Genomic DNA, 71,685 nt, shown 5'->3' with positions numbered 1-71,685 from the left:
CCTGCCATGACTGACAGCGGTGGACTTGTCAAAGCTCAGCCTCAAATGCATCTCTGCTTTGATTTTTTTGTCCACTGTTCTAACGCAGGGTCATTGAAAAAGTTTTTATTTTCTTCCTACTGATACTCTCCTTTTTGACATTTGCCAAAAAGAGGCCATGCATGACCTTGGCACGCTGTCCTACTAAGATTAAAATTAAGATGTTAATTTAAACTATTGTTTTAAAAATCATTTAAAAATGATATAAAAACTCCCACAGTGTTCTGACTCTGATGTCACTTTTGACTCAGGATGAAATTTGCAATTTGATGCAAAATATCCCTGATGCATATGTTTCTGCACTTGTGGGGTAAGGAGATTTTTTTTTTTTTTAAATCATTGCATGTTTTCCTACCCCATGTTTCTGCCTTCCTGTCTTTTTGATTTGCTGATGTTTGGCAAGCACAGTATGGGGCTGGGTTCCCAGGAATTTCTTTGGTAGGAAGGGCCTCTGTGACAGGGCCCTGGGCCAGCTGATTAGAACCATGTTGCTGCAATCCCTGGCCTAGATGTGCCTGTGGTATGAACTGCCACCTTTTACCCTCCCTTTGGGTCGAGCCTAATCTAGGAACCTGGGCAAACATTTTCATTGATTTTCTATAAAGCACCACTGACTCGTGTTTCTCAAACTGATTTCCAGGGATGTTTGATTGAAAGCGAAAGAAGACCAGAGCCTTTTCTTCTCAGGGCCCACAGAAAGTACGTGGCCACTTCAGCAGACTAGTTTGCTGGTCTCCTCACCCCACAGCAAGTTTTTCTAAAGAGGGCTCAGGTGGCCAGATGCCAGGGCAAGCACACATGTCTGCAGGCCTCTGGACACCAGCAGGGTGTATGCGTCTGTTTTTTTGTTGCTGTAATATAATATCAGAAGCTAGACACTTTATAAAGGAAAAAAAAATGATTGTTCAGCTCACAGTTCTAAAGGTCCAAGAGAATGGTACTGGCATCTGCTGGACAATGGTGAGGCCTTCTTTGTGATGACATCGCAATGTCAGGAACATGTGTTAGAGGGAGAGATGCCACGATGAGATAGGAAACAAGAGAGTGCGTGGAGAGGACCAAACTTGCTTTATAGCAAGTGCATTCCTGTGGGTCCTAATGCAGTCTCCAGAGAACACCGTTAATCCCTAGGCCAGGGTGGAGCTCCATGACCTCATCTCTTCCCATTAGGCCCGCCTCTTAAAGAGCCACTGCCTCTCAATATCACCACAGGGAGGACCAAGCCTCCAGCACATGAACTTCTAGGGAATACACTCAACCACATCCAAACCATAGCCCGGGGGACTCCCTTCGTCTCTGCATGGTCTAGACAGTAATTCCTGTTTTCCAAAATCCCATTTCAGATCAGAGTTCCTCGTTTCCACTGGACTCTGCCCCTCTGGATAGCTATGGCTTCTACACATCTAGAGAGCCCCCCATCTCAGAAGAATGCATCCTGCCTCCGAGTCACAGTCTGGCTCCTGCCTCCCGGCAGTAACCAGGACATCATTTCTCCCAGCAATGGCTTCCGGCTGGTCCCCAGTCAGGAAGACATTCACATCCTCCCTCCAGTCGCTGGCATTGTGTTGTCAGCTTTGTGTCCTGTGACAAAACACCCAAGAAAAGATGAACAACTTAAGGGGAAGAGAATTCATTTTGGCTCTTAGTTTCAGAGATTTCACTCCATGGTTGGAGGCTCCATTGCTCCGGGGCCTGCTGCAAAGCAGAACATCATGTGGGAGCAGAGCTGCTGTCCTCATGGAGCCAGGAAGGAGAGGGGCGCAGGGCTGGGATGTCCTTCAGAGGCACATCCCCGTGCTCCCACTTCCTCTAGCAGGCGCCACCTCCTGAGGATCCCAGGACCTTCCACGGTGCCATCTAACAAACCTTCAGCACATGAGCCTTTGGGAATGAGTAGGATCCAAATCATAATAGGCATGAAGGGTCAGGGGGTCAGGTCATCACGGGGACTCCGTGGCCAGTCTTTTCACTATTCCCTACCTGGGCGTTTCAGCGAGCTTTCCTGGTGCTATGATAAAAGGACCCGACCAGAACCACTGTACAGGAGAAAGGGTTTATTTAGGGGCTCGAAGTTTCAGAGTCTGATCCACAGACAGCAGCCTTCATTCTTCAGGGCTCCAGGTGAGGCAGGACATCATGGCAGAAGAGAGTGGCAGAGAGAACCAGCTCAGATGGTGATCAGAAAGCAGAGAGAGAAGAGAGAGAGACTCCACTTGCCAGACACAAATCTATACCCAAACCACACACCAGTGTCCCACTCCTCCAGCCACACCCCACCTCTTCAGTTCCCACTCATATCAGGGGATTAAGTCACTGATTTAAGACTCTCACAGCCCAATCATTTCTCCCTGAACCTTCCTGCACTGTCTCACACGTGAGCTTTTGGTGGACACATCACATCCAAACAGTAACACTGGGTCACCCTAGTGATAGGGAGGAAAGTCCAAAATCAGTATCTTTGCTTTCACAACCCATTGCCACCTGGAGAGGACCTTGACACTTATTCCTGGGACGCCGTTGGTGGCTCCAGGAACTCATGTATTTGGCTTTTCTCCTTTTCTCCTGCAGAGACGAACCAAGAGGATTAAATCCTCTGAAATAAGTATTTATTATTAATCGTTGAAAGGAAGTATATTTAAGAGAAAATATGGAGAAACTTTATACTGAATGTTGAGTTTAAATCCAGCTTTGTGTGCTTGGTGGGCACGGAGCTAGTACTGTATGGTAGTGCCTTATTCTGTGAGCCAATATACGGAGGTGAACAGGTCACGCTACCCAAATTAATCTTCTGTTTTCATCCACCAGTGTGAATATGGAAGTTCTCTTGTTTATGTGTCTTTGACAGAACCAGGCCCGTTGGGCCCGCTGTGCAGTATACCTATTAGAGGAATGATGGGTTTTGTGAAAGACAATGAGTTTATTCACGAGGTGGCCACCCATGGAGATAGGAGACCAAACTTCAAATCTACCAGCCCTAGGATAGGGCTTAGGGATGATTGTGGGCTGCAACATGGGGGGAAGGTGATCGGATCCAACTTCATCAGCTGTTACCATCGTGACCCACACAACAGAGGTGTTGCTTATAGCAATTTGGAGCAAGTGAGGAGGCTGGTGATGTCCTGGAAGGCTGATTCAGAATCTAAGAGCAGGTGATCATTCTTGGTTTCACCTTGAGTGTTATGGTGTGGATATGAAGTGTCCCACAAAGGCTCAGGTGTGGAAGGCTTGGTCCCCAGTGCAGCAATGTTCAGAGGTGGGGCTTTGGGAAAGCGATAGCATCATGAGGGCTCTGACCTCATCAGGAGATTAGCCCATTGATGGATTAATGATTGGATGACCTTGTGGAAGGATCCCATCCCCTTCAAGGTACCATCTGGAAATGGTACCATTGATGGAAACGGTGAGAACTGAAGGAGGTGGAGCTTAGTTGGAGGAAGTAGTTCACTGGGGACATGTCCTGGAGAAACATTTCTTGTCCCCAGTCCCATCCTCTTTCTCTCTCTCTCTCTCTCTCTCTCTGTCTCTGCTTCTTAGCTGCCATGACCTGAGCACCTTTCCTCGTTATGCCCTTCCACCATTGTTTCTGCCTTGGAGCCAGAGAGCTGAGGCTTGAAACCTCTGAAACCATGAGCCAAAGTACATCTTTTCTTCTGTAAGTTGTATTTCTCAGGTGTTTTGTCACAGTGAAGCAAAGCTGGCTAACACAGTGAAGGAAAGCTGGATATTCTTATCATGTGCCAAGGGCAGGGGGTTGGGAAACTGAGGAGATGGAAGTTTGAGGGAATCTAAAGCTTCTGGATGACTTTTATGGTCTTTCAAATTATTCCACATTGATCTTACCTTTTAATGGGAAATAGGATACAGATTGCCTCAGTTTTAAGTCCAGGATGGGGTGAGAGTGGCACCACCACGAAAGGCAAGGAAGCATGTGTCACTGATGTGTCTGCTCTTCTCCAAGTCCCTGTCCTCTGCTGGCCATAGACAGAATAAATATTTCCTTCGTCTGCATCCGCAGTCCCTTCTTGGCCCCCTCAACCAATCTTCCTGTCTCACTCCACCCTGATGCTCCACTCCCGATCTCACTTGCAAATTCCTCCTCCAGGAAACTGGGTTTGAATTACAAAATGCATCCCATGGCCAGTGTGTCCCCCTGTCTGTACAATGAAGGGCTTCTGTACAGGGTAGTGATCTAAAGTGGGATCTGGAGTCCCACTGTCTTGGTTTCCATCCCAGTTCAACCACTTCTTACCTGTAGGTCCTTGGTAAGCTCTTTAATCAATGGAGGCTTGCTTTTCCATTTGTAAAATGATATATACCCATAAAGTTGTTGTGAAGATCCACCAGATAATATATGTGAAATAGTGCTTGGCACAGGGTAAGTACTTAGAAAATATCAAGTGTTCCTATCAATAATAAACTGACATGTATTTCTTGAGCAAGTGGTGGGTACATGAGTGTTCTTTTTATTAAGCCTTAAACTTGGCATAGATCTTATAAATCCTTTTTTATGTATGGGATATATTTCACATGCATATGAAAACACATGCATTAAAAGCAAATGAGCATTTATGAGGATTGTTTTAGCAGTCAGATGTCCCAGCATTCCAAGACAGCCAAGAAGTAAAGTGTTCCGTTCCATTATTGAGCCTAAGTGCCAAACAATGGGACTGTGTGTGTTCTGATTCATGGTTGAAAGAACATGGTCACTATAGGAGTAGTACTGATCTGCTGGGAATTGATACCTGAGCATGTATTCATTTTCCTCACTTCTTCTTAGAAGATCAGTCAGCAGGCTCTAGATACAATGGGGTCACTAGGATTCTGTGCTTCAGGATGGCCACTGGTCCAGAGTGGGGAAGGACAGCACTGGGACAATCTCAAATGAGAGCTGATTCACTTTTGTATGATGAGCTCATACCGCCAAGACTTCTCACCCAGCAAGCTTCAGTGCCCTGCTTCTTCTGTATTCTTTCTGGATTTTCAGTTCCTTTCATGGAAAGTGGGAGATGCTGGCAAGGATGTTTAATTCCGGGGATCAGGAAATGGTGCCCAGATCTTGCTGGAAAAGAGGAACACAGCATTTTTGTTTGTTTGTTTATTGTTTTAATTTTTTCTTTCTGATATGGTTTGTGGTATTCACAGTTGCTTTCAAGGACTGCTACAGCTGAAGGAAATGTGCCGCCGCTCATTCTGTTGGACCGAGAGGAGCTCCTCTGAATTATTGTTGGAATCTGTTCCTGTTATCCCTAGTACTCTTCCAAGTGCTAGTTGTTTAATTTTAGTCATTTGAGTACCTGTTTATCTCCTCCACTAAACTGCAAATATCTTGTTTATGTGTGAATCCCCTCAATGACTTGCTCAGTAAATGTTGAGTGTAGGAATGGATGAGGTAAATGAATGGATAAAAGAATGGGAGCTGTGGTAGTCAGTTTTTCGTTGCTGTGACAAAATACCCGAGAAAATCAATTTAGAGGAAGAAAGATCTATTATGACTCACAGTTCCAGAGGTTTCAGTCCATGGTCACTTGGGTCTGTTGATTCCGGGGCTGTGGTGAGGCAAAACATCATGGTAGAAAGTATGTGGTGGCGTATAGCTGCTCACCTCATGAAGGCCAGTGAACATACACATGGAGGCAGGGAAGAGGGGAGGAACAAAATATATCCTTTCAGGCACACCCTGAATGACCTGCTTCCTCCAGCTCACCCCATATCTTATAGTTTCTACCGCCTCCCATTAGTGCATTCAATTATGAACCTTCAGTGGATTCATTCATTAATGAGCTCAAAGCTTTCATGATCTAATCACTTCTGTAAAACCCCACCTCTAAACACTGCTGCATTAGGGACCAAGTATTCCACATATGGGCCTTTAGGGACATTCCAGATCCAAACCATAATAGGAACCATCTTGAAAAAGTTGAGAAGAAAGAGGAAAGATTGGGTCATAAAATCTTCTAGGTAAAATAGTATGAAAAATACTCTCAGGATATTTTCCCATACTGAGTTGACAAAACAGAGATTTTGAAAGATGATGTCATTTGTCCAGGCATTGTGACGATTTGTGCATGTGTCACTAGGTTGCAGTTTTCATGAACGCAAATGAATATGTTCATACTCAACAACTGGTACACAGTATGAATGCTACGCGAAATACTCTCTCTTTTAAGAGTTAATTGGTCCAATAGAGTATCCCTGATGAGAAGGAATGCACATTTAATTCAATTTAGTAAATTTCATGAAATGTCTTCCTCTCCAAGTGGTTTGCCAAGGACTGAGTGAAACTGTGACTAGGTCTTGGGTGTCTCCTTCAGGAGTTTTCAATATTTGGAGGCAGATACATTTGTACCCAATTATAATACAGGGCAGAGCGTGATACGTGTGGTAATGGGAGTAAAAGGACTTAATACAGCAGAACAGAAACTCATTAAAATTTATGAGAGTTGGGAGGCCTTCATGGCAGAGTAAGCTCTAGCAAGAATGGTAAGATTTTGGTAGCTAAAATTGGGAGAATAATAATTCTGAATGGCTATCATGAGGGTGTACAGGATGGGAAGGTGAGGGTCAAAGTGGATGCCACTGTGATAAGACCCATGACCTTTGTCTCCTGGTTGATATTCCTGCTCTTGTGTACTTCTCCCAATATGGTATCAGGGTTGGTCTGTGTGGCTCACTGAATATGGTGGAAGTGATGGTCTATAACTTCTAAGACTGGGTCACAGAAGATGTAGCCACTTCCCTTACTGTCTTTTGGATTATCTGCTCTGGGGGAAACTAGTCCTCTTGTAGCTAAGGAAGAGCCCACCTGGAGACGAAGGTCTCCCACCAACTGCCAGCACCAACTTACTGTTGACGTGAGTGAGCCGTCTTGGTGGTGGATCTTCTAACACTAGCCACGCCTGAGGGTGGCCATGGCTCTACTCAACATCTCCACCAAAACCCATGAGAGACTGGGAGTCAGGAAGCTTGGCTAACATCTTCCTGGATTTCTTACCTGAAGAATTGGAGAGATAATGTTTTGTTATTGCTTTAAGTCACTGCCTTTGGGGGTAATTTGTTGGACAGCAATAGATAACTAATACAGAAATGTAGGTGGTGGAACAGTTTGGAAAGGGTCTTGATCTTCAAGGGGTTGCGCCTTGTTTTGTGTGCCATGGGAGCAAAATTTTTTTTTTTAAACTTGAGTATTATACATAGTAGTTGGATGCATTTTGGCAAAAACCATACATGCATAAAATTTGATTTACTCCATTTCAGTCCCCATTTTCCCCTTTTCCTCTCTCCTCCCTCCCCGATTCTTTTTCCTCTACTGATCTTCCTTTCACTTATTTATTTATTTTTGGTGGGTACTTTCTACATATACATAAACGTGAAATTCCTTAACGGTACATTTATATATATGCACACAATGTGGTTTGGTTAAATTAATTCCATATTTCCTCCCCTTTCTCACCCCTCCTTCCTCCCTCTTGATCTTCTTCTGATCACCAGTCTTCCCTATTTCTTTATAGATTTTATATCTACAGCCTTCTTTCCCTTATTTCACTCTTAGCTTCCACGTAGGAGAGGAGAGAAAACATTCAACCCTTAATTTTTGAGTCTGGCTTATTTCACTCAGCATGATGTTCTCCAGTTCCATCCATTTACCAAAAAATACCATAATTTCATTCTTCTCTGTGGCTGAGTATATTATTTTAGTTTTTTTTTTTTTTTGGCTGCTGCATCCAAAAGACCTAATAAGAACAATTAGAGGAGGAAACGTTTATCTTGGGGCTCACGGTTTCAGAGGTCTTAGTCTATAGACAGCCAGCTCCATTCCTTGGGGCCTGAGCTTAGGTAGATCATCATGGTGGAAATGTGTGACAGAGAAAGCAGCTGGGGACTTGGCACCAGGAAGTAGAGAGAGGGGGGCACTCCCCTCAACAAGAACAAACTATATACCCCAAAGGCCACCCCCAAGAACCCACCTCCTCTAGCCAGACCCTACCTGCCTACAGTTACCACCCAGTTAATCCCTATCAGGGGATTAAGGATGAATGCACTGATCCGGTTAAGGTTCTCACAAATCAGTCATTTCACCTCTAAACTTTCTAGTAGTGTTCAACGCATGAGCTTTTGGGGGTATCTCATATTCAAACCATAACATGTAATATATCACACATTTTCTTAATCTGTTCATCTATTGATGGAAATCTGGGTTGATTTCATAATCTAGTTATTGCGAATTGTGGTGCTATGAACATTGAAGTGGATATATTACTATAGCATGCTGATTTTAGTTCTTTTGGATAAATACCAAGGAATAGGGTAGCTGGATCATATGGTGGTTCCACTCCTAGTTTTTTGAGGAATCTCCATACTGCTTTCCAGAGTGGTTGCACTAATTTGCAGTCTCACCAACAATGTATGAGTGTACATTTTTCCTTCCACATCCTTGTCAGCATTTATTATTATTATTATTCAAATTCTTTTAAAAAAATTATTTATTTTAATTTGTCAGACATGACAGCAGAATGCATTTCAATATTATTTGAATTCTTGATAATTGCCATTTTAACTGGCATGAGGTGAAATCTTAGTGTAGTTTTTTTGCATTTCTTTGATTGATAGAGATGTTGAACATTTTTTCATGTATTTGTTAGCCATTTGTGTTTCTTCTTTTCAGAAATGTCTGTTTAGTTCTTTTGCCCATTTATTGATTGAGTTATTTGGGTTTGTCTTTGTGTGTGTGTGTGTGTGTGTGTGTGTGTGTGTGTGTGTGTGTTAAGTTTTTGAATTCCTGGATTTCCATTCTCTATCAGAGGAGCAGCTGGCAAAGATTTTCTCCCATTCTGCAGGCTCTCTCTTCATGCTCTTAAAACTTTGCTGGGCAGAACTTTTTTAGTTTGATGGCATCCCACTTACTGGCACTTTTGTCAAGTATCAGATGGGTGTAAGTATGTGGGTTTGTCTCTGTCTTCTATTCTAATCCATTGTCCTCATGTCTATTTTGACGCCAATACCATGGGGTTTTGTGACTATAGTTCTGTAGTATAATTTGAGATCAGATTTTATGATGTCTCCTGCATTACTCTCCCGGGAGCAATGTGCTTTTAAAAGACACAAAGTTAAGTAAATTACTGATGAGAGAATATACAGGTTGTCAAGAGGGATGACCAGAGGCAGGGAGATAATTTAAGAGGCTCCTAAGATCGTGGAGGCAAGAGGTCACGAGAGAGTCTGATTTTAGTGGGAATGGAAGGAGGCACCTCGTGGGTGAGATGTGGGCAGTGAGGGTGGAGGAGCAGTGAAGGTGAGTCCTTGTCTTTGAGCTCAGGAATGTGGGTGTCTTGGTCCATTTTCTGTTGCTGTAATTGATTACTGGAGACTGAGCAAGACACAAAGGAACACGTTTATTTTGGCTCACAGTTCTGGAGGGTGGGGGGCTAGGACAGGGTAGCCATGTCTTGTGAGGGCCACTTGCTGTTTTAGTTCATGGCAGAAGGGGCAGTGAGCACGTGCAAGGGGCTAAGGGGTGGCCTTGCTTTCTAACATTTCCCTCTTGCAGTAACGATTTCAGTCCCATGGAGTGAGACAGACTCACTGTCACCAGAAGTAGCCCAGTCCCATGAGAAAGGCTTTAATCCAGCCATCAGGGCTCCACCCCAGGACCTCAACACCCCCTCCTAGGCCCCACCCCCCAATACTGCCCCACTAAGGAATTCCAACGTGTGAACTTGAACCATAACATGGCAGAACAAGTCCTCATTTATGCAGAGAGGAAACTCAGAAGTGAGCCCGGGTTTGGAGGGGGGTAGTGGAGATGCCTGTCTCCCGGTGCTGAGAGGCCCCTATTTTCACATCTGAGTAGAGAGCAGGGCTCGGAGCTCATTCACAGACTGGCTGGTTGGGAAATATTTCCCTGAAGGATGAGGCCGCTCCTCTTCAGAGCACATCTTCCTCATTGCCAAGGGCTCCTCGGGTGCTGGTCTCTGTCATCAATATTTTTAGCAGGTGGCCTTTTGGAGCCTGGAGTACAGACTCTCCCCCATGGAACTGGTTCTCCAGCTGACAGCTGGTGATCTACAGAAGAGGGAACTTCAGCTGGACCTGACAGGCAGCAGTCTGTTCCAGGGCCAATCTGTTGGGGGAGATGAAGTCAGACTCCCAGTTTTATAGAAAGCCACCATTTCCCTCCTTCCTATCTGGCTGCGGAGGCCTTATCACTTAGGGGCAAATCAGAAGTGAACAGCAACCCGGTTCATAAATCCCAAGTGGAAGGAGGCCTCTCTTGTAATTGCCTTCTGTGACAGTTACAGAAAGCCTGAAGGGAATACCTGTCCAGGTAATGTTGGAAAAGAAAAGCACCAGGACATAAACATTGCTTTTATAGACCCTGCAGTCGGCTGAGCCCAACCCCTTTGGGATTCATAACATGCTTTGTTGCGCCAAATAGAGTCTGATTGGGGAAAAGCCAGAAAGCACTGAGGGAAAACTGAGAAAGGTGAGCAGCTTCTCATCTGGGGTCTGCAGGTGCTGGCCAAGCCAGGGGCTGGAAAGAGACTTGGCGGGAGAGGCAGAGTTGTCAGAGTTCACTGCAAGGATTTTTAGTTTGTGTACTTTCATTTGCCTGATAATCTAAACAGATTGTGATAAACATACTCTTTACTCTCCAAATGACCCTTCTCCTGCAGGAGCACTAACTTGCCATCTCAGGACCCATGTCCACAAATAGGTTTACAGTGACCACGGACTCATGAAAAGAGCTAAGAGATGGATTTGGTATGTGATAAAGCATTTGTGTCCAGCGAATGCTAAATGACATCTTGGTGCCCATGTGGGTACGCGAGTAGCAGGCAGCTCAGAAGAAAACATCACTGAAGCAATGTGGTCACCTGGAATTTTGGGGTTTTGAAGCTCTGCTTTTCATTTGCAGTTTACCACCTGGCAGGAGAGGCTGGTAGAATGGATGGTTTGAAGAGAGGGCTGGGAAGGGGCAGAGTGGCACGGGCTCAGTTCTCCTGTGTTTCCCAACTGGGTAACTTCAGTCTTCCTGAAGGCTCAGGGTGTTGCAGAGAGCAGGGAAAGAAGCTGGAGTCTCCATCAGTGCACTTCTGTCAGAGTACAAGTGTCCCCCTCTAGAAAACTCTGAAACCAGGACAAGAATGACCTCCTCCTGGGCCATTGATACCATCCACTCCCAGACAGTGTGCTCACTGTTGCTGCTGAGCTGGAATAGGGTGTGCTCGATTGCTTCTACTTTCTGAAGCAAAGCTTTTCCAGGAGCTCTGTGACTTCACACACACACACACACACACACACACACACACACACACACAGGCTGCACTGTTTTGGGGCGCACAGTCACCACCATCAGCATCATCAGCATCACTCCTGTTGTCATCAAAAGCATGTACCTGGTGTCTGCCCAATGAGCTGCAATACGTAGTGTGTGTGTGTGTGTGTGTGTGTGTGTGTGTGTGTGATTTCCCCTTGGAACCACATGCAAGCTGGAGGATATGTTGTTATTAGCACACAAAGTCACGTTGCTAATGATAGGATGGCTTCTCATGAGGGTCCCCTGGGTGGTCTATGATTCTGATGGACAACTGGAGGATTTTGTTCCTGGAGACTCCAGGTGGCTGACGTGGAGCTGTAGAGGAAGATTCGGGAAAACATCTGAAGCCAGGTGACAGCAATATGTTGGGGAGAATAATGGGTGAGGGAAGGGATCTTTCACAAGAGGGTCCCATGTTGCAGCAGAAGCCGCGTGGATCTGAAACCACTCACCAAGGTACCTGACCGCTGCAAGGAGGATGGGGACAGAAGCACCCGTGGGACAGCACCGGGGTCGACGCATCAGGCTCCTTCTCTGCCCTCAGCATGTCTCACTAGATGTCTGTTTTCCCCCAGCCCCTCCTGCCCCCGACTCTCCCCTCAGAATAAGCGCCTGCAGACTCATTTCCATCCATCGTGACTTGTCCCAAGGCTCTGTCTTTCCAGTTGTTTTCCCCTCACCTGCAACAGAAAATCAACATAAATGATGTGATTAATGTGATCAATATTATTATGCTTCTGAGGATTTAAGGACTCATGGGGGGAGAAGCCACATTGTATGACCTTCACTGTACCAAGTTATCCTTATCTTTTGCTCCACCATTTCTCCTGAATCAGCTGGGGGTCACACTTGGCCACCTTGACAGAAACCTGACTGCTGAGGCTTACCCAGTGGATGCATATTTTTGGGCGTATTGTTTGCATGGTGTAAATTACACAAATTTTAAGTGCACAGTTCAATGAATTTTAACGAATGTAATATAGTTGTTTAAAAATCATTCCATTAAACAATGTTTTTGTCACCGCAGAAAATTATGTCGTGTCTCTTCCTTGTCAATACCAACCCCTTCCCCCAGCCAACCTCTGTTCTGATTTCCCTTTACTGCAGCTTAGTTTTTATCTTTTTCTACAACTTCATATAAATGGAATATTGTACAATGTCATCTTTTTGTTGACTTCTTTTTGCTCATCATAAGGTTAATGAGATTCAACTATGCTATAGTTTGGATCTGGGATTCCCACAAAGTCCCATGTATTAAAGGCTTAGTCCTCAGCTTTGTGCTATTAGAAGGTGGTGGGGCCTCATGGGAAGAAGTTAGGTCATTGGGAGAATGCCCTCAAAGGGGATTGTGGAATGTTGGTCTCTTTCCTTCTCTCTTTCCTTCCTGGCCACGAGGTGAATGGACTTCCTCTTCTCTGCACTCCTGACATTTTGCCTTGTCACAGGGGCAATAGAGACGAGGGCTACTGATCATGGGCTGAAACCCCAAAACTGAGCCAAAATAACCCTTTTCTCTTTATAAGCTGATTACCTCAAGTGTTTTGTTACATTAATGCAAAGCTGCCTGTTGAGAGCCACAGCCAAAGGGGCCCCAGCAAACTTCCAGCTGCCAGCAAACTTCCAGCTGCCAGCTGATGATTGGCTCACAGCAGCCCCAGCAACATCTAGCTGATTGGCTCCTCTGCGGTGATGTTCATTGGGCTGTTTTCCTGCCCTTCAGACTGCCAGCTGATGATTGGCTCACAGTGGCCCCAGCAACATCTAGCTGATTGGCTCCTCCACGGAGCTGCTCATTGGGGGACTTCTTTGGCTCCACCCATGCAACCCAGCCAATCGGCCTCAAGAGCAGGAGGATTGTGGGAGGTGGAGAGGTTGGTGTGGGTGAGAGGCTTGTGGGAAGCAGGTGGTGGCAGTTGGGCTCTGAGGGTTTTTTTCCTGAGGAGCTGTTTTGTTTGGCGTTTGTAGTTCTAAAAATAAAGTTAGTTTCTTTTGACAAGTGGCTCCTGAATTGTGCCCAGACAGACTGCGGCAGCTGCCTAACACAATTTGTGTTGTTGAATCCATCAGCAGTTTTATTTTCCTTTTTATTTCTGTGTAGTATTACATGGAATAAATATACTGTAATTTGTTTATTCATTTATCTATTGATGGATAATTGGACTGTTTCCAATTTTTGTCTATTATGTATGAATTTGTTAAAAATGCTTGCACAAATCTTTCATTTTATATGTTTTTCTAGGGTAAATAATCATAAGTGGAATTGCTGGGTAATAAATAGGTATATATTTACTATTATGAGAAATGGCACAACAGTTGGTCAAAGTGGTTTATACTGTAAATGGCAATGTACAAGAGTTCTAGTTGTTCCACATGTTGGTGCTGCCAGTTTAAAAACTTTCACCACTCCAGTGGATGTGAAATCTCACAGTGGTTGTAAGGATTATGTTTCTCTGATGACCAAAGATATTGAGCATCTTTTCATGAGCTCATGGACCATTTCTGTACCTTCCCTGTGACATGCTTATTAATGTCTTTTACTCATTCTTTTAAAAACATTGGGCTATGTTTTGCTTGCTTTATTTTTCATCTATGGCATATATTTTGTGGATATGAGCTCTTCATCAGATAAATCTTATGAATGTTTTCTTCCAGTTTTTGGTTGCCTTTTCATGTTCTTAATGTTTTTTGATGAGTGGAAACTTTAAATGTTGATGAAGTTCCAGTAGATCAAGTTTTACTATTTTTATAGCCAGTGTAAATCCATTTCTGGGCTCTCTGTTCTGTTCTACTGATCTATTTGGCTACCTCATGCCAATTTTCTACACTTTTGAGTCATACTCTGCTGTTATTATTATTATTATTAATAGTTTTCAAAATGGATGGCTCCTGCCGGGCACTGTGGTGCACGCCTTAATCCCAGCAGCTCAGGAGGCTGAGGCAGGAGGATCATGAGTTCAAAGCCAGCCTCAGGCACTAAGCAACTCGGTGAGACCCTGTCTCTAAATAAAATACAAATAGGGCTGGGGATGTGGCTCAGTGGTTGAGTGCCCCTGAGTTCAATCCCTGGTACAAAAACAAAACACAACAAAAAGCCCATGCTCCCTTCAGCTCTCTGTTCCACCCTGCTTAGTGTGTGGCTTTTGTTTTTCAGGAATCGAGATGGCTGCTCCATGTTGGACATCACATGTTAGCCCCTGGTAAAAGGGAATAGGCTAATAATCTGGTGCAGCCCAACTTGCTTTAATAGAAGAAAATGAAAAACACAAAACTAAGACAAAAACACCATGAACCTCTCTCCTAGCAGCCCCAACCAGAATTCCATTTACATCCCTGAACTGATCACTCAGTCACTTCTGAGTGACAGTGGAGACCAGGGAGCTGGGTATTTTTTCGAGGTGGCACATTCCAGAGAACCACTATGCACACTTGGATTAGTGAATAGCTTACTGGGACAGAAAGGAGGGATTTTACTGTTACCTTGGGCAAATCAGAAACCACTCTCGAAAGTATAGGTGGGTCAGTCTCCCCTTGACAGAGCAGACTGGTTCCAATTCCATGCCCCCAGCCCCTACACTAAATAAATTCTTAGGATAGAAGTTCTCCTCCTCCTCCTCTTCCTCCTCTTCCTCCTCCTCTTCCTCCTCCACTTCCTCCTCTTCCTCCTCCTGTTCCTCCTCCTCCTCTTCTTCCTCATTTTCCTTCTCCTTTTCTCCTCCTTCTCCCTTTTTTCTTCTCCTTGTCTCCTTACCCCCCCTTCTCCTTCCTCCTTCTCTTTTTCTTTCTCCTTCTCCTGTTCTTTCTGATTGAACCCAGGGCCTTGGACACACTAGGCGAGCACTCTACCTCTGAGCTACATCCCCAGCCCCTATGGGCCTTCTTTTAAAGTGAGACTTGCTCTTGTAGATAGGATCAATAAAACCTCACGAGAGTTCATAGAGAGTCTTAGAGCTTGTATGGCACTTGTGTTCTCTCTGGACGATATACTTGTGACTTTTGTGTATTGTGCCACCACCAAAGTGAGCAGAACTGTGACTTCGGGGTTAGTGTGGATGTGATGGATTTCATATCCTTTCCACTCTTCTGCCATTTCTGACAGTTGCACATTTTATCTGCCTGTGAGGTTGGGAACAGTGCCCCTCCCCCCTCCACTCTTTAGGTCACCACGTTAGTAAATCTAAACGTCCAACTCTGTCTGTGAACATGCAACATGTTGTCATGCAGCCTCACTGCGTCAGGCCTTCTCTTGGGCCGTTTGAAACATGACATTTTTTCCAGTTGATGGCACCGTTAGCGGATTTCATTATGGCCCTCCCATTCAATGACATCTCTAATGCACAGCGTCAGGACTGCATGTGCAGCCTGCAGTTAGGTAGGGCTGCCAGACCTGGCAAATAAAAATACGCCCGTATTTAAGGAATCCTTATACTAAAAATGATTCATTGTTTGCCTGAAATTAAAATTGAATCAGGTGTCCTGTATTTTGCTGGCCAACTGTATTTGCAATATAAACAGCAACCTCCTACTTAGACCATTGATGACATTTGCAAATTTTGAATCTCTGAACAATAGTTACCGCCTTAATACCTTAAATTAATCAATGTCTCAGAGACTCAGATCCAAAGCAAGCACGATGGCAGATGTTGGTTCCCAGAGACGTCCAGGAGCACAGCAATTAGCTCAGAGCCTGCCCTTTTATTTGCTTCAGGACAAAGCAGGGGACCCCTGCATGTTGATTAATATGAAAGTCTTCCCGGGTCTCCAAGCATGCATTAGCTCATTTCTCATATGGATACAGCACCGTTTCTTGCCTGTAGTGTTTATCAATCCGTTTACACTGCCTGCTGTTGAGTGATTTGTTTTGCCTCTAATGGTATCCTATCCTTGTTCCTAGAAGACATTGACTTGGGTGACAGTAACTGGGAAAGAGCACAGCAGGCGCATCCCCAAACAATTTTTCATTTTGGTGGGTTGAGTTGAAACACAAGTGCCTTCTATTAGGGGGAAACAAGGGGGAGGTAAAGAATCTGTTTGAGCTGGTACCACTGATGTGGGCTGTTGTATTAGTTTCCTGGAGTTGCTGTAATCAAGAACCACAAAGTGGGAGGATATATATACTACAGGAATTCATGATCACAGCTCTGGAAGCTTGATGTCCAAAATCAAGGTGTCAGGAAGAGAGGAAGGTGCTAGGCCCCTCGGCACCATGCTGTCTCTGAAGGCCCCGGGGGAGAACTTGCCCCTCGCTTTTCTCCTAGCTTCAGGTGTTGCCAGCAATCCTTGGTGTTCTGTGACTCACAGAGTACCACAGCGGTGTCTGCCTGTCATCACGTGGCTGTTTTCCAGCGTGTCTGCCCCTGTGTTTCTTCTTATAAGAACATGAGTCATACTGGATCAAGGCCCACCCTACTCCAGAATGACCTCATCTTAACTAATTGCATCCACAATTACTGTTTGCAAATAAAGTCACATACTGAGGTTCCAGGCTTAGAACTTGAATTTATCATTTTAGGGACATGATTCAAAGGATAGCAGCCCCTAAAATGTGTCTTGGGGATTGTAAGGTTGATCCAGGCCTAAGATTATTCTGTAAGGTCCAGGAACAAAATGTTATTAAAGGAGAAACTTGTTTTCTCCATGTCATATGGGACTGGGTGCTTCCTTAGATGACAGCTGAGGAGGTCCCCTGCTGAGATAGATGACTGTCAGCTGGGGAGTCAGCAGAAACACCTTCCACCCCCGTGGATCTTGCATGAGAGCCTCGTGCCAGGTAGAGAGAAATAAGCTGACCCGCAGAGACAGAGCGACAGGCAGGGAGTGTCCTGAGGGCATTTGGTCCCTGGTTCTGGACAAGCCTGAGGCAGACTTTCCTCCAGGACCCGAGCCCACAAGTCTTCCTTGGCCTTCTGTTTTCTCCAACCCTAAATTGGTAAAGCTTGCGCAGAGGGGAGGCTCCATGTGTGTTTGAGCAGAACCGGAGACGTTGGAGTTTCCAAGGCAGAAGGAGGCATGTGTTTGGGGGTGGGGATGGGGTACTAGCGGTGATGGAGAGCGGGGGTGTTGTTTCCTAAGAGGGGACGGTACTAGGCCCCTAGGCCCCAGGGCCTTAAAGGACAGGCTTGTGGAAGGAGATAGGCCAAGTGCAGTGACAGAGAGGTTGGGAAAGAGGAAGTGTCCACACAGGGTGCCCTGCCACGGCCCTGGGTCGTCAGGGCTTCCTCCTGCATGGTACAAGGAAATGAGCCAGTGAGGCAGTGTCGCAATTTCGAGTCCTCCCTGATGGCAGTGCCACCCACCCCACAGGTAGAAAGCTGCACCCAGCCCGGTGCTGGTGTGGGGGAGTTTGGTCTGGGAGGCTGACGAGGCACGAGGCGCTCAGGAGAGGAACAGGCACGAGAGAGGAGGGTGTCACTGCTCTGGTGAAGATCAGGCCGAAGGGGCCCCAGCTCCAGCCATGGCGTAGCTCTGCGTTTCCCCATCTCTTCACCCCATCTCCCATTTTAGGGCTCCGAGGAAGGAGGAGCCCTGACCCAACTGGATAACCCCCCAAGAACCACGCTGAGCTTGCTTCACTGTGAACCAGACGTCTAACCACGCTAAGAGGCAACAGAAACCAAATGCTCACACTCAACTACAGCTCTCCTTGGACTCCACAGGAGACTCTACAAACTTCTGAATTGGGGAAACATATATGCACTGGGGAGCCTTGGGAACATATAAACTCTTGGGGCTGGTGTGTGTGTGTGTGTGTGTGTGTGTGTGTGTGTAAGCATGTGGGTGTATTATGGACGTTTGAGTCTTGGATGTGAGTGTTGGATGTGTGTGTATTGGGAGTGGTGTGTGTCGCGTGTATGTGTGTTTGAGTGTTTGAGGAGGTGTGCTGTGAGTTAAGTGTGTGTACATGTGTGTGTACATGTACATGTGGATGGAATTCTTTTTTGCTTTGAAAAGTGCTCAGTGGCCTAGCTCCCAGCCCTGGCTCTTCAAAACCTGCCTGTTAAATTAGCCCTGGGGAAATGACAAGTGTGCTGACCATCAGGGAAGAGGCCCAGGTTGGGGTTCAGAGTCACACAAAGCTCAGGGCTATGTGCCTTGGAGGCAGGAGCCAGCTGGTCCTTTCTGATCTCTCCTGAGAAAGGTCCATGAATGCCCTCTCCCTCCTCACAGAAGCCATCCAGGAATGAAGGGGAATTGGGCCAGGAGGAGTAAGGGTGAGGTGACATCCACTTGAATGGGTACCAGTGATTTCGACATTCCCAGGGGCAATGATCCATTTTTGGAGGTATCACCCCTTTTGTTCTGGCTCTCCCTGACTGCCCCTGGCTCCTGATCAAGAGAGGCAGCCACCTGGCCACAGGGCTTGGTGTGAGGGCTCCTGTCGGCTGCTGGCTGCCCCTGAGCTAATGCAGCTCTCCCAGGACCCAGCGCTGATTTCCAGCCTGCTAGTGGCTCTCATGGATGCATCAAAGGGGAGGAGACCCTGGATTTTGGAAATATTGGTAGGTGGTTCTTTGGGGCTTTTGTGGCCTGCCCTTGAGACTTGGGGTATTTCTGCTTAGCTGATCGTCTCTGGTTCCTGGTAGGAAACTCAGGGCTTGCTAAGTGTTCATTGTCCTTTGTGGGCAAGCCCATTGCTGGCCTCTGTCTTATAACTCCCTGGAGAATTGGGCTGAATTCTCCTCTGGTGCTTGTGTCAAGGTCATGAGGGGCAGGTGTTTCTCACCTGGTCCTGGAGCATTGCAGCCTGTAGAAGGACTGTCCTCTTCCTTGGTCCTTGCTCCAGGTTGACACGTGGCCTTGGACCCACAGCCTGTGCCTCATGGCTATCCATAAAACGAGTAGGTTTCACTGGCTTTGGGTCTGACACATGTGGCTCTGAGGACCATGTTTTAACTTGCTGTGGCCAAGTTATGCGGCTCTTTGAGCTTCACTCTCCTCTTCTGTGAAAAGGGGGATAATAATGGCTCCTGTCCTACTGGGTTATGAGTGTATTAGATGAGACCTTGGATACAAGGTACTCAGTATACTTTTACTGTACATTTACTGTGCTTGATATATATTAGTTTTATTATTATTAAAAAGGATATTCTATGACTCTGTGAGTATGGTTCTGCCATATTGCACTGGCCAAGGTGACGGTGAGGAGTGTCTTTTGGGGCTTTCCTTGGGGGCCAAGATATGTCCATGCCCACTCTTGCTTTCTCCCAGGTCTGGACACTTTCTGTTGGTGCCATGCAGGGAGAAAGTGGTTGTAACCTCTGAAGCCTATGGGTTGGGCAGGGAGGCAGGAAGAGCACTGACCATGTGGGAAGTGACTCAGGCTGCCAGCTGCTCCCCAGCCCTAGTGGCTCCTCCAAGGTCAAGCTCCCGTGGAGGCTCCCCTTGTGTTGGGAAGGGCCTTCCATTAGGAGGTGTTCAGATGCCTAGGATATTTTGAGAAAGCCCTCTGCTGAGTTTCCGTCCATCACGTTAGCATACCCTTGGATTATTGGGACTTTTAAAGGAATTTATGGTCAGGCAAATGGCCCATTGACCTCCAGGGTGATCTCTTTCTGGACATCAAATCCAGCATCCAAAGTGATTATAAAAACACGCTTAAACATGCACACACACACACACACACACAACATACTCACAAAAATACGCACATCCAAGAGTTAGTCAGAGTCAAATAAGAATGTCAGTTCTAAATAGGCTGATAAGACATCATGCAATTGAGTTTGGGGAAACATCTGTTTACTCTGCCATTGAGGCTGGGCTCCCCTTTGGAGATGAACCATCCAAGAGGTTTGAATAACTGGAGCATGGTAGAGCTGATTGTGGACACCATGTGCTAAGAGACCATCACAGGTCAGGGGAATCTCACATGGAGATACCTGCTCCTTTGCCAGAATTGCAGGCAAGGTTGGTATCTATCTATCTATCTATCTATCTATCTATCTATCTATCTATCTATCTATCTATTTATATTTCTCAACTTTTTAAACAGATAGGATTGAACTTATCAATCTGGGGTTGACATGAGTTTTTAATCAAGAGCCCAGCCTGACCTTGGCCTAATTGCAGCAAACACTCTTCTCCTCCCTACAGTCCCCGCACCCAGGCCATGATTTACTCTTACCTGCCAATACCTACAGCCACCAAGGAACACTTGGCCCCACACCACTAGTGCTAAATCTTTCCTCGAAGTAACAACTGGATTCTGTGTGTCTCAAGTGTCTGCAGATAGTGGTTCTCAAACTTGGCTGCACACTGGAATCACCTGAGCAATTTAAAAAATAAGGCTGCCTGAATCCCACTCCTAGAAATGCAGATTGATGTGCACCCTGGGCGTGAGGAGCTTTAAAATCTCCCCGGGTAATTGCAATGTGCAGCAAAGTTAGAGAACCATGGATTCAAAACCTTATTCCAGCATGTGGGCTCCATGGAACAGTAGCATCAGCTTATCAGAAATGCAGATCAGGCCCCCTTAGGCTTCCTGAGTCACAATCTGCTTCTTATCAAGATTCCTATATTGTTTTTAAAAATTTTTCATTTTACCATTTTTATTCCTTTTTAAAAAAGATTCCTATATTATTTGCATGCACATTAAAGCCTGAAAACTATTATTTTAAGATACTGGGTTGGTGGTGGGGATGATGGGGAAACTGTCTAATCCACCTCTTTAGCATGGCTATGTTCCTTAGTTATTGCCTAAATTCTCAGCCCCTTCGTGAAATGTCTACTCTCCTGCATCCTTCCATGCACACGCAGGGAGAACAGAATCTCCTCTACCTAAGAAGAGTGTGCATCCTAAGGAACCTCTCATAAGCTGAAGACACATTTCATCGGTGTAACCTGCCACACATCCTAGCTTAGACATGCAGCATACTGCAGAATGTTGCTTCTTTGCCTGGTGATGATTGGGCTGATTGGCAGCTGTGATTGCTGCTGCTGCCTAACATTGTGATCCTGGACACACGAAGCTAGCCTGAGAAAAGGATTCCTAGTGTGATTCCTACTGAATGCATATCACTTTTGCAGTATTGCATAGTCAAAAATTGTAAGTAGACCTGTGGTAGTTTGGAGATCATCTGTATTACTTACAGGGGAAGCTCCCTTGAGCTTTGGATGTTCAGAGGCTTTATTGAGGCTCTATCATGGGAAGCTCAAGGCCAAAGCCAGAATTCTTTATTGCTCAGTCCTTCTCCCCCCAGGTCTCTGACCAGCCTTGTCCCTTCCTCCACCCCTTCTCCTTCCCAAACCTTTCACTGTGTCCTCTGGAACATTCACCCTGTGAACCACAAACTCTTGCATGCCTCAACCATTTCTCAGAACATTCTTTGATGTTGCTGGAACCTGGCATCCCTGCACTCTTCTCAAACAAGGCCTTTTATTCTCTGCAGCCCACAACCTCAGGATCAAAAGGTGGGGTCCACACTGGGGCTCAGGTCACATCAGGATGTGGGATAGGGCCGTCCTGCCTTTCCAATGTGGCTTCCTAACCATGTATCCTCCATCCTGCTGGAAAACTCTTGACCTCTGAGGTTAGAACAGCCCTCTCTCACTATGTTCACCCTGTCCATGACCCCCTGGCTGTCCCTCCCCCAAGCTCATGGAACATGTGGGTGCATGCCTCACAATCCTCCCTCGGTCCAAACTCCTGCCCTCATCCTCAGTGACAGCAGCATCTTTTGGACATCTTGGCCTACTCTATTTTCGTGCTCAGTCTATTTAAATTGAAAGAAATTTCTCTCTTGCCATCCCATCGCCATTTCTTACTGCTGCCATTGTTTCTCCTTCTGGTTGTCCCTTCTCTGTTGGTGCAGTAAGGGCTGTGGTGAAACCTTAAGGGCTTGGGGGTCACACTGTCCAGGGTCTGAGGCTTGTCTCTGTTGTTAGCTAGTTGTGTGATGGCGCATAAGGTACCTCTACACTTTTCAAGCTCAAAATCCCTCATCTCTCTCTGAGGTGACAACAATGGAGGTTGACATATATATATATATATATATTTTTTTTTTTTGGTAACAATTAAGGGGTATGATGGAGGTGAGGTGCTCAGGACACTGTATGGTACATGTAGAACACTTAATAAATGTTGGTGATTATTGTTATGGTTAGAACTTGAGCTTTACCATATGTTGTATGACCTCCTTCTATATTTTTCTCTGTAAAATGGGGACAATAATACCTCTTCATAAGGCTGTTGCAAAGATCAGATAAAGTAATGTGTTAAGATAGCTTAGATTTAGTTGCATTCAACAAATGTTCTCATATCCTTAGTCTCATTTCCCTACTCTCTTGCTCATTCTCTGCTGCAGGTATAGACTTCAGATCACTAGGCTTGTTAAAATCATTTTAAAATGACCAGTCTCTTCAGGGCATTTCCAAGAGTCAAATGCTATTTAATGAATATCCTGAAATAAATCTATTTTGATTGCTTGGGGTCATCTTTCGTGATGACACAATTGGTTGTTTGTTCTAGATAAGTGGGTAAGTGGGGTTATGGACACGGTCCAAAGGAGTGAGGTGACATCAGGGATACTCCGGGATGCTCTGGTGATAAGCTTGTGTCGGTTCTAATTTGTGAGTGTGATTCAAACACAGCCTGAGAACAATAGGACTGAGATTCAAATGTTTTGTTTTCCTTTTGTGTGAGAATACTTTGAATGTGTGTGTTTGCATTTAGAAAATGTGATTGGCTTTTATTTTCTAATTTTACAATATTATATACTCTTGGATGCTATAGATTAAACTCCCTGGCTACCTAAAAAAAGATCTCTAAGTGGTTCTCAACAAGCTTCATATACAAGGAAAATTGTATTATCTTTCATGATATGTGAGAACATCTGTTTTTCTTTTAATGCAGTAAACATATAAGGGTTCTCTTGGGATATCTTTTAAATAGACTTAATACAACATTCAGGAAGGATAAGCAAAAATATAATCACAGGCGTAAGGGAATGTGAGCATTTCATATTAATAACATTGGAACCTTATGTTTAATGCAGTGCTAAGAGTTGACAATTAAACAAGTCGGAGTCAGGAAATTCAATTAAAATGATCACAGCAGTATGAATTTAGCCACATCCTGTATTAGTTATGAAATCCATTTAACACAGCAAACAATAATGTCTTCAGCTAGTTTATTCGAAAGGAAAACAGGAACAAAAACACTTTAATGCTATATATACTCCACTAATGTGGTTAGGCTAATTTGCTGGGGGGAAAAAGCACGTTAACATTTGAATATTCGAATGCATAGTCATTTAATATGAGTATTCTGTCTCCTTGCTGGCTGCATAATTTCTGTCAATAAAGGAAAGAACCGGCAAAGCAGCTTCTCCTCTCCCTGCCCTTCTCATCCCTAAGAGAATGGCTCGCCTGTGCCCTGGAGCATCATCCCGGGAGCAGACAGCTTTTCTAATTTTTCTCCTCCCTTCTCTGTGGGCATAGATGCTTTTATGGCAGAATCCAGTCCCAAGACGGGGTGTGTAGGCTGCACCCCTCATCCTTCTTCTTTCCCTATCAGGAGGCCATAGGAGATGGGCATTCATTCTTTTATTTATTTTTTTACATACATGACAATAGCGGAATGCATTACACTCATTATTACCCATTTTCATTCTTAATATCATACAACTGCATCAAGTCCAATTTTGCCGTGTTACAATAGCACTGCTGGATGGTCTGGGGGCGGGGCTGCAAGGCTTATTCACTCAAGAATAGTCAAAGTCAATCAAGACCCAGAACTTCAACCACACCCCCAAGTGCCTGCTGACCAAGCACTGTGAGAAGGACGACAGCAAAAAGGTCCTGAAGGGATTTCTCAGGGAGTGGCCCCTGTATTCGTCCAGTGGTGTAAGTCAGAAATCCCAGAGTCCTTCTATTGTGACAGTCCAGTTTTCTGTGGACAGCCCTCAGATCCACCAACTTCCACCTCGTGCCATCGTCACCACCCAAGTCTTCTCCACCGTCTTTTCTCCATGGTCCTCTGGCATAGGACTCCAGCCGCTCTCCATTTCCCTCCTGCTCCACGCTGCAGCCAGAGCCACCTCCTAAGATGCAGATTCAGTTGTGAGACTGCTCCTCTTGAAGTCTTCAAGGGGCTTCTCCTTGCCCCAGAATCATTTGGAAACTCCTGGATGGGACTAGCAAAGCCTTTGTGATGTGGTTTCCTAAGTCCCTTCCACACCACACTTTCAATCTCTTTTCTAGCTAAATGAAAAAAATTCCAGTTCCTCAACTGCATCGTGACTTTCTTTCTGTTTAAGAACTTCGAACATATTATTTCCTCTTTCCTCATGTCTTTGTCAAGACCCGACATCCTTTGGGTAGATTTTCCTGTTACCCTGTGTGAGAAAGACTGTGATAACGGCCTATTCAATGTCTTTTCCCCATTCATCTCAGACTCTATTTGAACAAGTCATGTGTCTGACTGAAAGACTCTATTTCTGGTTTCCTCTGCAGCTCGGAATGGCCATGTAACAACAATCTGGCCAGTGAGAAATGAAAGTTCAAGAGTGGTATTTCCAGGGAAGCTCTTTGAAGAGGTAATTCTTTTTTTTTTCTCCTTAATCTTTCTCTTTCATGCTTCCTAAATTCAGAGCATATGGCAGATACATCAGAAGTCATTTAAGACAATCAGGTTATGTTAAAGTCATATCTTATGATGGCGGGAGAAGAAAGAAGTCACCCAGGTCCTTGATGGCCTTGGGGTTGCCACACCAACCCTGGTTTGCTTACCACGGAAGTTCCTTTACATGAGAGAAAATAAACTCTCATTTAATGGCTTAGATGTCTAAGTGTTTAAGTCACTGCTCTTTTGTGCTTTTTTGCTTGTAGGCAAATAAACTGAAGTCTAACTAGTATTAACACTGACTGGATTTATTGCTTAATGTAAAACCAGTGCACATGGTATATTTCCTTGGTGAATGAGTGAATGAATAAAAAAACACAGAAGATATAAAATGTTTAGTCCTCTTGCCTAATGTCACCTGATCCTCTTTAGGGTCTGGGTTTATAGAACTGTGTCTAATCCATGATTCTTTTAATAGATCAGTGGGAGATGTTAGATCACTTCTAACTAATTACTCGGAACTCTTCTAATCATACATGTTTAAAAATAGTTGTCATGTTGAAGATTCTGTAAGAGCATGATTTGTTTCAGATCCAATGATACATTGCTAAGAGATAAAAGAAGTAGAATATGTAGACAGAATAATGTGTGGTAAATTATTTATTGTGAAGGGCATATGATCCATGTCTAGTGTGTTTTTTTTTTTTTTTAATGTGGATGTCTGGTTCCAGCCCATTTGTTGAAAAGATTATCTTGGTACCATTATATTTTTGCTTCTTTATCATTGATCTATTGACTATAATAGGTTATATTAGTTTATTTCTAAGATCCTTGTCCCAATGATATATATTCTTTTGTTAATATCAGATTGTCTTGAATTCTCTTTTTAGTAATTCCTGAAGAAGTCATTCCGTCTTCTTTTTTCTTCTTCTTCTTCTTCTTCAATATTATTGGTTCGTCTACGTCTTTTGCATCTCCACATACACTTTAAAATCAGTTTGTTGATATCCACAAAATGACTTGCTTGGACTTGATTGGTATGGCTTGAATCTAATGTTTCAGTTGGAAAGAACCGACATCCTGACAATATTGAGTCTTCTTATTGATGAACATGGGATATCTCTTCTCTGATTTCTTTAATTAGAGTCTTTTAGTTTTCCTTATCTAGATCTGTACATATTTTGTTAGATTTAGGACTAAGTATTTTCTTTGGGGTGGATGAAAATGTAGGTGGCACTGTGATTTTAATGAACTTTTTTTTTTAAAGTTCAGATGCTCATTGTTGGTATATAGGAAAGTGATTGTTTTTGTATACCAAACCACTATCCTGCAACCTTGCTATAATTGCTCACTAATTTCAAGAGTTTTTGTTTATTCTTTCAGATTTTTGATGTAGACAATTATGTCATTGGTGGAAAAGGAGTTTTATTCCTTCCTTCCCAACTTGTACAACTTTTTATTTCCTTTTCTTTTTCTTTATCTAGGACTTTTTAGTACAATGTTAAAAAGAAGTTGTTTGGAGAGAGTTCCTTGCCTTCTTTAGTATTTTAATGGGAAAGTTTCTAGTTTGTCACCATGAGTATGGTTAATGGTAGGTTTTTTTTGTTGTTTTTTTAAAGTTTCCTTCAATTCTTAGTTTGATGAGAATGTGTTGATAATTGAAAATGCCCATATTTCATATTAGCAAATTGAAAGGAGAGCAGAGCCCATAAAAAGTGAAAGCTAGACCAGAAAAAAGACTCAATTCCACCGTGTGCTAGATGGTAAGTTTGGGCAAGTTACTGTGACTCTCAGTTTATATCTTGGCAAAGTGAACTGAATAAGATAACGTAGATAGAGTGCTTAGCATGGTTCTAGGCAGAAACTCAATAAATGTCATCTACTACTATTCACTATTGGGTGGGGTTCCTTTTCCTGTGTATATTACTCTGATACTCTAGGATTCAGGTTTAAAATATGACCGTTCCATTTGATTTGGGATGGTTGGTCCCTACAAGTTTTGCTTGAGATTAAGTTACACAGTGGCAAAATTTCATGAAGACTTTTCTCCAAATTACTAACAGAATCAGCTAAATTCCTGTCTTTTAATTGATTGGCTCATTATTTGAGCTCATTTGTGTTTAATGCTTTCTTTTTGATGCTTTTTTTTTTCTTTCCTGTCTACATTTCTTCTTTGAGGATAATAATCCAACTTCATAGTTGGGTGGCTTCTGGCCAAAGATGATCTGGATGAGAGGCAATTTGTAGCCATTTCATAGGTGAAATTTGTTTATTGTTTGGACTAGACCAGGACATCTGATTACCTTAGAATCACAGATGGGTGATCATACCGTGTAACTACTTAAGATAGAAACCAAAGTCTGCGGAAGAACAAGGGATGTACAGTAAGGAATGAGTGCAAGTGGCTTGACCCCCTAGGCAGTATTGTTGGTCTGTGTAGGAAAAAGGCTAACAGAGCTTTCCCTACCTGATTTGTCTTCCTTCCTTCCTTCCTTTCTCTCTTTCCCTCCCTCCCTCCTTCCCCTTCCCTCCCTCTCTCTCCCTCTCTCTCCTTCCCTCCTTCCCTTTCCTCCTTCCTTCCTCCCCTCACCCCTTTCTTTATTCCAAGGATTGAATCCAGGGACACTTAACCACTCAGCTGTATCCCCAGCCCTTTTTATTTTTTATTTTGAAACAGGGTCTTGCTAAGTTGCTTAGGGCCTCCTTAAGTTGTTGAGGATTATCTTGAACTTGCAGTTCTCCTGCCTCAGTCTCCCAAGTCACTCGGATTACAGGGATGCCACCACACCTGGCCTCATCTGATATTTCTAAACTAATGCAAAACCAGGAGATCCTATATCCCATATATTACATAATGTAGTTAATATAAATTCCTTTGTTGAAACTTTATTAAATAAAGTGATTCATCTTCTGTGCAATTCACTTTAACCTGTAAGTGAAAAATGCTTCTGAGCTGACCACACATCAAAAAATTTTTTGAAATGCTCTTTAGAGTCAATTTTATTGAGATATAATTTATATACAATAAAATGTACCCATTTAAAGTATACGGCTATATAATTTTTGACAAATATGTACTTCCATATAATGGTTAGCAGAGTGAGGATATAGAATATTTCTGTCACTCCAAAGAAGGTTCTCTACTGTTCATACCCAGTCAAAACCCAACCCTAGGTTTAGCAACTACTTATCTGTTTTTTGTCACTATAGATCATATTTATATTTTCTAGAAGTTCATGCAATGGAATCATACAACATGCTGTCTGTTTTATTTTGTCTTTTTGATTCAGCATAATGGCTTCATCTATGTTGTAAGCATCAGTGGTTTGTTCCTTTTTATTACTGAATAATTCCATTGTAAGAATATACCACAATTTGTTTATTCATTCACCTGCTGATGAACATTTGGGTTATTTCCATTGTTGGGCTATTTGAATAACGGCTACAAACATTATAGTACAGGCCTTTGTGTGGACATGGGGTGGATTTGTAACACACACACACACACACACACACACACACACACACATCTGAGGCCTGCCTAGGCTGAGAAATTTCTCTGGAATCCAGTAGTCTGGATCATGGCAAATTATTCATCCCAAGATGAAGGATAAGGTTTTGCTTCTGATCCTCCTGCCACAAAGAAAAAAGCTTGATGTGCAGAAGATCTATGTGAATTTTGGAGGCAGCCTACATCTCATTTGAGCATGCTATTCCCACCCATTTACTGAGTAACCTACAAGGCTTATCGTTTTGAGTGACACCAGAACAACGAAGTCTCTATAGATAAGTTCAGTCTATCCTGCAAACTGCTTTGTCACTTACGCTTTAAGACCTAACTGATATAATAGACTCAAAGTGTCGGGATAGATAGGGAAGTTGCTTGCAGCCTTTGGCAGGTTTTTCTAGGTGAGTCCCAGCCTAACCCCTAAGGATTTTGGAGCAGAGATATATCATCCTCTGAAGATAAATATTCTCTTTCTGAGAAACACCTGGCTTACTATTAATCATAAACACTGAATGTATCACTGTGGGCCACCACAGTCTGTGACCTGAGCTGTCCATCATCAACGAGCATCATCTTACTCAAGCCAGAAAGTTGGGGGCACGCATCAGCATTTCAGCATCAAAGGGACTCAGGTAGGTCCTGCAAGAACAATTCTGCTGCATGAGCAAATAGCACCTGCCTTTGTCCAGTATGCAGCCATGTTGACTGCTCCCTCTCAATTTGCTCATAGCAATTTCCAATGACTAAGGAAGAAAAAAATTAGGCTGTGTTTTCTTGGTGTCCACACATGTATTAATACTGACAAAATAGACAATTGCAGCACAGGTCCACTCTGGGGTGCCCCTGAAGGACAGTGGTGAAGGAAAATCCCCTCAAGGGGAAGAACTTTGAGCAGTACCAGTAAGTATTCATTTTGCCCAAAAAGAAGAGATAGTCATAAAACAGACTAAATAACTGACATTGGCTAATAGTTTAGGCTGATGGTTAGAACTTAGAATGGACAAGGTTGTAAAACTGGTGACAAGGTCTGGGGAAGAGACATATGGGTAGAAACATCTGCACAACCAAATGCGAGAGTATATGTTACGCATGACTACTCACCGTAAAACAGTAGAGAAAGATCTTCATAATCAGGTAGCCAAGATCATCCATGCTGACATCACGGTCAGCCTCTTTCCTCATCATCTTGGCCCTTGTCCAATGCGCTAACAAATAATGGCCATGAGGTCAGGGCCATGTGTGGACACAGCCACATGGATTTTACCCATCAAGGCTAATTTGGCTCAACCTATTGCTCAGCCCTCAATCTGCCAAAAGTAGACATCTACACCAACGTGGCACCGTTCCTGGGGTTAGGGGAGGTGGTTAGAAAGCCACCTGGTGCGGGTTGATTATACTGGAGCACTTCCATCCTGGAAGAGGCAGGGCTGCCTCTCTTCACGGGCATAGACATTCACTCTGGGTATAGATTCACCTTCCCTCACTCTAATGCGTCTGTCCAAGGATTTAATTTTGTTTTCCATTCATCACTGTTTCTGAACAGAGAAGCAGTTTTACATCCAAGGGAGTACAGCAGTGGGCTCATGGTTCTGGGCTTTACGGGTCCTGCAGTGATCAGGTGGCCTGATTAGAAGAATGGCATGGATTTTTAAAGGTTCAGTGATAATACAGCTGGGTGGCAACACCTTGCAGGCCTGGGGTTCTGTCCTCCAAGAGGCAGTATGTGCTCTACCTCAACGACCAACTGTGAGGCTTCTTTTCCCATAGCCAGGATTTATGGGTTCAGCGATCATGGGGTAAAAATAGGAGTGGCTTTTCTCATTATTGCTTCTGGTTGCTGCAGTGAAGATTTCCTTCCCATCTCTGAAACTTTAAGCTCTGCTAGTACAGAAATTTTAGTTCCTAGTGGGGATGTTTCCATCAGGGAACACAGTGACAAGTCTATTAAATGAACCAACGGGCAAGGAAGGGGCGTTCCCTTCCTACCTGGATTGACCTAATCACTAAGGGGAGGTTGGACACTCCATGTCCTGGATTAATGTCAGCGGACAACAATAACAACCCAATACACGTAGGACTGATGATTCAGACCCTTCAGGAGCAAAGATTTGGGTCACCTCACCAAGTAAGGATCTTTGGCCAACTGAGTTGCCTGCTGAGGGCAAAGGACTGTAGAATGGTTTAGGCTGATGGTTAAAACTTAGAATGGACAAGAGTGGAAAACTGGTGACAAGGTCTGGGTAAGAGACATATGGATGGACATATGGATAGTCAACAACTACCTAACCAGTTCTGGAAACAATGACGATGATAGTATTGAACATTTCTTGCTATATTTATATCTGTGTATATATTAACCGTTTTTTTCAATTCCTCTATTCAATTCCCTTCGTGTGTAACATAATGTGTTGATTACTATTAATTAATATTGTATGTCAGTATTTAAGTTACCATCTATCAAAAAGGGAAACTGATTCAGTTAGAAGCAAAAGGAACATCATCCAAAGGTGAATGAGATTTGTACCCTCTCTTGGGAGAGAAGGTAAGTGTTTTGTTCTGTTGGATGAGGGAAGGTTTCCTTAGGTTAGATGGAAGATGATTTGCCATTGTCTCTTCTGGAAGTTAACTTTGGCGTGGTTACAGCCATGTACCTGGCTGATCAGTGCCAAGTGTGGTCAATGGCCGATTGGTTTTGTGCCCAATTACCTATGTGGGATCTGTGTTTCCTGAATTTGCTTCCCTGCATAGTTCTGGGTTAGTGTGGGACGTTTCATATGAGCTTAGGAAGGTGGAAGTGAAGGGGCAGCCATCTTGCTATGCTCAGCAGGTGTGGCGGGTACTCAGTTCTGCTGCATATTGTTGCTAACCTGCCAATTCACTGGGTTGGCTCAGGGCAGTGTCCTGCCCCCTGCTCATCCAGCTTCTGCTGGAAACTCCTTCAGTTTCTCTGATGGTTCAATAAGGGTCCCAGATTCTCTGGCAGAAAGTGCCCAGCATCAGCACCGTCTGGGTCTTTGAGTCAGTGAGTGACAGGCATGGATGGTTCCAGCCCATTCTCCTAGTTTCCAGCAGATTTCCACAGCAGCTCAGCCTCACAGGCTTCCGTTTGTCCTTGCTTCCCATTCTTCATGTCCCTTTTCCTTTCCTGACAGCCTGCCCTCCAGATTTTAGGGTTTAGCAACAGCCCACAGAAACAGCAGCCTCACTGTTAGGGAATCTAATTCTGTCCCCCAGCAAGACAAGTCCTAACCCCCAGTCCTTCAGAATGTGGCCTTTCTTTGCAAATAAGGTAATTGTAGAGGTAATCAATGAAGACGAGGCCCTACAGGAGTAGGGTGTGCCCGCGCAGAAGGTAACCCGGTGTCCTTGTGAAGATAGAGATAGGAGGGGAGAGTGCCAAGTGACCCTAGAGGTGGAGACTCCAGCCAAGGAGCAGCAAGGATTATCCCCAGAAGTTAGGGAGGGGCGGGGGAGAACCCTCCTGGCAGACTGCCAGTGGGAGCCAGCCCCGCCCACACTTTGACTTTAGGCTTCTTTGACTTTGACTTTTGTCAAAAAAAGTCCACACTTTGACTTTTGTCTCTAGAACTGTGAGACAATCAATCTCTGTTGTTTTGAACCATTCAACTTGTGGCACTTTGTTACCGTGACTCCCCAGAGATAAAAATAAAAAAATTGTTTAACTAGCTCTCCTTATCACAAAGGTCAAATTCCTATAACAAATCCCTTGAAAGTACATGCATTTATAAATATAGATATCTAACTATATATATTAAAAATATATATCATCTCCAAGTGGTTCTGCTTCTTTAGTCAAACCCTGGCTGATACAAGATAGGTATTTTTATATCTTTTGAAGAAATTCCAGATGGAATTGCTAGGTCATATTAGTAAGTGGAACTTTTTGAAAAACTGGCAAACTTTTTCCAGTGTTTGTATTTAGATGTTGCCATTTTTACATTTACCATTTTACATTCTTACCAGCAATTAGAATTCCAGTTTCTCGTACCCTTGCTCACCATCCTTATGGTGCACAGTGTTATCTCATTGTGGGTTTAATTTGTATTTCCTTGGCCATTATCGATGGTCAGTGTTTTCACGCACTTATCTTCTTTTGTGAAAGGTCCTTTCAAGTCATTTACTAATTTATTTTATTTTTTGGTTGTGGAGAGTAGACCCAGAATTGAGTGTGTGAAGAATACACTTTACCACTAAGCTATACCTCCACCCCAATTAAGCTATTTAAAAATGGGATTGTTTATCTTGTTATCATTTACTGGAAGTAAGTTATTTATATATTCTGGATATAAGTTCGTTGTCAGATTTATGTATTGCAAATATTTTTCTCCCTGCCTGTGGCTTGCCTTTTATTTTCTCAATGGTATCTTTTGAAGATCAGAAGAGCCTTAAATTTGGATGAAGCCTGATTTATTGGATTTTTTTGTTACATAGTTTATGCTTTTTGTGTTCTTTAAGAAATATTTGCTTTCTTCACGATCACAAAGACCTTCTCCTATGTTTCCTTCTAGAAGCTTTATATTTTTAGCTTTTAGGTTTAGATTTAAGACTCATATCTAGTTTCATTTTGTGTGTTTACAGGGAAGGGTCAAGGTTCACTTTCTTTCCCATATGAATATCTGGTTGTTCTAGTGCTTTTTGTTGAAAAGACTTGCCTTTCCCCTTGAATTACTTTGTCAACAGTCAACTGAGCAGATATGAACATTGTAACTATTTTCTTTTCCAGCTCCCCCAAATGAATTCAGGGCCTCCTTTATGCATAACGTGTGCTCCACCATGGAGCCACATCTCCAGCCCAAACACCACTACCTTATTTTAAAAATGCTTTTATTAATGCATGACAGTCATACATAATAGTGGGGTTCATTTTGATAATCACACATGCATGGAAATATAATTTGCTCCATTTCAGTCCCCAGTGCTTCCTCTTCCCTCCCTCCGCCCTCCCCTAGTCCCCTTCCTCTGTTCTGTGCTGGTCTTCCTTCTTTTTATTTATTTGTTGGCTAAACACACATTTTTTAATCCTACTTGAACTGAATGCTCTCGAGGCAGGTCATGCTCACTACCGATCTCTTCCTTAGAGGTACATGAGTTAGCACGACTAACCTTCGATTTTGTACACAACACACTGCACTTGTTGTTTTCCACACTTATGGGTCATTTGTTTAATTTTTCTACAAACTCATGAACACCATTGTGTGTGTGTGTGTGTGTGTGTGTGTGTGTGTGTGTGTTTGATGGGAGAGGAAAAGGGTTTTGTGGATACTCCTCTGTTCCTTGCTGTCTGTGTGAATGCCCATGACTTGTAAAGCGTCTTGCTTTGCACTGCTGTGATCAGCTTATAACTTGAGACACCAGAGAGGGGAGGTCGCACCTGTACATACCACTTTGATTTGTAAAGCACCTACCTCAGTGCCCTGAGCATGCATGGGATTTAGTCGACAGCATTTCGGGTTGTAGCAAATTCACTCTCAGTTTCCTCATCTATAGAACGATTCGAGGATTCTTCTCAATTTGGTTCAATTCAATTCAGAACCACAGACTGTTCATGGAAGGAAAGGCTCTCTGATAGCAGTCAGGGAAGGAGAAATGACACTCAAAGAGTATTGGCCTGAGACATCTGGAACAACTGGTTTCTTTGTTCATTTACTCTTATCTTTCAGATCAATATCAATTTGAATATTCTTTAGCTCAACGGAAATGAACAGAAACAGAAACGGTTTTGTAACTATGGGTAGTTTGTGCCTGGAGACCTGGGCTGCATCTTTACGCCTCACCTAGGGTTCACCCCACTTCATGTGTCCCCTCCGTCACTACCTCTGGGCGGGTACATCCTCATCCTAATGAACACGGAGGGCACCTTGAATGAAAGTGAAAGGAAGAGATCTCATGAGATGGCAGCACCCACCCTGGGGTGAGGGTGAAGCATGCACCAATGTGGTCTGACAGGCAGGCGGAGTGGCTGCATGTTGCCATGGTGACGGATGTGCTTAGCTCTAAGTGTATGAGCAGCCTCCCTGTTTTTAAATAGCAGCTGGTCAGTGCCACTGCCGTCCCTGGGTTGCTGCCCCCCCTGAGTCACTGCTTGGCCCCAGCTGTCCTGATCTCTGTTGACAAATGGTTGTCCTTCACAGTCAAACTACTAACAGTACTCTAATTAATGAATCTGCTAATTATCCTTCCCTACTCCCGGCACATTTGTCTAACGAAGCTGTCATACACAGACAAGTGCAGAGTGCAGCACAGGCCTCTGTACTGAGGGTCTGGGAGCAGGGGGTGGGCAGGAGAGGGGCAGGCCCACAGCCTTGGAGCTGTGGGATATTTCTTGTCAAATTATCTTAAGGAACAGCCAGGTGTCTTGGGGATATGTTATTTCCTGGGATGGGTGTGTGTTTTCCATTCCTTCCTTAAAAAAAAAAAAAAAAAATCTCTCTTCAAGAGTAGAGAGGCCATTGCTTAATATGCCAGCCTAGGACAGGATTGCCAAGCAATGATGCAGATGGCCAGAGGGTACCAAGTTCTGAAAATGATTCCTCAGCAGCAGGCAGGGTGGTTGAAACCTCAGACGTTAAAGCTAGGTAGGCCTGTGTTGGATCCCAGTTCTGCTCCTTGCTACATGGCTGTCCTTGACCACGTTTGGGCAATGGTGGGGGTGCAGGGAGTGGGTGGGTGGGGCGTCATGTGGGGTGTGTGGGGGAGATAAATTATCCACTGTGAAGCTCTTGGCACAGTGCCCAGCACGGCCAGGCCTCTGGACACAGCTGCCCAGTGCCATAGGCCGTGGGTTGCTCTGGACTGTTCCTGGTGCTGCCCGCGGTGCCCGCGCGGAGCCAGGGAAAGGCGGGCAGCGCCCCTCCCCCGCCCCCAAGCTCCCGGGCCTTTTTGTTCTGTCTCAGCAGCTCTCTATTGAGATGAATGGCGTTTCCAGAGGCTTCACCTCTGATAAGTGCTCCTCCGTAGCCGCAGCCAGAATCTTAATGTGCGCACTGTAATTTAATGGCCATCTCGGGTGGCTACGAGCACGCACTTACCGGGTGAAGAGGACTCGGCCACCAGCGCGTGCTCTCTATTCTGGGTGACTCCAGGGAGCTCCTGGTGCGGGGGCGGGCGTCACTAAACCTCCAATCAGGCACCTTCAGAAGGGGACATATTCGCCCCAGTTTGTGGGGCTTAGAAAGTCTTGGGGAAAGAGCAAGAGCACACCTACCTGGTCCCCTGCCTTTGATGGGGATCAAAGGGTCCAAGTAGCACCGAGGTCTGCTTCCTTAGGTGCTGTGGATGCCGTTATTTTTCTGGGTGCTGGCACGTGGGCCACAGATTTGCATAACATAAACCCTCAAGCAGGATGAGATGTGGATGAGACACCAAAGTGTAAGATAAAGAAACTTCAAACACTGGAAAATGTAATCTGGGGCTATAAGTAGCAAGCAAAGCACCTTGGTAGATTTACCAGCACTCTCTCCGCACCTCTTTTTTTTTTTTTAAATTTAGGAACATTCCCCTCAACCCTGACCTTGGGAATTACTAGGCTCTTGTTTTCCTGCCATCGGGTTGGCCTCCCCAGGAATGGCTATCTGGCCAGCTTGGGCCAATGAGGTTGTTCTAAGAGCTTAGATGAGAGAAGTCTGCTCTTGATAGTTGGCAGAAGATCAAAGATGTAAAACTCCTGAGATGCAGGTGGACATATTTTCCACTGTGTGGAAAACAGAACTTTGTTCTGTAGAGAGATCTATGTCTGACATGCTAAGAGCAGCTGCAGGGGGTGGGTGGGGAGGAAGAGTGACTGAGAAAGAGGCAGAGAGATGGAGGGAGAGAGCCCAGAGACAGAGAGAGGGAGGGTGACAGAGGCAGAGAGAGGGAACTCCCTAGCTCCAACATCCAACTCTGCCCTTTTCAACTTTTGTTTTCTCAGTTTGTTGGATTCTTTGAGCTAATAAATTTCCCTTCTTGCCCAAGCAAGCTTGAACTCCTCCTATGACTTGCAACTGGACTGCCCTGGCAGGGCTCTGGCTTTTGTTATCGAGGTTGGCAATTATTAGAAGGGCTAACTCTGTATGGGAGTTCAAACTACCAGCTTCCGAAAACTGCCTATTCCCTGGAGCTTACCAAATTGCATGTGCAAATGAACTCTCACCAAGGGGCATCCACAAATGTTACTAGTCTCGTGCCCCTAATTTAATCTTGTAATAACTCTGTGATGGTTAGTTTTATGTCAACTTTACTTGGTTATGGGTTTGCCTGGATAGCTAGTCAGGCATTATTTCTGGGTGAATCTGTGAGGGTATTTCTGGAAGACATTAATATTTGAATCTTTGAGTAAAGAAGATCTGCCCTGGTTAATGTGGGTAGGCATCGTTCAATCTGTTGAGGGCCAGATAGAATCAAATGTGGGAGAAGTATGAATTCCCTCCTCTCCTTGAGCTGGAAAATCTGCTTTCTCCTGACCATGAACATCAGACTCTTGGCTCTGGGACTCAACCTGGTCTGGTACCATTGGCCTCCCCAACTATCAGGCCTTTGGACTGAGACTGATCTACTATTACCACAAGCTTTCCTGGTTCTCCAGGTGGCAGACTGCAGGATTTCTTGGCCTCCATAACTGTGAGAACCAATTCCTATGATAAGTCAATCTCCTTCTCATATGTATGTATGTATGTATCTATCTATCATCTATTTATTTATCTGTATTCATTTATTCTGCCTTTCTGGAGAATCCTGACTATACTCTACAAAATGAGCCAGGCACTCAGCACCCAAGAGAGTCATGGCCAGCTTGACATGGCTACCGGCTTTTATATATCCAAACTCTGCACACTGCCTCCAACAATTTCTTTCTCTTGAAGCTGAATTGAGGACAATCCAGCAGTCCTCTGTTGCTGTAGGTATGGGGACATGATCTCTTCCCCCTCACCACCTTTTCCACACTGAGAACTGCCTGCTACCACCAGCAACAGTGGCCAATGTTTTCTTTCAAAGTAAGGTTTTGAAAAAGGTACCTCCTTATTAATACCAAATAGTTGAGTCTGGGACAAAGATTGTAGGAATCTTGCAATTGGAAAAGGACCAGGAGACCCCCCGGACCACCCAGGGGTGCACTCTTGTCCTTTCCCATGACAGTGGAGTCTACACTTATTATTAAGTTGGAAAGAATTCAGGGGAGGTGTTTGTTTAGTTGCTTCAGAAAAGCCAGTGTTCAATAATCCTTCTTTGGAAGTTTTCCTTAGGGGTTCTCTTCTTTCTTTCTCTTTTATTTTTTTTTGGGGGGGGAGGGGTTCTTGGGTTTGAACCCAGGGATGCTTATCCAGTGAGCCACATCCCCAGCCCCTTTTATATTTTTATTTTGAGACAGGGTCTTGCTAAGTTGCTAAAGACCTAATTGAGTTGCTGAGGTTGGCTTTGAACTCATGATCCTCCTGCCTCAGCCTCCTGAGCTGTTGGGATCACAGGCATGTGCCATCGTGCCCAGCTGGTAACTCCATTTCTGACCCTTACTATGTTTCAGTTTTAATCTTTGGCTTAATTCTTTAATTCTTTTTATCACCATAACCATCATCATTATCATCACCATCAACATTTTGCAGGAAGAGACCTCAGCTCTCTCACACTCATCACCATTCATTCATTAATCTATCCAAATCTATGTGGCTGCTCCTCTGAGTCCCAATGTATTAAGTGTCACTTGGTACCCCAACCTCCCCAGGAATTCAAGGAACAAAGGCAGTAAGTACTCAGGACACAGGTCTTCCTGGTGCTATATACATAGAATTTTTTTTTCCCCCTTTACCTTCTCTTCTTTCTTGTTGCCAGTATCAGAGATAACAGTGTCTTCTAGATCCTCTGGTTCCTTCACGGGGCTTGCACTGGTCAGGGGCTGGGTTCCTGGGCTGATTCTGGAGACTCTCAGGGGACCTCCCATGACAAGGCAGTGCAGGCGAGTGGGCCAGCCCTGTCTGCTTCTCCTCCAAGCCCTGCTCTCCTGGCAGGCAGGTCACCCGGACTCAGAGCCTGGATGCTTTGGTGGCTAATTAAAAAAAAAGAAGAAGAAGAAAGAAGAAGGCACTGTGCTGGGGACCTTCAGAATGTCTAATGAGGAAAGACAGAGCGCAGGCCCGCACTTCCCCTTCCTGCTCAGAGCAGGCTACAACGCTGGAGCCAAACCAGTTCCCTCTTCACAGCCCCAAGCAAGCATGGATCAAGAAACCGTGGGCAATGTTGTCCTGCTGGCCATCGTCACCCTGATCAGCGTGATCCAGAATGGTAAGGGAAGCCCCTCACTCAGGAAAGAGCAGAGTTGGGGCAAGTCAGGCTTACTCTGTGTGTGTGTGTGTTGTGTGTGTGTGTGTGTGTGTGTGTGTGTGTGTGTGAATGCAAACACTCTTTTCCTCATCTCTCATTTCTCTGAATGTATACAGGGATGTGTATTTTTTGGGTGAATTTGAGATTTTCTTCTGGTCTTTCTCTCATTTTACTGGTGAGAGAACTAATCATGGTTTCAGAGCAAAGGCAGCAAAGTTGAGGGGCTCATGCACAACCCCTCACTCCAGCATCTGAAATCAGCCTTTTAGCTATTCATTAATTCAGCCAGGGAGGAGGTTGAAGGCAAGCAGCCTGGAAAGGGACATGAGATACGCGGGGCTTCATTAATGTACCTGCAGTGCAACTCAAGTTACATGTCACCTGTAGGCTAAAATAAGGAGGAAAAAAAAAAAGAATTAAAGAAGAGAAAAAAAAAAAGTGAGTTTGGGAAGTGTAAAGGGGAAATCACCATATTATTTTACTCCTGAAATTTTTTTCTTTCTTTTGAAGAAACATTTTTTTTTTTGGTAGCACTTTCTTTTTGTCTAGCAATGTATGAGTTTTGAAGTATTTTTCATATTTACATACTGGGAGAGAGAAAGAGGAAACATTTTCTTATTTAGAATTTGCATTTTAATTAGCCTTGCTGTCAGGTGAAAAAAAAAAAACCAAGCAGGTGTACCAGATCTGAAAGAGGCGGGACTGAGCAGAGCTGCCTCCTTTGAGTTCTCACCTAGGACTGCCTCTGAGTATTTCTACAAGGTTCTCCAGTGGCTTTGTGTTTTACAGTTTATTAAGACAAGAGAAAACAGGAGGGTAATTACTAAGGGCATCTGCTGTGGCTTAATGGCAATTACTGGCTGTTTATGCACGGTCACACTTTGGAACTTGAAGTATTGAACTGCTCCTCATCTTTGTCCCCATCTTGAACATGGACAAATGCTGGTGATTTTGCCTTCTGGGTACAGAACAAGGCTTCCCCTCAGCTTCCCACATCAGAGGGGCTCAACTTTGCACACTCCAAGTATTTTTTTATTTTGCACCTTTTGGACCTCCCAATTTTCATACTGAAATACACACAATCAAGTTTTAGCTCAGAGTGGGAACAAGTGGCTTCTTGTGATTGCTGCTTCCTCGGGTCATTTCTATTTTATAGAGGGTTTCCTTGGCCTTATAAATTGAGGATGGATTGATAAATATGCAGCCTGCACACACTTTCAGAGGCTTTGCTGTGCACCAGGCAGGAGACTGGATACCTGGGATATGGCAGTGAGCAAGATGGCTCTGGCTCCTGCGGTTAAGGAAAGGAAAGGAAAAGATAGCAAGCAGGAAGCCTGCAGCAGCCCCTCCAGGCTCTGCAAAGGTTGCATGGGTGGGTGAGCAGCACTAGCTCGGCTCTGGGTAGGGTCTCCCCTCTGGTTCTTCCCCCCTACATCCATTTCAGTATGACTGACAGGCATCAGTAGACCAGAGATGCCAAAGCCTTTCACCTGCCTAAGCAGTTGGGGATAGCTCAGCTGGGAAGTTCAAGTTCACTCTCACCTGCTCCCTCTCAGTTCAGAGCTGAGTCAGGGGAAGCTGCAAGGCTCTCTGTTGTAAGAACAGTGTCTTCACCCCTACTAACCAAGAAGTCCGGGAACCTGGCCCTGCTCTGTTCAGTGGGTCCTGGGCTTTTCCATAGTAACCTCACAAACCCCAGGGAGACTTGAGGTGGGTGGTGAGGTTTCTGATTATTTTTGGCAGATGGAATCAAGTCTTCTTTTGTAGCACAACTGGGGAGAGTCTTCACAAACACGATCTAAAGGCTGTTCCCAGATTGGGTAAGATATATAAGAACAAAACACAGTGGCCTCGGGAACACAATTCCCTGGGAGTGGTGGAGGTTTCCTGATCAGGGAGGTACAAATATGCACTGGCACGGACCTATATTTTGGGACTGAAGACGTTCATGTTGGGCAAACACATGACCAGAGTCTGGCATGGTCGGCACATCACTGCCCTGTCCCTCCCCAGTCTCCTGGGAACCAGCTCTCATCCAAAGGAAGGGAGTTTCTGTTGCTCTGGTCAAGCCCCAGAAGGGTCCCTTGGGCACCTCTCAGTGGCTTAGGATAAGGTCATGCTCTTCTTTTAGGGAGGGACCTGAATTCCCTAGAAGAAATCATCTGTGAGGACTTTTTGCTGACTCTGATTGTTCAGGGGTAACAAGAAAAATTCAGTGCTGGATTGAAATGGAGCAAATTATATATGTGCATGCATAATTATGCCAAAATGAACCCCACTATTATGTGTAACTATAAAAACATTTTAAAAAGAAAAATTCAAATAAGCTGGAAGATAACACCTCGACTTGTTTTTAACCGAATTTTTCAGGTAAATGTGAAGGTTCAGATGCAGGTCCGAGCGTCTCTTTGCAATTCTAATTAACCTCAATGTTGCAACCATAAACCTATCTCAGAGAGTTCAAAAAAATATGCAAAAACTGTGCTCCCCTCACCCCCAAATGTTATTCCGAACCCTTCCTATTAGTTTTGCAAAATAGTTCCATGTTGTTGCCAGGCACTGCACATTCTGTTTGTGTCCCAAGACAACGAGGTACCATAGCGCATGCGTCCATGACGGCATTGGCTCCATATTCTCGGTACATTCTGTGAGCCTGATTATCTGAGGGTGGGCAGAGCCCAGCCCGCCTGGTGCAACTTCCTGCTCTGCCTTCAAATGTTCTTTAGTCATCAAGATCTTTGAACTTGTGGCTGTCTTCCAGTTTTGATCTGCAGAATGCAGATTTGGCAGAACAAAGCAAGTTTAAAATACACCTAGACAAGAATTATCAAAACCTGGTTTCCCAGGGAGTATAGAAGTATAGATAGATGCATTTTCTATGAATAGCAGGCAGAGAGTTTCCACTCTCTCCTGTCCTAGTGCCAACGACTTTGACACAAGGCAAACCTGGGGAAAACAGAGAAAGTCCCCAACTTAAGGGTGGTTCCTCTTACAATTTTTTTTTTAACTTTATCATGGTGCAAAAGTATATCCATACAACCATTCTGTTTTTTCTCACTTAGAGTATTCAATCAATTATGTGCAATACTCAATAGTATTATAAAATAAGCTTAATGTGAGGCTACCGAGCCACTGAGCATGTTTAAGATGGGCTAGGCTAAGCTGTGATGGTAAGCAGGTTTGGAGGATTCAATGCATTTTTTACTTCAATTATCTTCATCTGATGATGAATTTATTGAAGTAACCTCATTGTAAGTAGAGGAGCACCTGTTTTTGGAGATTTTCAAAGAAGTCCAAACTAATGAGACTAGGAGAAGGAGGTGAGCTGAGAGGAGTTCTCCAGGAGGGCACTGAGCCCCGCATGACAATGGCAGAGGACAAAGAGGAAGGATGACCTTTAGCAGGAGCAAAGCTGTTTCCATAGCCCTTCTGGCTGCAGGAGAAGGTGGGAAGAGTTAGCCTGCTTCTCTCTCCTCCGGAAGAGGCAGCCTCCTTCAGGTTTATTCTTGCTCTGAAGCCAAGAAGGGTGATATGCTGGCCCTGCAGGGTGAAGTCTGTGAGCATAGTACTAGGGAGGAGAGTTGAGCTGCCAAGGTCCCTGATATTCCCACTCCAGCACGTACTCACAAGGGACCTTACGGGTGCCATATTGGAAGGCTTGCCCATCCACCTTGGGGTCTGATGGGATCTAGAAAAGGCAGAGATTCATGAGTTTTCTCAATGTAAGAGTCTTCACATCACCTGCATCTGCTCCTCCTTGAACATTCCAGCAATGGGAAACTCAGCCCACTGAGCTTGCCCTTCCTATTATTAGGCCTACGGAGAGCTTCCTTTGTGTCAGGCGAGGTGCTTTTTGCTGTGCATAGTATTATCTTATTCTATCCTTTCACCTTATGAAATATTTACTATAATTCATTCCTATTTTATAGATGAGCAAAGGGAAACATGGAGAAGTTAGCTCATTTTGGTTGCAGGTCCCAGAGCCGCAGGGGTCAAACTGGGATTCAAACTTAAAACATCTAGCGAGCAGACACTGGCACCAGTATGTTGCAGCAAGTCCATTCATTCACACACTCCATGCTCAGGAAGTTCTTTCTTATGCTGAGCTGAAACCTGCTCCCTGTGTCTTCTGTCCTTCTATCTGGAAACCCGTAGACTCTGACTGCTGCTTCTGTGTTACAGTGTGAGCTGCCATGTCCCTTCTGTAATGTCTTATTTCTCAAATGGCTTGGTTTTCAGAGTTCCTGGCCACTGGGTTACCTCTTGCTACCTGCGTTCTTTCTAGAATGCCAGTAGTCTTCTGAGCAAGGAAACTGAGACACCTGAGATTGAGCGACCCAGCCCATTAAAATCATCTACATTGAAACTATTCACTTGAGAACTCGTTTAAACCACCCCGCTGACTCCAGTTCATTTGGTAGTGAGCTAAAAATCTTAAGATCTTTTTGTGTGTTTTTCAGAAACTCATTTCCCTTCTCTGGCCCTCAGTTTCCTCATCTGAGAAGTGGAGTTGTTAAGACCTTCCACAGGTGGTTTTGGATGTGTCCTGTGAGACGAGATGACAGGCAGGGAGTCAGAGGTCCTGTTGTGCTCTCTGCAGCCCTCCCTGTGTGTGCCTGTCTCTCTCTCTCCCTCTCCCTCTCCCTCTCCCTCTCCTTCTCCCCCTCCCCTCCCCCTCCCCTCCCCTCCCCTCCCCTCCCCCTCCCCCTCCCCCCCCCTCCTGGTTTTAATTTAATGTTAGCAGCTAGCCAGGATCAGCGTGTTATTGGCCTTTGTGTGCCTGGTTTCTGCACATACTGGAGGATTACAAGGGGTTGGGGGGCAAATGGGTACGGAGGCAGCCAGTGCTTCCAAGGCAGCTTAGAGGAGGGAGAGGTAGACCCTAGTAGAATATGGGAGGCAGATGGACTTGCTTGTGTTTTGTGTTATGAGTAGGAAAGATCTGCGGGTGTTTGTAGGGTGAAGAGAAGGAGAAAATAACCAAATATTGAGAGTCCTGGAGTGTGAAAACCAGCAACAGAACAAAGCCCTGAAAGGGTGGCAGGACTGGGGTCAAGTTCACAGGTGGAGGGAGAAAACTTGGAAGAAAGGAAGGGCCTGTTTCTCTCTGAGCAAGGAGGAGAAGAAGAGAGGCAGGACCTAGAGGAGTATAGTCAAGCTGTCCTGCTGGCGGAGAAATAACCTCTGGGTGTCTGAACACCAGCCCTGTTTACATGTTTGGGTAAAATCTTGAATTCTGGAAAGAAAGTGCAGAATGTTCTGTAGTACTGTGTGCTAAGTGGGGACATTCAGAATGGACAGGTTTATTGCACCCTGTGCGGCTGATGGAATCCTGCAGGGCGCTTCATGGGACAGCAAGAGGAGAGAGATGTCCTCCCTCATGCGCTCAGCTGGATCCCAATTCCCAATCTCTCTGACCTCCCCGAGCACTGGCGTCTGTGTTTACAGAGTGGGATGGTACTACCCACTCCACCAGCTGGTGACAGGCTCAGGAAGGGAATAATGTCAGGTGCCTCCCAGGATCCCCCAGGGTGCACGCCAGCCTACAGGTAGCTCAAATTGGGCACACTCCTACAGAAAGGATTTTTTTTTTTTTTTTTGCAAAAAAGAAACCTACCATAGGCCTTTGTTTATCCACATGGCTGATAAGATGCTCCTGTCATATCTTTCTGAGGTGGTGAAAAGGACCCAGCCACATCTTCCTCTTTTTCACCCTTGAGATAGTTCAGATGTAGAACAGGAGGGGGAGAGACCTCCATCCCCCACTATCCAATCCAGTCGTGCCTGCTGGAGTCTGTCCCTCAGCATTTCCTACATGTCCACAGCGTCACCCTGGTCAGATCCTATTTTGTCCAACCTCCATCCTGGGTCTGACCCCTCAAAAAGAACCTTCCACACTTGGCTTTCTGATCACACCATTCCTGCACTCCGTAGCTCCTGTTGCTATCAAAGGGAGCTAGGTTCCAAGTCTTTTCCTACAGCTCTGTCAAGGCCAAGGCCGCTCTGCTAAACCCAAAGGACACTTGTTGATGATCGCCTTGTCGAGTCCTGGCTCAGTCTCTCTTTCTCATTGAGCCTCACTCTCTGCATCCTATTGGGCCCCTCGATGGCCCTTTAGCAGGCTCTTCTTCCTCTTCTGTCCGTAGCTCAAAGCACTGTGTAGTTTTAGTTTGTGTATCTTGTTTAGTGTGTATGTAGCTGTCTCCTCCTCCAGTGTCCTTGCCAGAGCATAAGCTCTTTACACTGAGGCTGTTTGTCTGCTTTGTTCTTGGATGCAAATGTCTGGCTCATGACAAATGTTAATAGATTTATGTCAGTGGAAGAACAATTCGCTGTCTACCCCTTTGGCCTTGTTCTACCATGTCCTGCTCCCCAGCCCTCTTCCCTCCCCCATCTTAAGCTGAACATATGGAATCACGGACAGTGCTTGCCTCTGGACCTTTGCATGTGCTATTCTGCTGGAGTAGAGTGATCGTCTCTCATTCCCCGCTCCCTCTATCTGCTTGGTTAATTCCTACTTGTTCTTCAGATTTCATCTTAGGTGTTAATGCTTTTAGGAATCCTTCTGTGACCCAAAGGTGCCTCCTTCGATGATGTTTGATAAGGCTGTGTACCCACTCAATCTCATTTTGACATGAATCACTCTTTAGTTTTATTTCTCCTTTGTCTATTTCTTTAGAACGTTACAGCCCTACAGTGGGTCTGTGTCTTGCTCGCTAACACATCCTCCAAACCAAATGCAGTCATCAGGAGAGATCAGCTGCTGAACACACTTTTTGCAATGACATTTGATGAAGGACATTTAGGGCTATTTGGAGATCGAGTCAAAGAAGCACTTTGATGTTCTAGTAAAACAGTGAAATAACATATTCCTGAACATGACCAATGTGAACCCAATCCACACCTTTCCCTCTGGCAGGATTCTTTGCCCACAAGGTGGAGCATGAAAGCAAGATGCAGAATGGGCGGAGCTTCCAGAGGACGGGAACACTCGCCTTTGAGCGGGTCTACACTGCCAAGTGAGTCTAAACCCTGATGCTGCTGACTAACAGTGAGGATGTGGGCCTGGGGGCTTCCTTAAGGGAGTGAAGACCACCCTCAAGATCACATATCTGCCTGGGCCACCTGGGCTAGCGTCAGAAGAAAGGAAGTGGGGACAGGAGGAGGGGGGGGGAGGTGTGATCTCGGCAGCCCCAGAAGCATCTGGAGTCAGGGGAGTTGACCGATTTCCTGTGGGTTGGTTGGAGGCGCCATGGTGAAAACCAGCCTTGACTCATCAGCCAGCTCCGGAGCAACAGGCCATGTACACGGGCAGCAGCCTCCACTTACCGCCCTGGCTGTCCCGGGTGACCGTCTGGAGGTGACGCCAGTAAGTTTCATAACTCTGGGTCCCTTTGAGCCACCAGCACAAGGACAGAAAGAATGGGGCATATGCAGTTGTGTGACGCCCTCTCTCTGTCTTTACTGATGAATAAAACAGCTGTTTGAAAACAGGAGAACAGCTAAAGGAAGAGGGGTGTGCTCTATTTGGGATGCAAATCCCAAAGGACAGTTAGTGATTCAAAGATGGCTTTACCTTCGTGGGGAGTGTATTTAAATAGAGGATCAGCGGTGTGTCCTGGCCTGCCTCTCCAGGCTTCCGATGAGAGGCCTGTCAGAAGGGAAGGCTCCATGCTGGGGAGCTAACTAGAGAGCTGGCCTTCAGTTCCAGCCCAGAGGTGACTTCCATGTCCCCAGAGCTCCTTCCAAAGGGGAGTCACGGCACGGAATACAGTATGTGTAGAATGACAACAGTAGCCCAGGCAAACTCGGGGACACAGATTCTGTGAATCTGGGAAGGGGCAGGAGGCCCTGGGCTCCCTGCTGACTCTGTGGGAGCGGCTGGAGGGAGGGTCCCACTCAGGGGCAGGGTCAGCTTTCTGTGGGTTAAAGTGACTCCAAGGGGTTTGGAGGGTACTGCGTCACCGTCCTCAGGACTTGAGTCCTCTATGTCTTGTAGATTTGTTTATTCTTCCTTGAGGCATGGTCACGGGGGAAGGACTAGGGGAGTCTTCCCCTTGGCAGGTTTTTCATCGTTGGCTTCACTTTTCCCTTAACTTCTGGATTGTTGTATATCTTGTCCGGACCACTCCTAGATATATTGGCGGGGTGGTCATGGGCTGATTTTTGACCTTCACCCTTTCTGGGCCCTTGGCCTTTTGGGGTCACTCCCGAGTACTTACACTGCTCTGTAGTATACTCCCGGACCTCTCCCTCTCCGTCCCACTTCCATAGCAAGCACGACCAGAGTCACTCCATCAGTGATCTCAAGGAAATCCTTTGCTGAAGTACCCACAAGGAGATTTCTACTTTAGCATCTGGAACTTGGGTGCATTAATTCTCAGAAGCAATTTAAGAAGATTACGGATGTCATTTAAAAGACATGGTAGACCCATTTGAGGGAGGGCGGGGAGAATACACAGCTGCCATCAGTCTTACTGTGGCGGGGTGTGGCGAGTCAGCGCTCAGAACATCATGCACAAGAGGCACAAAGAAGGCCTCTGATCAGGGATGGCCTCCAAACACCTCGGATTCCAAGAATTCTTTCCACCAGTGTGGAAAGAGCAGCTTCCTTGCATCCAGAAGACTACATTCCTGCCAGGTACACGGGGTTCACTGGAGTATTTAGCTCCTCCATTTGGGAGAAGTTATGGTGGAATCTCACTGTACCTTCTTAGAAGTTAAGTTTCCATTTTGCTGGCCATGCACAAGAAATGGAACGGATGGGGCCTCACCCTACTCCACCTCAGGAATGAAATAGCTCTGTTTTGAAGACGCCAGTGTAGCTTAGACCTGGGCTTGTTGGTTGTCAGTCTCCAAATTGGAGAAGTGCAGTTTGGCTGGGTTGTACTGTGTTGCTGGAGAACGTGGTTTGGAAGTTCTGCAATCACTTAGGTTCCAGGGGGAAGAAGGTGCAAGAGGACGGTGGTGGGTAATTGCTGCTGCTTGGGATCCTCACCATGTGGGTGCTGCAGCCCAGTTCTCAAAACCCCTGTGTTTTTACCAGTTAGCCTCCATGAGAGGGGAAGAAGAACAAAGGAGGAGAGAGGAGAGATCATGTGGAGAGGGAGAGGTAGGAAGTCAGGGGGTGGGGAAGAGAACTTTCTGTAAGATAAAGGTTGCTCAGACATAGCTGTGGTTCTTCTACAACGACCACTTCCTCCCTGGCCCGACAGCAGTACATGCGTGCCTGTGTGGATTGCAAGCAGGGGCCAGAGATGCATGCAGCAGGTTCAAGCACTAACTAGAGGTAGCCCTGCTGTTGGCCTGCATCTGAGACTCCTGGGAAGGAAAGTATAGGTGGTTCTAATAGAAAGTCATTCCTAGCAATTGTATGTGTTGGTGGTGGGGGTGTCTCTGAAAACACCAAAATGGGGAGTAAGATGATTCATGGGGGTGCAGGAAGATTTAATTTAATCTTGCTATCTAAAACATAAGAAATGAAACTTTACCCATTTTGAATACACAGATTGACAGTGGCACCTGTGCCATACATAATTTATACATAAATATACCTATCACAGGGTTGTATGATCAGAACTTTTGGTTGTTGGGGTACAGAATCATAAATGTTTAGAGGCCCTGGCTATGAGGGGGAAATAGCATAAAGGATAAATGATACTGGTGGGTTGAAAAACTGAGGCATATTTTTCAGCATAAAATATGACTGTTGACAGATAGGGATTGCTCAATATTCTGGTTGGTGCATTAACAGGCATCCCAGGTGGCGTAGTGTATCAGCACAGACTTGGCCTTGATTAATGACCTGTCCCACCACCCATCTCTCACTAGGGCAGTGCTGAGTCAGGGTTTCAGAACTAAAAGGAGGTGCACCTTGACTCTCTGTTCACACAGTCCAAACGTAGTTCTATGCGCTGTTCCCAGAGGATGAGCACAGCTAGTACAGCCTCGGTCAAGGTTTGGTTTTTGGAGACAAATCCTAGTTAGCTAAGCAAAATCTAGAGTTTCTCCCTGTGACTGAGGTGAGTTGAGGCGAGTGCAGGGGATGGGTCGTTGGAGCTGTGTAATTTCCTGAAATGTGTTCTATGGATTCCAAGTTCATAAGTCATTAACATGTGTTGCAGGGAAAAGTTCTTTATGGGCAGATGTTTTAATCAACTTTTCCACCAGCGTGACTGAAACACCCGACCAGCACCATTGTAGAGGAGGAAAGGTTTATTTGAGGGCTCATGGTGTCAGTGATCTTAGTCCACAGGAGGCTGGCTTCATTCTCAGGGCCCCAGGTGAGGCAGAACATTATGGAGAAAGAACATGGCAGAGGGAACCAGCTCACGTGAGTATCAGGAAGCAGAAAGAGAGTCTTCACTTGCCGGATACAAATATATACTCCAAAGCCACGCCCAATTCCCACCTCCTCCAGCCACACCCCACCACTTCAGTTACCACCCAGATAATCCCTATCAGGGGATTACTTCACTGACTGGATTAAGACTCTCAAACCCAGTCATTTCTCCTCTGAACCTTCTTGCATTGTCTCGCATGTGAGCTTTCGGAGGGACACCTCACATCTAAATCAGAACACCAGACTTTTGAGAACCCATAATATACCAAGCAGTACTTTAATTCTTGGTTCTCCATAAATGCTACCTCCTCTCCCAGATATTTTTTGCAGATCCTTTTGGGAAGTGCCACCCTAATATCACTTTTTCTGTCCATCTCTTGGCATCCACTGTAGACTCACTTTCAAGTAGTAAAAATTAGAACAATTATTTGAAGGTGATACATTTATAATAATCCCATTGATTGGTATTGGTATTTTTATTAACTCCTTTTCATGATTTTATTGATTTATTTGGTACCGGAGATTGAAACCAGGGGCACTCGACCACTGAGCCACATCCCCAGCCTTATTTTGTATTTTATTTAGAGACAGGATCTCACTGAGTTGCTTAGTGCCTCGTTTTTGAAGAGGCTAGTTTTGAACTCGCAATCCTCCTGCCTCAGCCTCCCGAGCCCCTGGGATTACAGGCACATGCATCTTTCCTTATTTTAAATCAACCCAAGCCAACTAGTGAAACATTAAAGTTTTTCTCTATTATATTCCCAGAGGTGGAGAAAAATAAAGGGAAAATAGCACAAGTCCTTTTTTTTCTGTAGAAGCAGCGAGAGTGCAGGGTGCCAAATCGAACATAGCTCAGTGAATTATTGCCAGAGCTGCCCAGAAGCTCCTATTTAGATATCTAAAAATGGATATCAAAATGGGTTTGTCAGTTCTGTTTTGCAGAACGAAATGGCACAAAACTCCTCAAAAGAAATCCAGAATAATAATCATGTGTCAGTAGGAAAAGACATTCCCACTGGGTGAAGAAGGAAGACGCTGGAGCGGTAATAGCCACCACTTACTGAACATTTCCTGTGAGCGTGCAGAGCTTTATCTCATTTTATTCTCAATTGTTTGGGGGGATAATGACTAATGTCTTCCTTCACCCCTTATATGAACAAATCGAGGCTCCATGAGACTAGGAAATGCACCCGCATCCACACATCCAGTAAGCGGTAGCTCTGAAATTGGATCCAGGTCCTGTGAACCTCGAAAGTAGCCATGAGACTCCACGGCAAGGTGACCAATGGTCCTTGAGTTCAGCTGGCAGCAGCCCCCTCTCACAAAGGGGTATATGTGCTTGGAGCTTCGAATGGAAGGTGGACTGGAAATTCTGGATGGGGAGAGGGACTGGTTTGCGCTAGAGCAAGAGGCAAAATCTGAGAATATCCTGGAAATCCCGAGAAAGAGGCCATTCTCTGACAGTTCAGAGAGCTTCATTCAATTCCAGACCGACAATGTTTTTATTAGGAACCAAGGTAATATAAAATAATAGGCAGGAACAATTGAAGGATTGATCCAACGTTGAATCACTGACCAGTTCTGTCTAATCAGAAGATTCCTGGACAATTAAAGATTTTTTTTTCTTTTGTCATTAACAGAAAAAACTACTTAAAACCCCAACAAAACCCCCAAGAGATGTAGGAATGAGAAATAAGCAGGGGAAATTTTTGGTATTAGTATATTTTTTTAACTATAAGTCCATCAGATATTATTTCCCGTCAGACATAGCATTTTTCAACCAACTGAAAAAGGAAATTTTTTTCCTTCTTGTTTTCTTGAGCTTGGAAATGAATCACATTTTCTCAGTCCTGAGGCTGTAATTTTTGTGCGTCTAAAAATGTGTAAGAATAGATGTGAGGTTGGTACTCAATGGCTGCTGCATTTGTAATGTTAGGCCTATTTATTTCTGAGTATGTCATCGCCCAATGACGATTTGCAAGGGCCTCCTGCCTTCTGGGTTAACTGGTTCACTAGATTCATGAAAGTTCTAGGGTCCAGAGCAGCTAGCAAAGCCAGCAGGGGCTTCCTCTTGCCCTGTGCCTAGCTTTGATTGTGTATGTCTCCCAGGACAGGATACATGGATTTCTCACGTATCACATTTACTGACTTGTCTAAAAAAGACTCTTTTTTTAAAAAATATTTATTTTTTAATTTTAGGTGGACACAATATCTTTATCACCAGTGCCCCATGCCTGCTAGGTGAGCAATCTACCACTGAGCTACAACCCCAGCCCAGAGAAGGCTCTTTTGACCATCAGAGGGGCCTGAAATTTTCCTATGGTCAGGCAAAGACAACTTGATCTCTGTGGGGTCTCTGCAGTGTTGGATCAAGGAATGCCCATTTCAGATGTATTAGTCACCTTTATATCACTGTAATGAAATACTAGACACAAGATACTTATGAAGTTAAGAAAGGTTTATTTTGGCTCATGGTTCTAAGGTTTGAGTTCAAGATCGGGTGGCTATTTGCCTTGGGCCTCTGATGAGGGCAGCATATTTTCACAGGAACACATCAGTGAGTGTTCACATCTCAAGCCAGGAGGTATAAAGAAGACAGTGGCATCCCATAGTCCCTTTCCAGAGCACACCTCAGTGACCTAAGGACCTTCCACTAGGCCCCATCTCCTATAGGTCCATAGCATTTCTGATAGTGCCACTCTGGGGACCGAGCCTTTAACATGCTATTATGGTTGGGATATGGAGTGTGTTAATGCAAGAGGGGAAATGGTTAGATTCCGAGAGCTGTAACCCCACCAGTGGATTGAACGGACCACTGTACCAGGTGCTGATGAGTGTGGTAGGGTGTGGCTGGAGGAAGTAGGTCGCCAAGGGCATGCATTTGGGGTTTACATTTTGCCCTGGCACCTCACTTGCTTTCTCTGCTTCCTGGTTCTCATGAGCATAGCGGTGCTTCTCAGCCATGTCCTTCCACCATGATGTCCTGCCTCACCTTGGGCCCAGAGCCATAAAGTCAGCTGACCATAGACTGAGACCTCTGAAAACCATGAGCCCAGAATAAACTTTTCCTCCTCTGAATTATACTTATTCGGTATCTTGGTCACAGTGATGAAAAGCTGACACATATGGGCCTTTGGAGGACACTCCCCATATTCTAACCTTAGCTCCAGAGTTCTCATGTACACTGAGGTGCAGGGCCTTAGCAGTTAGAACAGCGGTTTAGAAACTATACCTTTGCTTGTGCCTATATATTTTGCTTTCCACCCTTCCCAAACTTCAGCATGCATCAGAATCACCTAGAAGGCTTGTTAAAACAGGTGGCGGAGTCCCTTCCTCTGAGTTTTAAATTCTGTGGGTCTGAGGTGGGCACAAAAATTTGTATTTCTAACAAGCTTTTGGGGTATGTCAATACTGCTGGTTCAGGGACTTTGACTCCAGAATGTCAGTGGAGTCTCTTAGATTTTTTGTCTCTTAGTTTTACAGATAAGGAGACTAAGTCGAGAGAGCTTGCTTTGCCAGGGGTGAATAGCTGGTTTATGTTAGGAGGAGGACTGTCCTAGTGGAGTCCCTTCCCTGTTGGGCCTCTCATGTCTCGCTTTGTTGTTTTCCCATTTTTACTGCTCAGCTCTTGTCCTGGTCTAGACTGCAGACTCCTCACAAGGACACCTCCTGTTTAATTTAGCATAGTCCAGTTGTTAACAGGCCTGGCTTTGGAGACAGAATGACTAGGTGTGAATCCTGGCTTTGCCCCCTGCCCCCAGGCTGCGAGACCCTGGGCTAAGAGCCTCAGTTTTTCATCTGAAACATGAGGATAGTAGAGGCAGGCCGAGTAATGTCCATGATCTAATCCCAGGAACCTGTGGGTATGTAGTTTCATGCTAACCAGTTGAACTTGAAATAAAGAGATTGTTTTGAGAATCTAAGTAGGACTCAATGTCATCACAAGGGTCCTTTAAAATGGGGAAAGAGGAAGAAGTGATTTCTATCAGAAAGGCTTGGACTGGGGGTTGTAGCTCAGGGATAGAATGCTTTGTCTGGCTTGCTCCAAGCCCTGGGGTTGATCCCTAGCACTGAAAAGAACAACCATATGATTTAAAAAAAAACAAAAACAAAACCCCAAAACCCACAAAACCCTGTCTGGCTCTGTGTACCTCCCCAGAAAACATTAGGAAGACTCTAGCAGCCGTCCCTGGCTTTGAGGTTGGAAGGAGCGCTGAGTGTGTGTGGGGGATGCCAGCTATCTAGAAAGGCAAGAAAACGGACCCTTCTCTTGAGCTCCAGAGAGAACACAGCCCTGCTGAACCCTTGCCTGTATTCCAGGGAGATCCATTTCAGACTTGTGACCTCCAGACCTGAGAAAAAATGACTTTGCCTTGTTTAAGCCACCAAGTTTGTGGCCACTTGTTACAGCAGCCAGAGGAAACTCATGCAGCTGTCCTGTGTACTCACAGGCGAAGGCCATGAAACACTAGCTCTGTGCCTGGTGTACAGTGATGTCCCCGACCCCAGGGCAGCGAGGATTGTGCCCAGCACACAGCCAAGCCATTAGCAAGCTAGCTTTTTTTTTGCATTGGCTCTTGTGATGGGAACCTGGTTTCTTTACTGCTTGGAAATCACCTTTCCTGCTCAGCCTGGGCTGCAGACAGGGGCTGATCTGTGAGTCTGACATGGAGGTCAGCTCAGGTGGGCTTTCCTCTCCTGACACCCCCACCTGCTCATGACCACACCCTGCCGTCTGCTTTGCTCACTTTTCAATTCCAAGAAGCACATGGAACAGGAACCCTGCCAAAGCGAATACAACAAGAAACCAGATCTCAGATCGGCTTCGCTGTAGGAAGGGATTTAATGGATTCTGAACATGTGTTGGCTTCACCCCGTGGTCCGTGGCCAGCGTGGTGGCTGGCGGCCACGTCTTGCTGGGTAGATGTAAGTGGAACGAGAGGCGTTTGCACTCTTGCATGGTGGTGATGATTAGCTTGAGGTTTCAGGTGATTTTCAGACCACATTGCAGTAACGCGTTTCCTGATTTCTTTCCTCCTTGTGTATTCCACAGCCAGAACTGTGTAGACGCCTACCCCACTTTCCTGGTGGTGCTCTGGAGTGCAGGGCTACTTTGCAGCCAAGGTAACTTCCCTTTGTGTGTTCTCTTTCTATAATGTGCATCTCTCAGAGGTTCAAAGGGCGGCCGTTTTGCTGAAAAGATTTTGCCTGACCTCCAGCTCCGACCCTCCAAGCTCTGCAGAGGCGAGAGCCCTTGGGAGGTTCTGTTCCAGGCTCCCTCTGCGCCTGCGCAGCGCAGCGCAGCGCAGCGCGTGTGATAATGCATTGCTAATGCTAGCTCCCTGGCGGCTGCTTGAGAGCAGCGGCGCTGACAAGGGTGGTTTAAGGCTAAATGTGACTCAGAATCCTTAAACAGCGTTAGCTCAGATACAAGGGCATTATAAATGAGAGCGCCCGAGGGATCTATTCTGGGACTGCTGTTACTTGGCTCTTCTGCTAATAAGCTCCCTGCATAGTGGCCCTCCTCTGGGCATGTGTCCACAGAGCCCTGGGCTGGATTCCAGGACCTCAGCCTACCTTGGGTTATCAGCAGCCCACAGTCTTGACTTCAGCAAGTTGGGAGAACAGATCAACTCCCAGAATTGATTTAAAGTTAAATTGGAAACCAGTCTTTTTTTTTTTTTTTTTTTTTTTGAGGGGGTGGGGGTCCTCTTTGGAATTTTAGCACCAGAGAGTTTGACCATGACTGGCATACGTCTGGTGGTAGCTGGGTGTGAAGGAGGTTGGCTTTTGTGGCTCAGCAGGGCCCATGCAGAAAGGCCACAAGCAATCCTCTAGTGAACTATTTAATTCTTATCACACTCTCCATAATTTTATATATATATATATATAAAATTATATATATATTTCCCTATTACCTTTGTGGACACTTTGGCACAGGAGATAAGTCACTTGTTTGAGGTTTCTCATCTAAAGAGCCACACAGAGAGAATCAGAGCTCAAGTTTTTCAGTTCTAAATTCACAAGTATCTTCTTACTTCTTTTTTTATTTATATAATAAGTACACACTGAATTTACACTATACTCCCTGAATGTATAGGGATGAATAAAACAGGGGTGGTGGTGAAGCTCATTACTGATTGTCAAGATGGACACAGAAAAGTAGGTGAAGAGATGCATTATTGACAAGAGTGAGACACGCCATGCCGGATGGAGGGGCGGCATAGACAGTGGAAGCCACTTAAGGGACCCTGTGTACCCCCTGGGCCTGGAAGGCCGCCAGTAAGCTCAACACATAGGTTTTATTTTCTATCTGAGTGAAGTAAGAAACATGTCTGGCATCACCTGAAAAATCAAGTCCAACTATGCTTATACTAGGAGTTATGATTCCTTTTATGTCCTAAATGATACTTGATGGAGATGAATCTACAGGAGTGCTAGCTAGCCAAACACAAAGGGAGTTTGAAGGCTTTTCAGAGCCTGGAAATATGCATCTCCTGTCAAAACAAACATTGGCATTTCCAGGACTAGAAACCATCAGTCATCCCTGGTGGATAATTGTCATTTCTTATGAATATAGTACAGTGTGGAATTTTTTAGCTGGAAAAAACCCTAGAGATCATTCTAATCCAAACCCCTCACTTTCCAGAGCAGGAGTCCAAGCCCCAGAGGGACGAGTGGCTTGCTGAAACCTCAGAATTTTAGATCCCAGATTTGTCACCTTTGTGTGGTTCAGGTTCCCACGGGAGGCCCCCACCATTCCCTGGGGCAGGGCAATGGGTACCGAGCCTTTCCACTCCTGATTTCTATTCTCATGTTCAATTGAGTTCCCATCGAAAGGGAAATGGGTCAATAAACGAGAACCCAGCCATCCAGGTGGGAAAACTTGGTCCAAAGCGAATCAGGGATGGTGGCAATCTCCTGACTTCCAGAGAATAACAGTTCTTTTGTGTTCCAATTTTATTATCTGTCTTACAAAACATAACAATTATGTTTTGTAAGGCAGGTAGAGCGGTGGAAAGAATTGGGTGTTGGGGAGTGACAGATTGGAAGCAAATCCAAGGGTGTTCACTGCTGGTGGGTGACCCAGGCTGTAACTCTGCTTCTCTATGCCTCAGACTCCTCATTGTCAAACAGGACCATGGTCCACCTGTTGCATTCCTGTGATGAGGAAAGGAGATGATTTGCATAAGGCCCCTGACACAGTGCTTGGCATGTGCCAAGCCTTATATAACTGCCTATATCGGGGCTGGGGTTGTGGCTCAATGGTGGAGCGTTTGCCTGGCATGTGTGACGCACTGGATTTGATCCTCAGCACCACAGAAAAATAAATAGATAGGTAGGAGTATTGTGTCCATCTACAACTAAAAAAACTGAAAAAAAAATAAAACCTTCTCATACCTGACTTTTTATGACCCACAAATGGCACTTTTGTATGGTTCACTTTAACAATGGAAATTCAGTAAATGTTATTATTATTTATTATTTTTTCGTACTGGGGATAGAACCCAGGGGCACTTTATCACTGAGTGACATCCTCAGCACTTTTTAGAATTCTGAGACAGGGTCTCGCTACATTGCTGAGGCTGGCCTTAAACTTGTGATCCTCTTGCTCAGCTTCCCCAGTGGCTGGGATTACAGGTGTGCATCACTGTATCCAGCTATAGTAGATGTTATTATCAGTGATGCAGCTGGTGGTGATGCTTGAAATTAGAGGACCTGGTTTGAAATTCCACCTCTGAGATTATTTGCCTGACTTTTTTTCCCCATTCATTTGAAAAATATATTTTGAATGCCTATTATATGTGCCAGTCACTATTCCAGGCACAGTGTGATCTAGCAAAAGGCAGCTGTCCTCACAGATCTTTTGGTCTGAACCTAAATTTCCTCTTCTGTTGTATGGTGACAATGAAGTGCTTCTTACCAGCAGGTGGCTGGGAGGGTTGGAATCCAAGTTTCCAGAATGCCTGGAGATGCTTGGCATGTAAAAAGTGCTCATCGATGGCAGTTAATTTGTCATTTGCATAGTGCTTAGATTTCCAAATCATTTTTATATCAATGGCCCCATTTCACTCTCCCATTAATTTCCCAGAGGTGGGAAAGCTGTAATCAGCTTTTGGTCCACCCTATAACATTAGTCCTAGTGGAGCTGGGTTTCCAGCTCCCCAACCCAAGTTCAGCACTCCATGGGGTTATTGGGCTGCTGCTTGTGGCTGTTTCCCAAGGGGCTGGAATCTCCTTTCCTAGAGATCATCAGGAGCAATTGTCCAGGAGAGGGTAAGCATTGTGCTTCTGGGAACCCCGGTTGGGGGTTGGGGGCTGGGAAAGATGTACTTTCAAGAGAAGCAACCTCAGATCTGGGCTTGGGGGTCAAGTCCTTCCCCTCTCTCTTGTGCCAGCCTTACACAAGCCCCTTTGATCACCCGGGTCCAATTTTCCACATCTAGAAGTAGGCATGTTGATCCCAGTTATGTCCAAAGGGGTCACATCCAGTGGTGGACAGGCGAACATTCTGTAGGAATCCACACAGACCCCGTGGGGGCTGGTGTGAGGCGATACTGCTGCTGTTCAAATTCTCAAGTTTCTCGCAGCCTCAAGTCCATACCAGCCTCCACCACCAGGACTTGTGGCCTCCACTGGACATTGTGACCAGAGTTGCCGGTGATGTCTGTGTTGCTGCTGTGCTAACAGTGCATGTGTGGGTGACGGCGAAACTGACGCAGGTGTCTCCCCTTCTCCACTCAGTTCCTGCCTCCTTCGCTGGACTAATGTACCTGTTCGTGAGGCAGAAGTACTTTGTCGGCTACCTGGGGGAGAGGACTCAGAGGTAGGTCACTGGGACTGTTGAAGATCCATGAAGGGATTCATGCTTTTCAGACGTGCCTTTTGAGCAGTGACTAAGGTCTCCCATCTGGGTCTCCCTGCATTTTGAGGGCTGTGAAGGCACAGACTCATCTGGTTTCCCCATTGAACATTCTCCTGCCTGGTGTGGCATTGACCCAGGGTGCTTTCCCACCCTTCCGGGTCTGGGACTGGGATGAATTTTTCTGTCTGGCTTTCCAGGTCTCCTTTGTGGGAAACCGTTCATTGCTGGTCTAGAGAAATGAGATCTAAAGTTTTCCCCTTAGGGTAAGTTCCCCAGATCTTTTGGAGACCAGCACAAAAGATGCTAAGAACATAAGATGCAGGGAATCCCAGCAGGGAGATTGAGGGTAGAGGCACCATTGCATTGTTTACAGAAGCTTCCAGAAAGGAAGCCCCCAAAGCAGCCCTCTACTTCCAGGTCACCCAGATTGGGAAACCTGGATACAATAAGCCCTGATAGTGATGACAAGGCATTTTGGGTCACAGTTTGACACCAGTTCTTAGAGGTAGGCGTTCCTGGAGGTCTGGAGGTCCCCCAGACCTGCCACCCACTGTGCCCCTCCCAGACCTCCCTGTCCTCCTCGTCTACTTTACTTCCTGCCTGTTACATTAGCACCCTTCTCTAGTGGTTGGTTTGTGGGCTGTCCCTTTAGACAGGCATCCTTCAGTGGTGACAGTGGAGTGACATCTGGGGACTTTGGCAGCTGAAAGTACATCACAGGGGGAGGGGCACCTGGGAAGCTTCACAGCTTGAGGGAGTTGACGGTGAGCTGGGCTGTAGCCAGGAGGACATGTCCACCGTTCCTGTGGCCCTTCTCCCCCACTCTCCCCGCTGTGGGGAGGTGTTCTCATTCCTCCTCTCAACCCCAGCTCCACTACCCTCTTTTTCTTATCAACACTGTCTTTCACCCTCAAAGGCATCCATCAGGCCTTTCCCCAGATGGTTACCTGCTGTTACCAGTGGAGGGGGGGGGCAGGCTGTCCAGCAAGGACGTGAAGGGCTCCCCACTCCTGGGCTGGTTCCCTATGCAGCCCGGTCCCCCCACCCCTTCAGTTACTGATCTTCTGACACCACTTGATTGAAATATGAAGGCTGCTTTAATTCTGGGGCAATCTGTGAGGCATGAGATCTGTTCAGCTACCCACAGGCCCTTTTAATTTTGAAGGTGGTGTTCACTGATCACTCTTAGCCCATGTATAGATATTGGTGAAGATAAATGATAGGATATGGAATCACAGTCAATCTTAAAAATACTTGGTTTCTCTGGATTTCATGGAAATACAAATGTCCCCAGCCCTTAAGTCTCCCTGGGGTGTCTCTCATCAAACGGTGGTAAAATAATCCCATTTTAATGCCCCCCCAGTGGGTGCATGTTCTAAGCCCCCTTCACCTTCCCTGTAGCCATGGTGGGCATTATTGATGTGTGATAGTGTTCTTTCTTTCTTTGTACTGAGGATTGAACCCAGGGGCACTTTACCACTGAGCTACATATATCCACAGTCCTTAATTTTTTTTTTTAAATATTGAGACTAAATTGCTTACAGCCTTGCTAAGTTGCTGAGGTTGGCTTTGAACTTGCAGTCCTCCTGCCTCAGCCTCCCAAGTCTCAGGAATTACAGGCATGAGCTATTTCATCTCTCCTCTCTTACTCCCTCCCTTCCTTCCTTCTTTTATTTCCCTTCTTTTAAAAATATTTTTATTTTAAATGGATGCATATTCATTGTACATATTTATAGAGTACCATGTGATTTTTAATACATGTACACAAATTTTTAATACATGTACACAAAGTGTAATGATCATTGGGTAATTGGCATATCCATCACCTCAAATATTCATCATTTCTTTGTTTGGGAAACATTCAAAATCCTCTCTTACTAGCTATTTTGAGAGGTTTAATTAATTCTTGTCAGCTATAACTATCCTCCTGTGTGATAGAATATTAAGACTATTCCTCCTTTCCAATGGTTCTTCTGTACCTACTAAATATCCTCTCTCCACCCCATCTCTCCCAAATTCTTCCCAGGATCTGGTAACTGCTATTCTATCCTCTACTTCTTTGAGGTTGTTTTAACTTCCACATGAAAGTGTGAACATGTGATAGTCATCTGTCTATGCCTGTATTTTACTTAGTATCGTGCTCTCCAGTTCCATTTATGTGGCTGCAAATGAAAAAATTTCATTCTTTTTTGTGGCTGAATGATACTCCAGTGCACACATACCTGCTTCCCTTTGTCCATTCATCTATTGATGGACCCTTAGGCTGATTCCATATCCTGGTAGTTATAAACAGTGCTGCAATAAACATGAGTACAGAGGTGTCTGTGTCATAACAGTGTCAATTCTTTGGATATATACCCAATAGTGGGATTTCTGGGTCATCTGGTAGTTCTATTTCTATTTTTTCCCTAATGGCTATACCAATTTACTTTCCCACCGTAGGGCTCTTTCTTGCTGAGACCAAACCTGGTTCCAGAATCCTTAACTCAGTTCTGAGCAGCAGTCATCAACAGAAGTGATAGATACTAGAAGAAAGGTGTAGTTCTACTCTAGACCAAAATATAGCCTGAGGTAGATGCATGACCAAGGGTCTCTATGGTTAAGTCCAAGAGGATTTTCAATTCTACTCTCTAGAAATTAGTTGCTAATATCCTCTTCAGTTTAGGACCCACTTCCACCAAAGTCCCCATCTGTCCTGTGGGCTGTGTTCGACTCTACAGACACATTACGCCCTGGTGCTCTTGAGAACTCCTTTGCCCTTGGCCTCACCAATCTGGGAGGATCCAGCTCATGAGAATCTTCCTCAAGAATTTCTTTCTTGGGCTCCAGGTCTTCTCTTGCTCCTTTCCAGTACTTGCTTTGGCCCTGTCCACTGTAGAATTCTGGTCTCATCCTTGGTCCAGTGGGTGGGCAGGACACCCTGCCATGTATCTCCCACCTTATCCTGGAGTTGGCCAGCACAGTCCAGATGGAAATTGTTTAGCATAATACCTCTTTTGTATTTCCACGTAAGCTTCATGATGCTCAAGGTGGGCTGATTTGTTTCAAAACTAAAACCAAATCCCAGCCTCCAAAGTCTGAAGGAGTCTCCAGGAAGTCACTAGGGTACAAAAAGCAGGACTGCAGCCTCAGACAGGCAGGTTTCAGTCCCTACTCTACCTTTTCCTGGCTGTGTGATCTGAGGCAAATCACTCAACTTCTCTGCTCTTGGTTTCACCAGTAGGAAAATAGATTAACAACACATTTTCAGAGTGGTTGTGAGAATTAAATGACAAGGATATAAAACACCTGACTCCAACAGATGCTCAATAATTTAATTCTCACCTTCTCCATACATTTAGAGAGAATTATGTGTCAACTTTTAGAAACAATGAAAGAGAGATCTGGGTTCTTCAAGGGCTCTGTGGGCCCTGTCTAGACTCCCAGCAGCCACTTCTGCCCTCCGGGTCATTTTAGGCTTCCTTGGGTGGTCTGCCTAAGCTCCCACCTCTGCACGCTGTGCCCACCTCCCAGGACTGGGCCCCTCTTCACTGAGCTCTGAAGGTGATGGAGCCCTGGACTGAGCGGTTGCCTTCCACACTCTGCCTGGGACTAGTGATAGTGCCCTGATCCTGGCTCCCACAGGAGCTTGTGTCTTGAGAACTTTGAACAAATTTTACCCAAGGTCAAGAACACCACTATTTCACCTTTCACTGCATTTTTAGCTCAAGCACAAAATGAGTCAGCAAATCACTTTTTCTTGCTTCTGGAATGAGCATATGGTAGCCTCATTCCTGTGCTAGATAGATCAGAGCCAGGACAGTATTCGACTTGTCACAATTTAATTTCTCAGAACCCTTTATTCTCTAGTTAAAAATATCCCTTGCGTGGACTCCTTTTATTTTCTTCTCCTTCCTTTACCAGCGCTAGCAGGTGGCTCCCTGTCTTGGTTCCCTGGAGCTACCATAACAAAACACTGCAGACCCGGTGGCTTAAATAACAGAAATGTACTGTCTCACCATCCTAGAGGCTGGAAGAGCAAGGTCAAGGTGCGGGCAGCTTTGCTTTCTCTAAAGCCCCTCTCCCTGGCTTGTAGATGGCCATCTTCTCCCCGTGTGCATGGTTTTCCTTTTGTACCTGTCTGTGTGCTACTCTCCTCTTCTTGTAGGAACAGCAGTCTGCACAGATTAGGGCTCACCCATACGACCTCATTCTATCTCACTGCCTCTTTACAGATGCTATCACTGGGAGGGCTGGGGAAAGGCGAGTTGCTGATCAAAGGGTACCAAGTTTCAGTTAGACTGGAGGAAGAAGTTTTGACTCATCTGTTGTATTGTACAGTGATGACAGTTAATAATAATGTATTGTGTATTTCAAAATTGCTAAGAATAGATTCTTAACAACCTCACCCCCCCCTGCCCCCCCCCACACAAGGAAAGTTGGTGAGGTGGCGGATATGTTAATTAGCTTGAGTAGATCTTTCTACCAGATATACATAGAGCAAAACATCACATCGTACCCCACAAGTAGACACAATTATTATTTTTCAATTAAAATATTAGTAAAGAAAGACCCTGCCACCGAACAGAGTCAGATTCTGAGGTACTGGGGGTTAAGACTTCAGTCTTGACATTTATTGGTGACTCAATTTAATGGTGACACAATTTGGCCATAATACTTTCATTTGGGACCAATTTTGCTCCCTGGTAAGGAGTCGGATGCCCCCACTTCCTGAGCAGGACTGGGAACAGGCACCGAAGGAGGCGAGAACAAAGCTGGCCAGGAGCAGGGGTGGCACGGGCCAGTGGTGCTTTTCAAATCCTTACGGGTCCTTGAGTTGTACAGGGAGTTTGTGGAGGTGCAGCTTTGGATTCCCTGGGTCTAAGAGGGACCTGCCATTTTCCATTTCTGACGGACCACACTTTGAGTAACAAAGAGGCGGACACTTAACTGCTGAGTGACTTCCAAACTTTTGCTGTAGGAAAATTCTGAGTTATGCTAGGAACCTTTGGGGTGGCCAAATTCTGCTTTCTTTCCCTGAGTCCGGCAAGAAACAGGTTGTAGAGGCATTCACTCACCCATTAGCCGAGTGGCTGGTCTCTGTGAGTGTCCCTGATTACCAGAGGATGCCCCTTGCCAGGGTCTTTGCTAACAAGTCCACTTGACAGGACTTTCCAGGGGTGCTAGCTCCGTGCAGATGGGCCCAGACACGGCAGTCAGGAGACAGGCCTCCAGGGCAGCCTCTGCCTGCAATTAGGTGGTCACCTCCCACTGGGGAAATGCCTCCTGACCCAGCTGATGATCTGCCTAAGCAGCTTAGGATTCTGAGCCTTTGAGAGAAAGATCTGAATGTATTAAAAAGTCCCTCTTCCTCCACTCAAAATAGTAAGGTCCTGTTTCCCACGGGGTGGTGGGTGGTGGAGGTGCTCAACTCTCATTAATGCAAACATGAATCATTCTTCAGGGGAAGAGATGGAACTCTCAGATGCCGAGGCACCTTTGAGATTCCACCGGCTTTGCAGGCTCATTTAAAACATGACTTCTAGCACAGTCCTGCATCATACGCACGGCCACCAGCCCCAGCATGGGTCTTATAGACCCTCCTGGAGAGGGGCCGCTGTAGAGAGGGTTTTAATGAGGTGATGGCGTTCCTAACCCTTGGTGGGATTGCCTGCCAGCCAGCAGGACCCGCCACCCTCCCGCTGTCAAGGGGCTGGCATTAAGGACTTGGGGAGAGTGCAGAGAAGCCGGCGCCACTGAGCTCTAATGATGATGGGTTCTGAGGTCTGGGCTCCTTCACCTTGGCTTTGAAATGTGTTCAACGACTAATAACATCCAAGACACTTCCACCCTTTGTAGAAAGGAAACGGGTAAACGGGAGCACTGGGGAGCCCAAGCAGCTATAATTCAGACCCCACGAGGCTGAAAGCGATGACATGCTTTTGGGAAATGGGTGTCACTTGGGCTGTGTCTCTAGTTTTTTCTCCTCTCTTCTTTTCAGCACCCCTGGCTACATATTTGGGAAGCGCATCATCCTGTTCCTGCTCCTCATGTCCCTGGCCGGTATACTCAACTATTACCTCATCCTCTTTTTCGGAAGTGACTTTGAAAACTACATAAAGACCATAACCACCACCATCTCCCCTCTGCTTCTCATCCCCTAACTCTCTGCTGAATACGGGCTGCTGCTCTCATCTAATCAATACCTGGAAGGCCTCATAACTCAGCCCTCTAAAGGATTCTGCTCCCCTCTACATAGCTGTAAATCTCATGGCCATCTGGGTTTTGCAGCTTCAGTTAACCTTGCTTTTCCGGGAAGAAAAGAATTTCGAGTCAGCTCTGCCCCTTGCCCGTCGCGTGGCCCCCAGATGGCCATTCAGATGTCTTGTGACCAGATACATGTTTTCCTGAAATAAACTGCGTGGACAAGTTTTAGGCTGATGGCTCATTTATGGGGGGTTTATCTTTATAGAGGAACTCCTAGTTTGTTTTCTTCAACACAAATGATGATAATAAAAGAGACACTACCCAGATTATAGAAAGATAGGCCTCCTTAAGAGTCTTCTATTGATCCAGTACCTGCCACCACAAACACCCTGTATGGATTAGGTTGGCATCTTTTTATGCTAGCATTGTGCCCAATACTTACTGTATCATGCAGTTTAAAATGTGTTATAATTCCCCGTGAGAGCCTAAGATAATGCCAGGTGCCTCCAGATAGTGGCTGGACAAAACAATAATGGCTGGGTGAGTTCATAAATTGCTGGTTGTATTTAATAAAAGATGCATATTGAACCGTTTCCCGTTATTGTGGGTAGATTTTTTTTTTTTTTTTTTGGTACTGGGGATTGATGCCAGGGGTGCTTAACCACTGAGCCACATACCCAGCTCTTTTTATATTTTGTTTAGAGACAGGGTCTTGCCAAGTTGCTTAGGGTCTCACTAAATTGCTGTGGTTGACCTTGAACTTGTGATCCTCCTTCCTCAGCCTCCCAAGCTGCTGGGATTACAGGCATGTGCCACCACGCTCAGCCTGTGGGTAGATTTGTAGTGATCCAACCACCATCACACTTGATGCCTCTTGACATCCTAAGCACAGCTAGAAGATGGGGGGATGTTAGGGTTTGGATATGGGGTGTCCCTAAAAGTCCCTGTGTTGAGGCAGGGATGATGGAAGGTGAAATGATTCGATGGTGAGAGCTGTGACCTAATCCGTCCATCCTAGCTTGTAACGGCAGGCAGTGGGGCATGGCTGGCGGAGGAGGTGGGTCACTGGGGGTCTTCTCTGGATGGGTTCATCCTCCCTATAGCCCCTTCCCCGCTCTCTCTGCTTCCTGGAAGCCTTGAAGGGAGCAGCCACATCCATCTCCCATGATCTTCTGCTTCATCTTGGGCCCAGAGCGATGGAGTTGGCCCACTCTGGACTAAACCTCTGAAACTGCGAGCCAAATAAACTTCCTTCTCTAAGTTATTCCTGTCAGGTATTTTGGTCACAGCAATGAAAAGCTGACTAACACATAGGGTGCAAACATCCAGGACTCTCAGCAGAGAAAAGCCAGGGGAGTTAAACTTGAGCTTTGGTTGAGGCAACCGGCAATAGGATGGGTTCTCTCAGTCCCCTAGTGAGTATCCTGATGATCACAATCTTAGGAAGGCCCTGAACCTCCCTGCAAGCTCTCCCTGAGCTGCCCATGGGGGAGTGGGGCTGGTGGAACATGGAAACAGGTGCAGTCTGAGGTCTGGGTCACTGGGCCTCCTGTGTAACTCTCAGGACAAGAAGACCTCTCAGTTCAAGGGAGAGGCTCTGTCTTAGTCGGTTTTGTGTTACTGTAACAGAATACCAGAGGCTGGGTAACTTATAAAGAACAGATTTCTTAGAGTTCTGAAGGCTGGAAAGTCCAAGGTTGAGGGGGCTGGCCCTTGGTGAGGGCCTTCTTGCTGCAGCACCCAAGAGAGCACATGCCAGGGAGATCAAGAGACAGATGCACTTGTAAGAAACCCACTCCCTCAACAATGAGCCCACTCCTCATAGCAACAGTAACACGTCTTCAAGGTCCCACTGCTCCGTACTCTCACACTGGGGATCAGGTTTCCAACACATCAACTCTGGAGGACACATTCAAACCACAGCAGTCCCCCAGTGGACCTGGCTCCTCAGGTCATTCTGATGGTCCAGGCTGAAGTCCTTCCTGCACTGGGCCTGCACTGTCCACCTCATCCAGCCGGATTGTTTGCACTGACTGCTTTAGGACGGCTGCTTCTGCTCTTGCCCTCCAGGAGCAGGACCCAGTATCCAAGCCAGGCCTTCCTCTTCTTGGTGACAGAAAGGGCAAGGCAGGTGGCAGGGTGGGGTGGACACTAGGCCTTCTCCTGCCTGGACTTGGTTTGGAGGATAATAAGGTGATCACTCACCCCAATTTGCCCTGGACTGAGGGATTTCCTGGAATGTGGGGTCTTCTCCTTCTCCCCTCCCCTTTCCCTCCCCTCCCCCTCCCACTTCTCCTCCTCCTTCTTCCTCTTCCTCTTCTTCCTCTTCACCAGGGCTTGAACCTAGGTGGGCTTAACCACTAAGTCACATCCCATCCCCTGCTTTTTTTTTTTTTGAGACAAGGTCTTGCTGAGTTGCTAACGATGGTTTTGAATTTTCGATTCTCCTGCCTCCGCCTTCTGAGTTGCTGGGATTCTAGGCATCACTTGAGGTTTTCTATTTTAAAACTGGGATGGTCCTGGGGAACCAAGATGAACCTCTTTTCCTAAAATGGGGCTAGGCCACAATATGCTTAATGAAACCTGGTAACACCTGAGATGTTGGATGCTGTTCAAACTGACCACGGCACCTCTAAAGAGCTAGGAGAGGAAACGACTCCTGGGTGACCTTGGTGTGGTTGGGGGCAAGGTAGTGGCTGAGGGTACCAGGGGGTTAAGAAGGAGGGAGAGTTGCTTCATAATTAGGAAAGAGGAGGGGCTCAGGCACAGAGCTCCTAACCTGGAGACCCCTGCTCTAAGCAGAGGTAAGCATCACATGGTGGTCAGACTCCTGCCTTCAGAGTTCCAGGTAGGGAGTGGAATCCCTGCTCCCTTCCACCCTCACTTCTGGGACTTCTCTCCCCAGGCCTTAGTTCTGCATGTGTTTGCTTTAGCATACTCCCTGTGGCTACTGGTCCACTGGGCTCCCTAGCCCGTGAAATCTGGTTCCTCTAAACAGAGATGTAAAATGCACTCCAGAATTTGAAGACAATATGGAAAGAAATGAATGCAAACTATTGCATTAGAATGTTTTCTGTATTGATTAAATAATACAAAATGGTTTTCTTTTAAATATACACTGTTAAGCAAAATGTACTATCAGAATTAATTTCATGGGTTTCTATGTATTTTTCTTAATGTGGCTATTAGAAAATCTTAAACAACACAGGCAGCTTGCCTTATGGTCCTGTTGGAGGTGCTGATCTATAAGTTCCCCAGAGCCGGCAAGTCCTCATGACTGCAACAAAGGCTGGGCCTCGTTCTCAACACTCATCTTTAGGCATGATTTCTTGCAGACAAATGGAAAAATTAGTCTAAGAAAGTGACCACAAACAACATACCGGTCCTATCTAAATCTGGAAAATAGTTCTTTGAAGCTTGTTACCCTATGATCATGAGAGTGTTTCATTAAGTATTTCTGATCACAGATGTGGCACATTATTAAAATATCATTTTTACAGTCACCCTAGAGGCTAGGGTTATCTGAATATGGAAAGAGAAACAGCTTGTGGAGCGGTTGTATAAATGAAATTACTAGAAAGCAATGCATTCAATTGCATATTGGCTCGGGGGGTTATTCTTATTAAAATGTTTAGAGAGGAATATCTGTTCATTTCTGCAGAACTGCTCTCCAAATTAAAAATTTGGCTTGGCACGCCAATAGACCAGAGTCCCAGGAGACGTGTAGCTTCCTTTTTTTTTGTTAGCCTCGCAAAAGTCTTGGATGCGGTGCTCATAGGTAGCACATATTGTCTGCATGGAGCCTAAGTATTAAAATTGACCAGAGTCCTGCAAATGCACATTGGCCTAAAAGAAATCAGGGCAGGTTTCCTGGATTGAAAATATCAACTCCTTCTGATAATGTTTGGAAACAGGTTTAATAAAAATTGGCTTAAATAGTTGAGAAGTGGCTGCAAAAATGGGTTTGCTATTAGCAGATGGAACCCACTGATAAACACAATAAAATATAAGTCTTCTGAGAATTCAAACTACTAAATAGCTGCTCAGTCAAGCAGCCAGAGGGCAAAAGAAAGAACCTTTGGTGCATATACATTTGGGTACTTAGTGATAATGTGGTGGCAGCCATGATGCGGCCACAGTGATTATCTGGAAAAGCCTTTTCTTACCTGGAGACAGGGGACCATGTGCCAATCCTATAATGTCCCCCTGGCCTTACTATTGTTTTGGGGGGGCAGTGGTGCTGAGAATTGAACCCAGGGCCTTATGCATGCAAGGCAATAACTCTACCAACTGAGCTATATCCCCAGCCCTCCCTGTGTCCTTACTAGGATCTGAACGTTTGTGTCCCTCCCAAATTCTTATGTTGAAATCCTAACCCCAAGGTGATGGCATTAGAAGTTGGGGACCTTTGCAGAAGAATTAGGTCAATGGAGTCCTCGTGAACGGGACAGATGCCTTACAAAATAGGCCCAAGTGGGCTCCTTTGCCCCTTCTACATTATGAGGATGCTGCCAGGAGGCTTCACCTATCTACTAATAAACAGGATCTCACCAGATCCCAAAGCTGTCCGTACCTTGATCTTGGACTTCCAGCCTCAAGAATTGTGAGACAAAAATTTCTGTCATTTGCAAGCCATCCGGCCTATGATCCTTTATTATAGCAGCCCAAATGGACTCAAATACTCCCCAAATTATGTTTAAACTTAGTGCATTGACCAGTGACAAATTAAAATGGTGCCGGCTGCTGTGATTGACACTGCAAGGCTGGAGAGTCCTTGCGATTTTCAGCCTCAGAAAAAGACTGGGGGAAGGGACTGGAGGGAAGGGTGTGTGTGTGTGTGTGTGCGCGTGCGCGTGTGTGTGTGTATGTGTGTGTGTGTGTGTGTGTGTAGTGGGTGTCTGCTGAGAGGAGGAGAGTCACTTGGGCTTTGGCTGACACATCATTTCCATCTCCCCTTTCAATCACCTGGGTTAATGGGGACCACGGAAAGCACAGCTAATGCCTGACCCTCACCTCATTTTAACCCTTACTCTGCAGCCCCTCCTTCCATGAGTTCCCTGCCTTCGCTTCTCCTCTGTGGTAGGGCTCTACCCAGACATTAACTGGGAGAGGCCAGGCAGAGAAAGGAAGTAGGTCATCAGGAAGTGGAGAATTGCTTCTGCATTTTTCTAGAATGTTCCACTTTACCTTGGTGAGGGATTCCCAGCTGGTGTGTTATGAAACAAGGCAAATAAAGCGCTGAGCACAAGTCCTGACCTTGATGAAATGCTACAAAAAAGAGGCATTATTTATGACTCTTATTACTCATTTTACTGTTCTGTTTGAAGCCTTTTAAAGCAAAACATCAGCAAAGCTCCTATCAGGGAGTGAGAACATGGTGTTGGGTTCGCTCAGACTTGAGAAAGGAGAAGGCAGTGCTATGAAAGAGGGGTAGAAAAGAAGAGGAGAAAAGGAGAAAATCAATATAAAATGGAAATGTTAAAGAGGCACTTGAAAGCACATGAGGCATAGAGGATGCGTTGTTGAGAGTTGCTTGTATCCAAAGCTCTGTGCTACATCAGAGGGAATAAATGCTGGTGTGACTAAGGGTCCTTGTCTCAAGGAGGCTACCTTCTATTTGGGGGAACGTCATTGTGTATGAAAAGGTTGTCAGCTAGTGGGAGGCACGAGCAGCATGGACCCAGAAGCCAGTCAGGGATCGGGAGGAGGAGCTTCACCGAGGCCCAGGAGAAAAGAGGTGATGCAGGAAGAGCAGAGCTCAGGAGTGGAATCATAAAGGATGCACAAAGCCACAGGCTTCACCCCACACATCTTCCTGATGCAGGAGATTGGACACTTCCAACATTGCTGGATGACTATGATTTAAAATGTTTATATATTAAGACAAACATGGATAGATTATGAGACAACTGCAAAGCTTTTTTCTTTTTTAATACCTTCGTTTTATGTATTTATCTTTATGTGGTGCTGAGTATCCAACCCAGGGCCTTGCACGTGCAAGGTGAGTGCTCTTCCACTGACTACAACCCCAGCCCCCCCATGGGTTCTTAATAGGAAACACAACACTTGAAAGCAGCATCTCCTGGTAGGTACTACCCTCCTCTGTCATCCGGGGAGAATTTGGTGGAAAAGTTTCAGAGACGCCAGACTGTGAACAAAGGCTGGGACTGCAGGCATGGGTGGAAGTAATGAGGAAACATTCTGATCGGAGGGAAGGATTCCCTCAAAGAAGATCCCTGAGTGAGATGATGGAGACTTTAGTTGCTAGTCTCTAGGATTCGGATGCTCTCAGTAGACAGTTGTTAAAAATGTGTTGTGGTGTGTGTGTGTGTGTGTGTGTGTGTGTGTGTGTGCACAAAGCAGGGCTTTAATAGAAATAATTTGGCAGCTTTGTAAAGGATACTTTGAAGACAGAAACCAGGTAGACTGGAGACAGTTCATAAGTGACAATTTCAGTGGTCTAAATACAAGATGGCACCCAAACTTAGGCAGGGACTGAGGGTGGAATTAGGATGGAATTAGGATGTAACATTATGAAAGAACAACAATCTGTGAGCATATTTTGTTGGAGGGGAACAAAGAAGAGAGAGAGTGCATAAAGCAGAATGCCCAGTTTTGAGGCTGGGTGATGAGGAGAATCATAGAATAGACAAATCTTCTTTGTGGCCTTGCCGTTTACCAGACACAGGGCTAGGTGCTGGGCATCAACAGTGACTAAAGAGACAGGGTCTCTGATCTCACGGAACTGTCCTTGTAATGCAGGACACTAAGGAGAGAAGCAGAAGGCACCAGAGGAAAGTAAGTCACAGAAGCCAAAGAGCGTACAGTTTCAATTTACAGCTCCAGATCGTCATGGAAAACAAGTCAAAGAACACTGGAAAGCCGTTTGTAACAAGGAGAAATAAGGATTCCCACACACTTGATCATCATTATGGCCGTACTTCTCTTACTGTGTGCCAGGTACTGTACCATGTGCTTCTCCAGGGTTCTCGAGAGCAACAGAACCAATAGGATCGTTTAACCGATTGATGATCGATGGATTGCTGTGAGAATTAGCTCACACAACCGTGGAGGCCAAGAAAACCCAAGATCATCTGTCTGCGAGCTGGCGGTAGAGTTCAGTCTGAGTCGGAAGGCCTGAGAAGCTGGAGTGGGAGAGGGTGATGGCAAAGCCAACAAGCCGCATGGAGCCTGAGGGCCCCAGGACCAAGAGCACTGACGTCTGAGAGCAGAAGACGGGTGTCCTAGCTTAAGGAGAGGAAGGGCTTCTCATTTCCCCTTCTCGGGCTCTTTGCCTCAGTGAACTGGACGATGCCCACCCGCCTGGGCGAGGGCAGATCTTTTTCATTCAGTCCTGGTGATGCTTGTGTTAATCTCTCCTGGAAATGCACTCACAAACACACCCAGAAATAACGTTTTATTAGCTATCTGGGCATCCCTTAGCCCAGTCGGGTGGATACATAAAATTAACCACCACAAATGCATTATCTCCTTTAATTCTTTAATAACCCAATGAAGTGGATGATATTAATTTCCTCATCTTATGGGTAAGGAGATTTGT

At 45.4% G+C, this 71,685-nt stretch overlaps 1 protein-coding gene across 2 annotated transcripts; it reads left to right on the top strand.

The window, feature by feature from the left end:
* The first annotated feature begins 38,444 nt into the window (after window positions 1-38,444).
* Alox5ap (arachidonate 5-lipoxygenase activating protein) lies at window positions 38,445-64,348 on the top strand. Of its 2 annotated transcripts, XM_005317070.5 has the most exons (5): window positions 38,467-38,691; window positions 45,650-45,749; window positions 54,126-54,196; window positions 57,818-57,899; window positions 63,919-64,348. In XM_005317070.5, the coding sequence occupies exons 1-5, from the start codon at window positions 38,514-38,516 to the stop codon at window positions 64,079-64,081; spliced, it is 594 nt and encodes a 197-aa protein (XP_005317127.2). In that variant the 5' UTR covers window positions 38,467-38,513; the 3' UTR covers window positions 64,082-64,348. The 2 variants fall into 2 exon arrangements, with proteins under 2 accessions (XP_013215974.3, XP_005317127.2); XM_013360520.4 differs by lacking the exon at window positions 54,126-54,196 and having other exon boundaries at window positions 38,445-38,691.
* Window positions 64,349-71,685: the final 7,337 nt, after the last annotated feature.

This window comes from Ictidomys tridecemlineatus, chromosome 6 (genome assembly GCF_052094955.1).
Source record: "Ictidomys tridecemlineatus isolate mIctTri1 chromosome 6, mIctTri1.hap1, whole genome shotgun sequence".
Classification (NCBI taxonomy): Eukaryota; Metazoa; Chordata; class Mammalia; order Rodentia; family Sciuridae; genus Ictidomys; species Ictidomys tridecemlineatus.
Note: the sequence above shows the minus strand (reverse complement) of the source record. Positions and strands in the feature narration are given on the sequence as shown.

What these genes read in the sequence shown, in the direction of transcription:
- Alox5ap (XM_005317070.5), top strand. Translation starts at nt 38,514, where the DNA reads ATGTCTAATGAGGAAAGACAGAGCGCAGGCCCGCACTTCCCCTTCCTG. An exon ending in GAGCGGGTCTACACTGCCAA is followed by an intron (nt 45,750 to 54,125) that starts GTGAGTCTAAAC and finishes TGTATTCCACAG; the next exon opens with CCAGAACTGTGTAGACGCCT. An exon ending in CTGGGGGAGAGGACTCAGAG is followed by an intron (nt 57,900 to 63,918) that starts GTAGGTCACTGG and finishes TCTTCTTTTCAG; the next exon opens with CACCCCTGGCTACATATTTG.